The sequence below is a fragment of the Pteronotus mesoamericanus genome, unplaced genomic scaffold (genome assembly GCF_021234165.1).
Source record: "Pteronotus mesoamericanus isolate MK-2021 breed Mesoamerican mustached bat unplaced genomic scaffold, CSHL_Meso_final contig_35, whole genome shotgun sequence".
In the NCBI taxonomy this organism is placed as follows: domain Eukaryota; kingdom Metazoa; phylum Chordata; class Mammalia; order Chiroptera; family Mormoopidae; genus Pteronotus; species Pteronotus mesoamericanus.
Window position 1 is genome coordinate 418,737 of NW_026555139.1, and position 72,089 is coordinate 490,825.

The 72,089-nt window shown below is 45.1% G+C and overlaps 1 pseudogene; it reads right to left on the bottom strand.

Moving 5' to 3' along the window:
* Nucleotides 1-13,110: 13,110 nt before the first annotated feature.
* On the bottom strand, nucleotides 13,111-46,997 carry LOC129073190 (serine/threonine-protein phosphatase PP1-gamma catalytic subunit-like; annotated as a pseudogene).
* Nucleotides 46,998-72,089: the final 25,092 nt, after the last annotated feature.

The window sequence follows — 72,089 nt, forward strand, 5'->3', positions numbered from 1 at the left end:
GTCTGTGTCTTTTTTCCATTATGCTATAATTTTTGTAGTTTACCTGGAAAGAGACGGGGGAAATTACTGTCATATACTACCTCATGTTTGTACCTCAAGTCTCAGCTTTCCATTCCATGAAATCTGGCAAACATATTAGTGATCTGTGTGATCCACTGACATCATTTTTAAACTAAGGTCCATAGTCACTCATAATAACTTGTCTTTAACCAGTTATCTGTATGCCCAAGCATCTTTTTGTTAGTTCCAGCTGTTATCATTCCTAACAATGGAGAGGAAAATTGGCTCTGCATATTCAGATTTTAGGGTGTAACACTTATACATTTTTTGCTTTCTCGTGTTATTAATCCATTTACCATTAATACTTCCTTTTCATTTCTTGACATCATACTTTTCCAACAAGGTTGCCAAAGTATAGAAATATTTCATAGAGGGGGTTCTGAGTAGCTAATGCAGGAGTTTGGCTGACTCTTCTGGAATCATCAGTGTCTCTTGGAGAATGACTCTTCTGCTCAGTCATGCTTACAGGCTCATTTATATCAATGGCACATATTCTCTAACACTATCCACGTTTTTGAATCTTACCAGAGCCATTTGCTTAAGTGCCATTATAATCATATGACATGTTGCTACAGATTTGTCAAGCACTTTCAAGGTTGCCTTAGATTTACCATATTACAAGAGTGGAATATCACCACTCTTACAAACTACATGTTTGTGTATCACTCCAAATTCATATGTTAAAACCCTAACTTCCAGTAGAATGGTATTAGGAGGTGGGGCCCTTGGTAGGTGATTAGGTCATAAAGGGGAAGATTTCAGAGTGAGATTAGTGCCCTTATAAAAAACGAAGAACTGACCCTCTCTTTTTTTCTGCCATGTATGGAGACAAAAAAAAAGGCAGCTGTAAACCAGAAAGAAGGCTCTCACCAGAATCCAATTGTGCTGACATCCTAATCTTGGACCTCTAGCCTCCAGAACTGGGAGGAGTACAGTTTGTTACTTAAGCCACCCAGTCTATAGTAGTTTGCTATAGCAGCCCAAGCTGACTGAGGTAGACACGAACAGGTGGTTGCTTCATCTCTGAACCAGCAGACAGTGGACAAGTCTTCCACTCCATGCTGCGGTGGCTGTGGCCCGCTTCCCAGTAGTCTGGCTCTCAGCATGGCTCCCATCCCCTGATGAGGACCAAGATATTGCTAGGGTAGAAGGCACAGGGGATGCTTGGCTGTGGCAAGGATTGGGTGCAAGGACTCTGAGGCCCATGGGGCTAGTCTCCTCTGCAGCTGCCTGGTCACCACCTACCTGTCTCTACCCACAACATCCAAATAGGCCAGGCTGTATCTCTGTAGTTGCGAATAGGAAACACCCAGCAGCAACAAACCTAATATCTGACAGGCTCCTGTTCTCCCACCTCATGACAATGTGTACAAACTCCCAAGAAGGAACACTCAACCCTTAGCATAACTTCCTTAAGACTCTTGATTTATTCTTCCATTCCAAGAGAAAGGAAAAATCGTTCATTATTGAGTGACTGTGGAGGTCAAGGTTAGAAGGGTAGTCTCAATGCCCCTCAAAAGGGGGGATTTGTAATGAGGTCCAGGACTTTGGGTGTCCAAGAAAAATTTAGGATATTCTCCCACCTCACCCCACAAGGTGTGCTGCCAGGGTATTGGAGACATGGACGAGGGCCACTGAGAGTTACTTTGCATATCGATAACAGACCAGCTTCATACCTGACCTACAGCAGGGTCATTGAGTTATTTTGCATGTCAATAACAGCAGGATAGCTTCATACTTCATATGCAAAGACAGTTATTTTGCATCTCAACAAGGCTAACCAGGAAGGTTTGCATAACTTTAATGGAGGAGTTACAGGCCTATGCAAGAGATAGTGGGACTCAGACCTGGGGCAACAATGCAAAGACATGTGGAAAGGAAAGGGGAGAAAGGACTCCTGCTAGTAGGCCATGAGGAAGTGCCCCATGGTTTTGGATTAAGAACTGGAGATCCCAGCAACACAGCTGACAGTGCTGGGAACCACAAGAGGCCTGCCTAGAAAAGCTCCGAACTTCTGTTCTTTTTCTTCTGAAAGATGGTACCCTTGACTGGCCTGACTGGCCTGACTGGCCTGACTGACCTGACTGGGCAAAGGAGGGGAAAAGCATGACTATGTGTGTTGGTGGGTGTTTTAAAGGGGTTTTGAGACTTACAATGACATTTAGTCATTATTCAAAACCCGTATAACTTTTGGATGCAGAGTTCCTTTCCTTTTCACCAAACTCTGCTGTTGAGAATCATAATTTCCAAGGGTTGCAGGCAAAGAACCTAGAACAGAGAAACCCCAGGTAAAGGGGGTGTTTACCTGGTAACAGTATCTGGGCCCCCCCAGTGGGGCCCAGTAAATGACTGTATTCAGTGATATCAGCCCAAGAAAGGATGAATTTGTTGAGGGTCCCTGTATCACCAGGCGTGGCTTCTATCCACCATCCCGTTCTTCAACACATTTTGCCTGACTGCTAGCCTTGGCCCTCCAGTGTTCCTGTGAACTGACCTCAACCACCGTGCAGTTAAGAGCTTTATCAGATGCACCACAATGTTCTTCTCCGTTTTTAGATGGCTTGGATTGTCTGCAGCTTTTAATGCTGGCCAGCCTCCTTTAAAAAAAGAAAGTAATATATGACGGTTGCAAGAAAATACAACTAATATAAAATTATATTAAGTGAAATAAAAATTTCCTCTCTTATTGTCCTCCTCCAGTCCCGGTTTTCATTTTCAGAAGTAATCACTGTTGATACCTGTAGAATATTCTTCCAGGTTTTTTTTCTGAGCGCTTGCAAAGACACACAGACACACACACACATACCTGTACATCTGTATTAGATACAGTTGGTGCTGCTGAGATTTTCTTCATCAGGTCAATGAACCTATTACCTGAGCAGAAATAATTTGCCTAATGCAGCAATAATTGGGAGGTTGTGCTCATCCCATCGAGTAGCCCCCAAACAATGACTAAATAATACCTTCAAGGTGGGGCAGCTCTGCCTTGCCATTCTCACTGCAGAGCCCCCAGTGGGATCAGGAGAGGCCAGACCCATGACAATGCCTGGTGTCTTCCCCTTCCCTTTCTCAACAAATCCCTTGCACATAAATATAAGTGTATAATGTATAATATAGATATATATGCATGTATACATAGATATTTTCAGAAAAGAGCCCATGCTTACACAAAGCATTTGGTAACTTGCTTTTATCATTTTGCAGTACACCATAGGCATCTCTGAATATGTCTTCTTTGTTTTTTTTTTTTTTTAATTTTGTGGCAGCAGAGTTCTTCTGGCATTGATCACTCATAATTTAGATAATCAATAGTCCTACAAATGAAACTGAGTTTAATCATTTATTTAACAAATGGTGTATGAAGTACTAGTGCATTCCAGGTGCTTTCTTGAGCACAAGGGTTGCCTCCAATTTTTCTGTCTTACAAAAATATTCATATTCATATTTTTGTAAGCATATTGAAGCATTTGTGCAAGTGATTTTGAAGGACAGAATCTTAGAGGTGTATTTGTGAGTCAACAGGAAATTGCATTTACAGTTTTAATGGGTCTTTTCCAGAAAATATTCCTACTTCAGCTTTCCCAATAGCTCCTTGTTATGTATTTACTTTTCTCTTTCTGACCCTACTTTGCAACCTGTCCTCCTGGATACTTTCTCAGCTGCCAGGTGAATGCCCAGAAACTCTGACTATGGAGGAAAGGGCACGGCTTTCCACTCAACTTTTTTCACTCTGGTGCTGCTCCTCCCCAGGGCTGTGTTCATTCACCCCTCCTGCTTCATCAATACAAATGTATACCAAGGACTCCTAGGCCAACACTCTCTCCAGTCCCATTTTACGTAGGGGGACACTGATTCAAGAAGGGTAAATGACTGTATTAGTTAGGGCACTCCATAGAAATAGAACCAATTATCTCTATATATGTGTGTGTGTGTTTGTATGTGTGTGTGTATATATACACACAGGCTTCCTGAGGTTCTCAGGTAGGGGAGCAAGGAAGGTGCCCAGTGTACGTGTGTGTGTATGAATATGAGGGGTTCGAAACACAGATTTTATTTATTAAAAAGTGTGTATTTATTCTTACGTGTTTTAATTTCAGTCTCCTTCAGGGTACTCTTCATCTGACGCACTACACTTATGGAGACATTTTTCTACTGCTCAGAACAGTTTTTGAACTTGTCAATTTTGATGCCTTTTAGTGCTTCTGCCATTTTTTGTTTCACCTCTTCCACATGGGCAAAACGTTTCCCTTTAAAGACTTTTTTCAACCAGAGAAACATAAAAAAGTCACTTGGAGCAAGATCCAGTGAATAGGGAGGGTGGGGCATCAGGGTCATGCCATTTTTTGCTCAAAAACTGTGGAACATTCAGCACAGTTTCAGCAGGTGTGCTCATAAAATCATCCATCATGAAATGGGCAAACACATTGAAAGAGTCTTAAAAAAATTAAATGAAGCCAAATGAAACCCCTCACAAGAATGTCAGCTGGTACGTTGATACAGATGGGTTCTTAGAACACTCATCTAGTGGGAGAAGACTGTACTATAAGATGCCCACCCTCTAGACTATAACTTTGTTTTATTTTGGGTATCCCCATATACATGTATTCAGGTATATATGTATATATACACATAAATATGTGTATATACATACATGCATGCATATACACATGCATGCATACATGTGTGTGCATATGTATATATACAGATTTATTATAGGAATTGGCTTATGCAGTTATGGAGACCAAGAGCTTCTGTCTGCAAGCTGGAGAACCAGGAAAGTCAGTGGTATAATAGTTCAGTATGAATCTGAAGGCCTGGGAAATCAGGTGGCTGATAATACAAGTCCCAGTCAGAGTGTGCAAGACCAAGAACCAGAAGCACTGATATACAAGGGCAGGAGAAGATGGACATCTAAGCTCAAGCGAAGAGAGCAAAGTCACCCTTCTTCTGCCTTTTTGTTCTATTTAGTCCCTCAATATGAGTGGATGACACCAACTCACATTGAGGAAGATCATCTGTTTAACTCAGTTCACAATTCAAATGTTAATCTCTTACATAAACACCCTCACACATCCACAAATAATATTTTACCAGCTACCTGGGTATCCCTTAGTCCAGTCAAGTTTACACATAAAAATTAACCATCACAGTGACCTACTTTTCCAGACACGTGTCCAGATTTCTGCCAAACACTTCCACTGAGCTGTTTCAGAGACACTTCAAATTCATGATGTTACAAGTTATTCTTTTAACCTCTGTCCTTAAGCTTGCCTTCTCCATTTCTTATAATGTCTAAGGGGAAATGTTCCTCACTTAGACACCTTGCTCTCCCCCTCCTGCACATCAGGCATGGGTCCTCTCATCTGGGCCTCTGATACACATCTAGGGCTGTCCTCTGGAGGGAATCCCTTCATTTCTGTCCTGGTCCAGGCTCTGGCCTGGATTCATGGCCTCCCACTAGCTTGCTTCTCCACTGGCAGAATAGTTCATCCTTCTCACAGTCATTTGAGAGTCCAACACTCCTGAGCTCACACAGCTCTTCCTGAGGCTCTCAGGTAGGGGAGCAAGGAAGGTGGACAGTGCATAGGAGGTGGCACCATCTGACTAAGTTCATTTCTACCAGGAGTGTTTTGGGTTCCCAGGCACCTGGAACCAGCACCATGCATGCTGAGTCCCTTGAGTTGTTTGACATGGCTCAGCCACTCCAGGTCTCTCTGTGGCAGCTTCTCATTTTGCACAGCCTCCTCCCTGAGCCACTGGGACAGCCCTGTGCCTCAGTGAGATTCCCTAGCCCATCATGTGAGGAATCAGAGGGCTGGAATACTTGCATCGTAGAGACAGGGAGCACACAGAGGTGCCCTCTTGTGAGGGTTGTCAAACAGGTGTGGCAGGAGTAGAAGAGCTTGTTCAGGCGTGGGGTCATGCTGGACATGGCTCTCCTATTGGACCCCAGCCCTGTGATGGAAGACTGGCAGAGGTCCCCTGGCCAAAAAGAATGTTTATTGTCTTGAGGGACAATGTGTGGCTCCCACCCTATCTCCCTTGGGGACCAGTAGCTTACTTGACTTCTTGATCTTTCGCTTTTGAATAAACACATTGATGCATTGTAACATAGCTTAAGGCCCCATGAAAGCTTGTGTGACTTTGTCTCATGTCACCTTTGTCTGAGACCCCTTATAATAGGTCTCCGATGGTGTATGGGGTGACCACAAAGTGAATTGTCACCAATTTTCTGTCAGGGCACATGCTTGGGTTGCAGATTTGATGCATACCAGTTATGGTGCATATGAGAGCCAACTAACTGATGTTTCTCTTCCTCTCTTCCCCTCTCTCTAAAAATAAATAAATAAATAAAATCTTTCTAAAAAGTCCAACATCTGTGTGTGGGGTTATGAGGGATTTCTATTTCTCCTTTTTGCTTATTCATTTGTGACATGTTAGGATAATGAAGAAAAACAGGGATGAATGTTTTATGAAGCACATGGGTGGGCTTCATTGTCATCGATCCTTTTTTGGCTCTTTCCTATCTGAGAGTGGACAGGTGGTCCAGGTCACTGCAGTCTGGGTTCTTGCTGCCTACTTTCATTTTAAGCCTCATTCCTTCTTGGGTGTATTTCACTCTTCCAGGTTGTATCTTGGCTTAAAAAGTGGTGTTTTTAGAACTGCCTCTGCTTTCAAAGGGGCTCTGCTGTTCCTGAGCCAGGGCATAAGGTGGGAGGCACTTGCCTGGACATAGAGCAGGTCCTTTTGTGGGCCTTCCCACCCCACAGCACAGTCTCCCCATGAAGCTTCAGGCTGACTTAGTGGATTAGGTAATTTCTTTTCCAGAAAATGATTTGATTGCTTATCTATTCTCTTACAGACACACCCCTCACTCCTCCTCTGCTGGTGGGACAAGACCAAGAATGGGCCATTTCTACCTTCCTTACCTCAATCTGCAGGCTGTGGCAGGTGGCTCTGTTGGAAGGCCACCACATTAGTCCCTGGCTGTCCAGGAGATGGTCTGCCTTCAGCTCCAGTGACATCAGGCAGATGCTCTACCTCTGCATGAAAACAACTGTCTCTCTACAATGAAACTCTGTGCTCATATCCCAACATGCATAGTGTGATAATGACAGTCGCTGTCAGTTCTCAGTGTACATTCACACAGGGTGGGTGATATTCTCTAAAGCCTCTGAAACAAGCCTGCTGTTTCTTCTAGTTGAGTGAGCAGGGACCCAGGTGCCCATCCAACTCTTGTTCTAATGGCAGGTGACCTGGAGTGGAGTTACCTGCACAAATATTTGATTATGTTTATGGTCCCATGGTCAGTATAACCACGCTTTTGAAGACCTCAGGAAAGTGCTGAGCACAGTTACCCAATTTTGTTTTTATTCATTGCTGAGAACTGATTTCCCCTCAAGTTTAGGGCCAACTTGTTTTGGGGAGGGCAGAGAGAACCAAGATTCCTAACATGGGTTTGCACCTCAAGGAGCCTGTCATGAAGATGAGGCGGTCATGCTGGTTGAACAGCACCTGACATAGACCTTTCTCGTACTTTTTTTGCCCATGAGTCTCCAGGGAATCCTGGGGAAATGCAGATCCTGGTCTGGGGGTCTGGGCTGTGCCAAGTTCATGGTGCCAATTATGTGACTGCTTTAAGGACACATGCTGTGGAGCAAGGTGTGGAAAGACATCTGTGTTCATTTTCAAAAAGGTCCACCCAGGAAACAGGGGAGGCTCCATGCACATCATCTGTGGTTGTGTTACCAAATAGCAAGTGGGATCCTGTTGTCTGCATCCACCCTGTAGATGCAGAGGTATGCAGAGATGCAAAATTCCAGAGGTAAAGATTTGGTGATAAAGGAAAGGAGTCTTCATTCAAAAGCTACACAGTTTTGGAATAACAGCTTTCCACATGCATTGCTCACTTAAACCTATAAATTAAGGCTAAAGTCTTTAACTCTTCTGTTACAGCTTTAATCACTTAAGCCTATTAATTAAGGCTAAAATCTACCTGAGTTTCCCTAGCATCTCCTCTGTTAGTTTTTTAATTAACATTTCTATAGGATTAGTTTACAAACTAAAAAAAAAACAAAAAACAAAAAAACCCCCCAAAAAACAACCCCCCCCCCCAAAATATACAACATAAGATACAAAAGCTATACAGTTTTGGGAAAATGGCAGGCTTTTGCCTCAGAGCCCATCCCCGGTAAAACATCCAAAGAAAAAATAACCCTGTCACCCTTTGCCAGCCCAGCCTGATCCTGAGTTGTGCCCCCTCTTTCCTCTTCTACCACTTCACACATGTAGCATCCTGTGGTTAGCAAATATTCCTATGTGGCCTGTGTCTGCCTAGGGAATTATAAGAGAATCTGTCCCTACCCTCAGCACTAGCACAACCTGTCCTTGCCACTCACTCCAGGAACCTGGCCCTGTACCATGGTACTTCTGAGGGCAGCACAAATGATGCCTCTGGCTTTCACCAGAGCTGAGTGTGCCAGTACTGCCAGAAAGACACAGGGAAGGACAGGGCATATTTTTCTAGTACTTTCTTGTATGTTCCAAAAATGTCTGACAAAACCAGAGAACATATCAGGATTCTTTGGCAACTAGCTCTCTTTCTTCTATTGTCTTTGATTTCCTCCCCATCCCCATTTCTCACTACTCTTTTCCAAGAACACTGTGTTGGCCTTCAGGGCTTGGGTCTTCTGCTGACCCTTGGGCAGCCTCATTGATTCCTTAGATGTAGGTCACTTTAGGGCTGAAATCCATACTGTATTAAATACACAGCTTAATCAGCAACATTAATTGTCCTCATAAACATGACCCCTTGTAGTCTGCACACGAAGATGTCATAATCCCAGAGCTTTGGCAGAAGGAACAAATTTGCCTCTAGGTACTCTTCCCAGAGGAAAGAAGGAGAGATGAGGGAAGTGATTTCAACAACATCTATTGATAATACTGAAAAATCCTTGTGCTGGGTCTTGTGGAATAGGGTGGGGTTGAAGAGGATATAGAGTCAAATCAAACCTGGAACTCTCCCTCAAGGAGTATCTTTGGGGGTAATGGAGAGTATCTGCCTGAAAGCAAGAAGGCGTGCAATACAGATACAATGCCCATCTAGAGTGAGTCATCCTGGCTGAGATCAAGATAGGCCTCATAGAAGAAGCAGCATTTGAGACTTTGTTGATGAGTTAGAATTGACTGGATAGAAGAAATGAGAGAGGACACTCTGGGCTGGACAAGGGCTGAGGCAAAGGCAAAGAGGCCTACAATAAGCTACGGTTAGAGAATAAGGGAAGGCCAGGCTGTTGGCCTATGTGAAGGGTATAGTGTGAGATGAACCTAGGCTGAGAGGTCAGGAGAGATTCAGGAGGGCAGGCACAGCAAGGGACTTGTGTCCTGAAAGCAAGATAGAAATTACCAAAGCCAACAGTGTGTCTCTCAGGGGCTGAAAAGATAGGTCCAAGGAGGAACCCGATATTGAAGGAAGAAATGATCAGACCAATACTTTAGCTTTTCTCAAAATGTGGTAGAAGTGAAAGGACTTCATGATTAATTAGATGTAGGAAATGCTGCATAACCCCAATTAAATGTTTATTTGCTGCAGAACCTCAAAACATTTTAATCAGTGAATCTACATTAGAAACTGAGAAGAAAAAAGTTGGCAAAAGTTGAGCCAAGGGGAAGCACAACCATTCCAATGCATGTCATAAAAGGATTGTGGGTCATTGATCTCACAGAACACATTTCTGTGAACTGCGGCTCCCAGAGGCTATCAGTCAAGAGCTACTGGAGGGTAAGAGGGGGCTGATGTGGACACTGAGGGAGAGTCCAGAGCCTGCTCCAGAACAGTATCCCATGGATAACACTTGGTCATTGTGTGTTCCCTGCCCCTTGATGGGCCCAGGCACTTTAGAGTAAGACCACAGACAAAGGAGGCTTTGAAGATACCAGATGAGGTGGGACTCGACTCCCTCAGTTCCTGCAAAGCATGGACCAGGCAAACCCTGGCTGAAGCCCCATTCCTGCTCTTTACTTTCTTTCTGGTCATGGTTCTCCTTTACCAGCAGATGATTTTCCTGCCTAGGCCACACCAAGGCTCCTTCCAAGGGGCCTAAACCTGCAGCACCCTGAACAGCCTGTTGGGAGTCAGCTCCATTTAGTCTCTAGCCCTGCCCCACAAGGTCTCTACCAGTGGGGTCCTAATCTTGACCACTTCTCTCTAAGAAGATGAAAGGGCCCCTAGGATAGGCCCGGTTTTTATTCTGTGATCCTTTATCTTCCACTCCGACCCCAGGCTCACCAGGGTCCCAAGACCACCTTCCCATCTCACTGCTACTTAGCATGCAAGATCTTGGTCTTTCAAACACCCAGCACCATCTACTAATTCCCCGTCTCCAAAGGCAGGAGAACCAGGTTTGTGAGGTAGGAAATGTGGGACTTTTGGCAGGGAAGGATGGGGCCTATATGGTGGGTCCCAGAGTAGGGGGCTCCTGTAGGGATGGAGGTATCCTTGGGGAAGGGTCTATTCTTTTGGGAGGGATGGGTGCTGCTGGGAGAGGTAGGTGATGCCTCCACTAAGAAAAAGCCAGTTCTCTATGTTAATATGCACTGGTTCACTCAAGCATGCTGGATGAATATTCCTGAATGCTCCATCCTGGCCCCTGCAAAGTGTCTGGCACAGTGGCCATCATACCCACACGCTGCCTGGGGCCTTCTTCCCTGTGCATGAGCCACCCAGATGAGCAACTCGTGTGGCTCTGTTTCAGCCTGGCACCATTTCTTGCAGATGTGGGTTTCTGTTCAGAGTTGCACTATGGGCCAGGGCTCTCTGCATTCAGACCTGGGTGGCCCTGACTGTGGTAACCCTCCTTAGGAGGCAGTGCTACCCTGGCAATCACTTGGCCTGTGTGGAGGAAGCATGCAGATGATCAGTCAGGCCCCTGAGGCAATGGGAAGTTAGGGCCAAGGTGACATTTCAGGAGGGGTCTTGGGAAAGTCTAGAGAGCCTTGACTATGTGGGGGAGATAGGAATGTGGGGCTGAACTTAAAGGACAACAGGACATATAGGCAGCTGGCAGATGGCAGGGAGAGAACAGACAGCAAAGGCCAAGTGTGTGGCACTGCCAAACAGGAATATAGGTGTGGCACTCAGAGGCCATACCTCCTCTGATCCCTGGTTCAGCTCCATCAGCCCGGTCTGTAGGAGACTTGGGTCTTCTGCTGAAGAAAAACTCACAGACATTCTTAGAACTCACTAGGAGTGCCTGTTGTCCTCCTCCCTTCCCCCACCAGCTCTGGGCTTTATTCTGAGGCAGGGAGAGCAAGGACAGCTCTGAATGAGCTCTAAACTTTTGTTTTGGAGACTCTGTGGAAGATGGTGCAGAGGGGAGAGACTGGAGCAGGAGAAGAGGAGAAAGGCCTACAGATCAAAAGGAGGTGCCTGGGCTACAGACAACAGGTGGGGACTGACCTCTACCTCAAATATGACAGGGGGTGAGGTGGGGTCCTCCCTTTCTGAAAAAGACAAGTATCCCACAGTCTTTCTGTTGGAAGGATGCACCTGTGGAAAGTTAAATGTCCTTTACCTGAAGTTTCTGTGTAGTTCCCTGCACTGGGCCCAGGTATCCTTCCCCACACCACACACACATATACTTTCAATGAGCCCAGCTGTGCACAGACTCTTCCTGGTCACACAACTGGGGTTACCACCTCAGAAAGCCATCCAAGGCTCTGGCCTCCTACTGAGGCCCCCATAACAACAAACAGGAGTATTCCTAGTACAGCCCCTACTGTTAAAGACATCTCTCATACATTCCACCCCGTAATGAGTTATTTGAACTTCTGATATCCTCCACCTGCAGGGCCACCCCAGTGATGTCGCTGGCTGATGTCACTAGCCATAGAGGAACAAGAACACACTTCAGTTCCCCCACCCTACTGCACCTGGCCAAATGATCAGGTACACACTCCATCCCCCAATGCTGCTGGAGTGCATTGGGGTTGCGGGCAGCCCTGAGGTGCTTATAGGGAACTTCTGAGATTCTGAAGTCACCCAGTTCAGACTGCAGGTGGAAGCTTTAACAAGCCTCAGGAAAGGCTTGCTTCTGCTGTTGGGAGGTCAGGGACAAAGCCCAACCTCTTCCTCCCACACTTTAGATGGCTCCTAGGAGCTGAACCTGCCAAATGTTCATGGTACTTCTGTCCCCTCAAAGGCCTCCTGGCCTCTGGCACACTCTAGACACAGACATTGGGAGGTACTAACAGGAAGCAAAATGACCTGGTAACTTTTCCTGATTCCTCCACCACCGGATTGCTATAGGTGGCAGCACCCTCTACCAAATGCCCAGTTTCTGTCAATCCCCAGGGCAATGCCCTATCCCTTCACACCTCAAGAGGTCAAGGTTCTGCTCTTTTTGGTCTCCTTAGCCTCTTTCCCACCTGTATAAATAGACTCTACTATCAGATGCCCCTTTGGAGTGTGCTGTGGTCTTAAGTGGTTTTAACTGTCATTTTAGTATAGGGTAGGGGAAAGTGTGCTTTAATTAAATATACATTATGCCACTAATGCTGGCAAGGTTGAACTTATCCCTAATGTTGAGAGCTATAAAAACCAGTTTGTACATGACAAGACAATGAGAGAAAAAAGCAATCCCTTTAAAACAGATATTAAAATTTTTAAAAAAGTTGAGTTGTTTGTATCAACAATATGCATTTTATGACAAGAACATGTGCAGATTGAGCATCCTATGGGTCTCTTTATATCTTAAGGAAAAGAAGCATTTACATTATCCATGGGTTGTATTAAATTTTTAAAAAGGTCACTTGTACCCTTACCTCTTAGATAGGGTAAACTATTCTGGGGTGTACAGCTTTAGCATGATCTTTAAAGTTGTTTGCAAAAGAATTGAGAATTAAAAAACAAAGCACTTGAGGAGTGGGAATTATAACCAGCAAATGCCATTCATTAACTGAAAATGGAAGAGAGGGCCCCACAAACACACTATTTGAGCAAGCTGACTGATACACACTGCAGTTTTAAAACCAAAGGTTATATACTATCTGTTACAAGTCCCAACTAGGCAGTGTCAAAATGACATCTAATTCTTTGCTTGCTTTGATCATACCCCTTGGAGATGTTATGGGCCTTGTGGCATATGGCTTCTTTTTCTCTGCAGCCTTTAAATAGGAAAAGAACACGTTAATGTTTTATCCACACTAATCACGGCACCTGCATTGTCAAACTCTCCACAATAGTTGGGTGCAGAAAACATAATGACTAACTGCCTTTTTTGCAAACTTCATATCCATCTTCAATCTCCTGATGAGCTCTACATATAAGATCGAAATCATGCTTATAGAGAAATTATGCAACCACTTGTGCACTAAATGTGAAAGACACTGTCATTTTCACCCCAGCCTAAGTTATCTTTATCGGGGTCAGACTACGAAAGATCACAAGAAGACCTTGATCTTATATGTCAGTTGGTCACATAATTTACAAATCTGTTCCATTGACTGAAGATCTGATGATAAACACTCATGACAACAAAATATTTTCTCATCCATGATGGCTACTGTCAGTAAACAGTTAAAGCAGTCCATGAAAGTTTTCCAGAATTTTTTATATCTCCTTTTATATTTATCATAAAACCCATAAATTCTGTTGATGCTAGTGTATTTGTGGTCTCCTCTGAGAAGAGAAAAATTATCAGGATATTTAATTTTGTAAGTCAATTTTTTTTTTGCTTATACAATGCCTCCTGGGTTCATCAAGGACTTGGGCCCCTACTCTGGGACTAAACTAGGTCAAAGATTCATCCCAGTGTCTGGGAAATTTCAAACCATGGGTGGTGCCCCTTGCATGACACCCTTCCAGAAGCATTTGGGGAGGGTACTGAGGATGGTTCCCTACTAAAGATGCTGAGATGTCACCACCTCCACTTTCTTCCTCAGCTTTACTCTCACAGTCCACCACACTACAGCCTGCTTTCTCAGGTTGCCAGGAACCAGGGATAAGCCCAGTGTGCTTTTCTCCCTCTCTGAGACTGTCAGCAGCAATGGTGGCTCAAGGTCAGTTAAGAGCTGCAGGAGAGGAGCCTGTCAAAGGCAGTCATATGAAAGGACTTTCATCTGACCGTAATTGGAATTAATATTGAGGCTTCACTTCCAGGAACTCCTCCAGCAGACAAATAAGGGCCACAGAAGTCTTGGCTGCAATGCTCCAAAAGCCAGCCATAAATTTCCTCCCAAAATGACGATGCACAAGCTAATTGCTCTGGAAGCATACAACACGGCATTCTGCCTCCTCCCAGTCTCCCTGGAAATGGGGCCAGGGATAGGTACAAGGGAGTTGGCAAAGTCACTGTGAAGGAAAGCATTTTAATCCACTTAATTATGAGCCTCTCAGAAAATAGAGCTCTGTTTCTTGTTAAACTGGTCAAGGGAAATGAAAAGTGACACTCCCTTACCCCTAATTTTTCCTTGGCTGAGGAAGCTCAGAGTTAGAAGTTCTGGATGTGGGTAGCACTAGGTTGTGTGCATCCAGGAGCAGGACTCTAGGGGAGTGTAGCCTGTCCATAAGCTTGCTTTCTCTCTCTCTCTCAGTCTCTCTTAGGCCCTTTGCCCTGTCTCTCTCTCTCACTCATACACACAGGCAGTCAGCATTATCTCCTCTTTGTTCCCTCTACAATGCAGAAGGTTTTGTGTGGCTGTACCCTTTGGTACTATGTTAAACTTTTGTATTCTTCCTTCCTTAATCTAAGCCTGTCCTTGATAGAAAGATAGTCACAGGTATAAATGTTCAAATAATAATCATAAACTTTTAAATAATAATCAGTAAATCTTTAAGTGATAAGCATAAGACTTTCACTAGATTATCTTTAGCCTATCAGTTCCTCCATCTATACATAACACATTTGTTAACAAGCCCACCTAAGAATCAGGCATTGTTAATTACTGAGCATGTGGACAAGGCCCCTGTAACCTGGAGCTTCTATCTCCTAGAGGAGATCACCAAGGAAAGGAAAATGTCTACATTAGGAGTGGTACATACACAAATGAAGTGGTCCCCTAACCTATACTTGACTTTGTGGGACACTCAGTGACTTGGAGGGAACAGGCCTCATTTTGCTCCATCTCTCCCCCATGCTATAGACAGAAACTTGAGGACCCAGAAGGCACGTGGGGCTTGTCTGGGTTCAGAAAGTACTAGCAGAAGAACCCAGATTTCCCAATTTCTCCCTCAGGATGTTTTCCCCAAACCACACTGCTTCATTTTAGTGAGCAGTTATTGGCTTCCTGGGTTGCCATGGGCTCTGGGCAGCTAAATTGTGCTAGCAGGTGAGGCGTGTGCTGGGGGAACATTAGGGCTTGATGCCTCACTTTAAGGGGCGGCTAGTGGAGGCCAGTGAGGGAAACACACATAGCCTGGCTGTGTAGAAGCTGGACCAAGAGGTGGGTCATGGTGCCACCCTATACGTCCAGGGCTGGACCCACCTGTTCTAGGCAGAGCCAGGAGTTGGAGATGGGAATAATCCATGCATAGAGGATGGCAGCTGGTTCTCCCCAGGAAAGTCAAGGACCCTGCTCTCTGGTCAAGGCTGCATCAGTGAAGGGTATATATACTCAAGGCAGATTCTTAGTTCTGCCTCAGTCAGCCTCCCACTGAGAATCCTGGCCTCCACATGAGTTTGGACATGCCAAGGCAGAGGCTCAGGTCAGCCTAAGCCTACTCCAGATCGACCAGCACATAGCACCCAGCCAGCCCTGAGAACACATCCATTAATTTGTTTTGATTATTGAGTCTGGGCCAAATAATGATGACCTTGTCCCATTAACCAGTTCAACAGATTAACATATAAAACAATTTCAGAAAAGGACGTGTGCTGTGAAGAAAATAAAACGGTAGGGGAACAAGAGTGACAGTACAGGCAAGGTAGAGTGGCTAGCTAGGTGATGGGGAGGGCTCTCTATTGAGGCAGCCAACAAGGAGAAGTCAGCCATACAAACTATAGTCTAGGATGAGGAAACAGCTGAGAAAATGCCCTGAGGCAGGAATGGGCTTGGAGTGTTCCAGGAGAGAAGAAGCAAGCAGGCACCATTGGAGCCAAGTAAACCAGGAAAGTACAAAGACCAACAAAGCAGGTGGCTGTACCCAGAAGGTTTGGGACTTGGATTCCATTCTAAGTGAAGGACAGAGTTTGGAATAAGAAGTGATCTGGCTGACACTTTCAGAAGGGTCAGTCTAAGGGGCCCTGGATGCCAATGTGAGGAGGTGAGATTTTTCTCCAGGAAGCCAAAAGAAGTTTTTCTGCAGGGAACCTGCAGATTGTTCTCTCTCCTTAGGCCCCTTGCCCTATCCAAGTGCAAATCCCTGCAGCCCTCAGACCTGGCAGCTGTGGGAATGAATACAGAAGAGCTGGTATTTGTGCTGCCTGTCACGTACCAGACCCAATAAGCAGAAATGGGGATTGAATTGTTATGGGTGCTTTATTGAGGGGCTAGCAATCTGAGAAGACTGCAGGTTGGTACCCTAACAGACAATCATATGTCCTTTTGAGCTAGCCTTTTTATGAGGGAGTAAAATTAGAGGTAAAAAAAAAATGTAGGTAAGGGGTGGGGAGAGAAGATGGCAAAGTAGGTCAGAGTTGAACCAACTTGCCCATGCACCCAGCAGGGCCACTTAGCTGAGCTTTTGTTGTTGTTGTTGTTCGAATACATTTGTCTCCATTTTCCAGCCACCACTAACCTTGTCCACCCACCACCACCTTCCACCATCAATCCTTCCCCACGTGGCATTGTCCATGGGTCCTTTATACATGTTCCTTGAATTGACCCTTCCCCTTCTTTTCTCCATTATCCCCCTCCCTCATTCCCTCTAGTTACTGTTGGTTTATTGTTTCTTTCAATGTTGCTGGTTATATTTTTCTTGCTTGTTTGTTCTGTTTATTAGGTTCCACTTATAAGTGAGTTCGTATGGTATTTGTCTGTCACCCCTGGCTTATTTCACTTAGCATAATGCTCTCCAGTTCCATCCATGCTGCCATAAAGGATAGTAGCTCTTTGTTTCTTTCTGCTGCGTAGTATTCTATTGTGTAAATGTACCATGGTTTTTTGGTCCACTCATTTATTGTTGGGCACTTAGGTTGCTTCCAGAACTTGGTTATCGTAAATTGTGCTGCTATGAACATTGGGGTGCATAGGTTCTTTTCAATTGGCATTTTAGGATTCATAGATTATAATCCCAGCAGTAGAATTGCTGGGTCAAAAGGCAGCTCCATTTTTAGCTTTTAGAGGAAATTCCAAACTATTTTCCACAGTGAGTGTACCAGTATGCATTCTCACCAACAGTGTACTAGGATTCCCTTTTCTCCACAACCTCTCCATCTGTTTATAATGGCCGTTCTCACTGGTGTGAAGTGGTAACCCATCGTGGTTTCAATTTGCATTTCTCTGACAGCTAGTGATACTTAGCATCCTTCCATATGTCTTTGGGCCCCATGTATGTCCTCCTTGGAGAAGTGTCTGTTCAGGTCCTTTACCCATTTTTTAACTGGATTGTTTGTCTTCCTGGAGTGGAGTCATGTGAGTTCTTTATATGTTTTGGAGATCAAACCCTTGTCCAAGGTACCATTGGCAAATATATTTTCCCATATGGTTGGTTTATTTTTCATTTTGCTGATGTTTTCTTTAGCCATGCGGAAGCTTCTTATTTTGATGAAGTCCCATTTGTTTATTCTTTCCTTTATATCCCTTGCTGTAGGGGCCATATCATTGAAAATAATGCTGCATGGAATATCTGAATTTCCTGCCTAGGTCTTCATTTAGGACTTTTATGGTGCTGTGACTTATATTTAAGTTTTTTGTCCATCTTGAGTTTATTTTTGTGCATCATGTAAGTTTGTGGTCGACTTTCAATTTTTTGCATGTAACTGTCCAGCTCTCCCAGCACCATTTGCTGAAGAGGCTATTTTTACTTCATTTTAAGCTTCTGCCCCCTTTGTTGCACATGAATTGACCTTAGAGACATGGGTTTTTTTCTGGGCTCTCTATTCTGTTTTGATTACAGTGGCCTTGTAATAAAGTTTGATGGCAGGTATTGTGATCCCTCCTACTTTGTTGTTCTTTCTCAAAATTGCTGCAGCTATTTGGGGTCATTTATGGTTCCATATAAATTTTTGAAATGTTTATTCCATATCTGTGAAATATGCCATTGGTATTTTAATAAGGATTGCATTGGGTAGTATGGACATTTAGATGATGCTAATTCTTCCTATCCATGAACATGGAATATGCTTCCATTCATTTGTCTCTTCCTTAATTTTGTTCTTCAGTGTTGTGTAGTTTTCTGAGTACAGATCTTTTACTTATTGGTTAAGTTTATTCCTAGGTATGTTGTTTTTCTTGTTGCTATAGCAAATGGGATTTCCTGACTTCTAATTCTGATATGTCATTGTTGGTGTACAAAAAATCTTTGGATTTCTGAATATTGACTTTGTATCTCACTGTTTTGCCAAATTCACTTATTAGGTTGGATAGTTTTTTGGTGGAGTCTATGGGGTTTTCAATGTACACTATCATGTCATCTTCAAACAATGACAGTTTTACTTCCTCCTTTCCAGTTTGGATGCCTTTTATTTCTTTCTCTTGTCTGATCACTGTGGCTAGGACTTCCAATACTATATTGAATAGAAGAGGTGAAAGTGGACAATCTTGCCTTGTTCCTGATTTTAGTGGGAAAGCATCTAGTTTTTGCCCCTTGAGTATGATGTTTATTGTAGAATTTTCATATATGACCTTTATTATGTTGATTTGTGCCCCCTTTATTCCCACTTTGCTGTCTGTTTTTATAAATGGACACTGTACCTTATCAAATGCTTTTTCTGCACTATTGATAAGATCATGTGATTTTTGTGTTTCCTTTTGTTTATGTGATGTATTACATTTATTGATTTGTGAATATTGAACCATCCTTGCATTCTTGGGATGAATCCCACTTGATTATGGCGGATGATCTTTTTAATGTATTGTTGGATGCGGTTTGCCAATATTTTGTTGAGGATTACAGTGTCTATGTTCAACAGAGATATTGGACTGTAGTGTTCTTTCCTTGTTGTGTCTTTATCTGGTTTTGGAATTAGGAGGATGCTGGCATCATACAAAGAGTTTGGGAGTCTTCCTTCTTCTTGAAATTTTTGGAATAGTCTAGAAGGACAGGGGTTAGCTCTTCCTTAAATATTTTGTAAGATTCTCCTGTGAAACTGTCCAGTCCAGGGCTTTTGTGTTCTGGGAGTTTTTTAATTACTGCTTCAGTTTCACCAGCTGTTACCGGTCTATTCAGGCTTTATCCTTTTTCTTCAATCACAGTTGGAAGGTTATATTTTTCTAGAAATCAGCCCATTTCATCAAGGTTTTCAAATATCTTGTCATATAACTCTTCATAGTAATTTCTTACAATCCTTTGTATTTCTGTGGTATCAGTTCTTTTTTCTCCTCTGTCATTTCTGATTTTATTTAATTGGGGCCTCTCCTGTTCCTTCTTGATGAGTCTGCTTAAAGGCTTGTTAATATTATTTATCTTTTCAAAGAATAAGTTCCTGGATTGGTTGATTCTTTGAATTGCTCTTTTAGTCTCTAAGTCATTCAGTTCTGCTCTGATCTTCATTATTTCCTTCCTTCTACTTGTTGTGGGCTTTGGTTATTGTTGTTTCTCCAGTTCTTGAAGATGTAGGGTTAGGTTGTTCATTTGAAATGTTTCTATCTTTTTTAGGTATCCTGTATCGTTATGATCTTTCGTCTCAGGGCTGACTTTCCTGTGTCCCATAGGTTTTGGACTGTTGTGTGTTCATTTTCATTTGTACCCAGAAACTTTTTGATTTCTTCTTTCATCTCATTATTGACCCATTCATTGTTCAATAACATGCTATTCAGTCTCCATGAGTTTGAATGTTTTTGAGCTTGTTCCTTGAGGTTAGTTTCTAGTTTCAAGCCCTGGTGGTCCAAGAAAATGCTTGTTATAATATCAATTTTCTTGAATTTGTTGAGGCTTGTCTTGTGTCCTGTCATGTGCTCTATCTTTGAAAACATTCCATGTGCATTTGAAAAGAATGTGTATTTTGCTTCTTTGGGATGAAAGGTTCTATATATGTCAGTTAAGTCCATTTTATCTAATGTGGTATTCAGTTCCAAAATATCCTTGTTGATGTTTTGTTTGGAAGATCTACCCTTTTTTGACAGTGGGGTGTTAAAATCCCCTACTCTCAGTGTACTGCTGTGTATATCTTTCTTGAAGTCCTCCAAGATTTTCCTTATATTGTTGGGTGCTCCAACTTTGGGCACATATTGGTTTACAATGTTTATGTCTTCTTGATGGATTCTTCCTTTGAGTATTATGAAGTGTCCTGGGTCTCTTTTTATGGCCTTTGTTTTAAAATCTATTTTGTTTGACATAGGTATTGCTACCCCGGCTTTTGTTTCCTGTCCATTTGCATGGAATATTTTTTTCCATCCCTTAACTTTTAGTTTGTGTACGACTTTTGTTCTGAGGTGGGTCTCTTGTAGGCAGCATATGTGCAGGTCATGTTTTCTTATCCATTGAGATACTCTATGTCTCTTGATTGGAGCATTTAATCCATTTACATTTAAAGTTATTATTGATCAGTACTTATTCATTTTTTTCCTTTGTACCTGTGTTCCTCTCTTTCTCACTCTTTTTCTTCATCTTCTTTAAGCAGTCCCCTTAGCATATCTTGCAGTGCTGGTTTGGTGGAGGTTTATTCTTGTAGCCTTCTTTTGTCTGGGAAACTCCTTATTTTGCCTTTTGATTTGGTTGTGAGCCTTGCTGGGTAGAGTAGTTTTGGTTGCAGGCCTTTGCTTTTCATTACTTGGAATATCTCTTGCCATTCCTTCCTGGCTTGTGGTGTTTCTGTTGAGAAGTCAGCTGCTAGCCATATCAGGGCTCCCTTGTATGTTACTATCTGTTTCTACCTTGCTCCCTTTAAGATTCTCTCTTTGTCTTTGATATTTGCCATTTCAACGATGATGTGTCTTGGTGTGGGCCTCACTGGGTTCCTCTTGAATGGGACCCTCTGTGTTTCAGGGACTTGTGTGACGTTCTCTCTCCTCAGATTAGGGAAGTTTTCCATCATTACTTTTTCCAACAGGTTCTCTATCCCTTCCACATCCTCCTCTCTTTCTGGTATCCCTATTGTACGGCTCTTATTATGTTTCAGGTTGTCCTGCATTTCCCTAAATGCCTCTTCATTATTTTTGAGTCTTTTTTCATTTTCTTGCTCTTTCTGGGAGCTTTTTTCTACCTTGTCCTCCAGCTCGCTTATTTGATTCTCTGCTTCATCTAGCCTGCTTTTTATTCCTTCTACTGAATTCTTCAATTCAGAAATTGTAGCCTTCATTACTACTTGCCTCTTGTTTATTGTTTCCATGTCCTTTTTTATGCTGATATAGTTTGCAGTAAGTTCCTTATAGTTTCCCTGTAGTTTTTGATAACTCTCTCTAAGCTCACTGAACTCATTGAGTTTCCTTAGAACCACTGTTTTGAACTCAGTATCTCAAATTAATATCCAAAATTCATAAACTCAACTTAAAATTCAACTTAATGCCAAAACCCTCAAATAATCCAATTAAATAATGGACAAAGGCCCTGAGTAGACATTTTTCTAAGGAGGATATACAGATGGCCAATAGACACATGAAAAGATGCTCAGCATCTCTAATCATCAGAGAAATGCAAATTAAAACCTCAGTGAGATGTCATTTTACACAGGCCAGGATGGCTATCATCAATAAATCCAAAACAGCAAGTATTGGTGAAGATGTTGAGAAAAGGGAAACTTTGTGCCCTTTTGGTGGGATTGTACAATAAGTTGGTATGACAACTATGGAAAATAGTGTAATAGTTCCTTTAAAATGAAAGATAGAATCACCATATGACCCAATGGTTCCACTTCTAGGGATTTATTTGAAGGAATCCAAAATAGTCCTTCGAAAAGATATATGCACCCACATGTTAATTGCAGCATATTTACAATGGCCAAGATATGGAAGCAACTAAGTGACCACCACTATAATTTGAATAAAGAAGATGTGGTACAGGAGAGAATCAAGATGGCAGAGGAGTGGAAGTCACACCGACCTCCTCCCAGGCCCAACCTGGAATTACAACTAAATTGTGGAAAAATCACCTGGAACAAAAACTGAACAATAGCGAAAGAGAACCTTGTAACCTCAGATATAGAAGAATCTGCTTTAGTGCAGTCTAATTGCCATGTACCCTGGTCTCCAGCAAAGGTGGGGGCAGAGAGGGCTAAAGACACTTGAGGAGAGACTGGGGAAGGTGGCTTTGGGGAGAGAACTGAGAGAGTAGGTGGCAGGATCTTGGTGCTGACTCATGCCCCATGGGGCAGCAGCCATCTTGCTCAGGCTGAGACCACTCCTCCTGAGTGGCAGCAGCATCAGAGGACCCAATAGCCCCACCCTCAGGTGGGAATACACCCTGCTTTGTGCTGTGTGAATGCAGAGTGGCAACAACAGAGTAGATCCTTGGCTAAAGGGGGTGCACAGAGGTCTGGAGACACTTGAGGAGAGACTGGGGATGGAGGCTTTGGGTAAAGAATGAAGAGAGTAGATGGCGGGATCTCAGTGCTGACTCCTCTCCCATAGGACAGCAGCCTGAGAAGACCCAATAATCCCACCCCCATGAGGGACTCCACCCCACCCTGAGCTGTCTAAGGCAGCCTGCTGAGTGCAGAGTGAATAGATTAAATTCTGAAGAAGACAGCCACAGAATGTAGATTCCTGGAAGTCTTCAATAGACTGCCTAAGGTGACACAGGGATGACATCTGACATCATCAGAGGCAGATCCATAAAGTAAAAACAGTGGTCTTCTACCATAGAAGCTCACATCGCAAAGTCAGGATATCAAGACAGATCAACTTAAGAATCAGAGCAAAAAAGAACAGTCTCATAAATAATGGGAAGACAAATAAATATGCCCCACTTGAAGGGAAAGGAGGAAACCGCAGAAAGAGAACTAAATGAAATAGAGGCAAGTAAACTATCAGATATTGAGTTCCAAACAACGATTCTAAGGAAGGTCAGTGAGCTCAGTGAGCTCAGAGAGAATTACAAAAAAAACTACAGGGAAACTATGAGGAACTTACTGCAAATTATATCAGCATGAAAAAGGACATAGACACTATCAATACAATAAGAGACAAGAGGAAATGAAGGCTGCAATTTCTCAATTGAGGAATGCAGTGGAAGGTATCAAAACAGGCTAGCTGAAGCTGAGGATGGAATCAGTGAGCTGGAAGACAAGGTAGAAAAAAGCTCCCAGACAGAGCAAGGAAATGAAAGAAGACTCAGAAAGAATGAAGAGGCATTTAGGGAAATGCAGGACAACCTGAAACATAATAAGAGCCATACAATAGGGATACCAGAAGAAGAGGAGGATGAGGAAGGGATAGAGAACCTGTTGGAAAAAGTAATGATGGAAAACTTCCCTAATCTGAGGAGAGAGAACGTCACACAAGTCCCTGAAACACAGAGGGTCCCATTCAAGAGGAACCCAGTGAGGCCCACACCAAGACACATCATCATTGAAATGGCAAATATCAAAGACAAAGAGAGAATCCTAAAGGGAGCAAGGTAGAAACAGATAGTAACATACAAGGGAGCCCTGATATGGCTAGCAGCTGACTTCTCAACAGAAACACCACAAGCCAGGAAGGAATGGCAAGAGATATTCCAAGTAATGAAAAGCAAAGGCCTGCAACCAAGACTGCTCTACCCAGCAAGGCTCTCAATTAAAATGGAAGGCAAAATAAGGAGTTTCCCAGACAAAAGAAGACTGAAAGAATACACCCCCAGAAAACCAGCATTGCAAAATATGCTAAGGGGACTGCTTTAAGAAGATGAAGAGAGAGAGTCTATGAATACCCAGTTCCTTTCAGTCACCAGTACTTGATATCATCATTTTTAATATTTATTAATCTGGTCAGGGCAATGATGTGTTCTTTTAATTGTTCCTTTATTATTTGTTGAAAATAAACCTGTTTTAGTATATTTCTTGCCTATTTCTATTATTTTTAAAAAGCTTTAAATGACTTTTTGGTATTGTTTATCCATTTTTTAATTAAATGTTTTTAGAATTTTTTGCTAAAAGAAAACAAACTATTAACCCTTTTTTTGATGTGTTGCAAATACTTTCCTATTATTTGTCCTTTAACTTTTTTTATATGTATATTACTATATAGTCTTAAATGTTTAATTTAGTCATATTGTCAATATTTTACTTTATCACTTCTGGGTTTAAATATTTTACCTCAGGTCATAAAAAATATTATTTTGTACTTTCTCCTAAAACTCCTTAGATTTTACATATTGATTTTTAACTCACCTGAATTTGTTGTATAATGTGTGAAATAGGGCTCTATATTTGTTTCATTTCAAGTAATAATGGTCCACGCACCTTATTGTTGAATAAGCCTTGTTTTCCCCATTGATTTGAAATATCAATTTAATCATATATTACATTGATAGGTATATATGGTTGTTTCTAGAATGCTCATTTTATTTCATTGATCTACTTGATTATTTCTGTGCTAGTGTCATGTTGTTTTAATTGCTGAAGCTTTATAATGGTTTTAAATTTTTTAATATTTTACAATGGATTTTGACATTTAAAAAAATAAATAAATAACATCAATGTGCATTTAAAAAAAAAAGAAAGAAGGAACTCCTACTCTTTGTGAAAATGTGGATGGAACTGGAGAATATTATGCTAAGGGAAATAAGCCAGTTGATGAAAGACAAATACCATATGATCTCATATATAAGTGGAATCTATTCAACCAAATAAACTACAGGCATGGAAACATAGAGCAGACTGAAAGTGACCAGAAGGGATGGGGAAGGAGGACAATGATGGAAAGAAGGAAAGACTAAACAAGGAACATGTATGAATGGCCCATGGACATGGGCAATAGAGTAAGAATTGAGTGTGGAAGAGGGGGGAGGGGTGGGATGGGTGAGGGCGGGCAAAGGGGGAAAAATTGAGACAACTGTATTAGAATAAACATGATTAAAACATAAAAAAGAAAAAGAAAAGAACTAGGAAATTCGTTCGTTTGAAAAAGTGCCTGATCTTTCCGAAACCTGAGACAATAAATCCAATCTCAGTAACACGTTTGCCCTGTTTGTTTACGAGTTCTCTCTCCATGTCAGCCATGTGGCCCTACTAGCCTCCTGTGACCTGGCAGCCTTGTGAACTCCCAGTGTTGGCTCCAAGAGCAAGCCAGGGTACGGCAATGCAGCGCCAGCTGGAGTGCAGCAAGGAACAGAGGCTAAGCTAGCCAGACAAGATCAAAGTGTGAACTAGACTAAATTTTGATATGGACTAAACCTATGGCACAGAATTTCTGGACACTCATGCTATTTCTGGGTCTGATGAAGACAAAGCTGGACTTTTTCTACCATGGCACGGACAGAGATGAGACACTGGGAACCTGAGGGCAGCCTTCAATTTCTGTCCCAATAAGCCTTATTATAACACCTCAACTTCCCATATGTAGGTTCTAGGAAATGTTTTTCTTGTGACTCCATGAAAGGACTCTATTTTGTCTGGAAACACCTTGAACTTTAATGGGAAAAACATTATATTTTTAGGTGTATTAATATCTAATGGAAATTTAGCATCTAGACAACAAACTACAACAATATAAGCAGTAATGATGGCTTGGCATCATTCTTTCTTCAAATCAACTTGATTTGATGCCAAGCTTGGAACTTTCTTGTGGTGAAAGCCCCATGTCCTGGGGTCTCTTACTCAGCCTTCCAGCCTCAGTGACTCACCTGCACTGGTTCCCATGGACATCTCCCCAAGGTCCTAGCATGCAAGTATGCTTCAGTTTTACCGTCCTTACAGACCTGCCCCGCTTTGTATATAAAGCCCTTTCCCCAGCCACAAGGCCCACTTCACCAAAGAGCAGGACTCTAAATCCCTCAGGACCAGCATCATCTATTCAGGGCATTAGGCTGTTAGGGGAATGGCTGCCCACTGCATCTTCCCAGTTCCTGAGAGGGCAAACAGAAAACATACAAATTAGCACCTCAAAAATCATCTACTGCATGAGCCAGTTTCTCTAGGCCTGCCTGCCTCCTCTGTAATGTGACTGCTTCTGTTCCCAGCTTACATTTATCCCCTTATTGAATTACAAGAGCTTTTTATACATTAAGGGCAATGACCTTGTGGTTATTATATGTGTGACAACATTTTCCCCCAGGAAGACATTATTTACCCTTGAACTTTGCCTTAGAGCTTTGTGTTTATTTTGTTTTGCTTTTTAATTTTGAAGTGAGTTGCGTCCTTCACCTTTTCAATAATTCTCCCTTTGTTTTTATGATTGGAAAGGCCTTCCCCACCCTCACTATTTAGCTTTTTGTGGTTTCTTTGTTGATTTGAAAACTTTAATTGCTCTGGAAAGTGTTTTAGGGTATTATGGGGTGGGAGCATTCCCCTTCTCTCACTATTACCTATTAGATGTGTCAATACCAGCTATAAAAGCACCTTCTGTTGGCATTTGACAGGTTGAGCATAAGGCCCTAGGTCTCCCGAGAAGCAGAAAGGAGATGATGCTGAAGCTAGGAGTCATTGAGGAGCTTTCCTCCAGCATCCCATGGTGACATCACCCTGTAGTGGCTGAGGCCTAGCCCCTACAGATGCACTAAGCTGTGAAGAGGCCCTTCATTCCTTCCTCCCTGTGAAATGGAAGATGAGGGGCTCACCTCTCTTCTGACATCAGGAGCCACATAGTGGCTCCTTTCTCCAAAGGCTGGGTAGGACCCTCTGAAATGGTTTCCTTCTTTCTCCCAGGCCTGGTGAACATTATCAGTGCCCAACAGATTTTTTTCTCAAAGAAAACTTGTCACCTAGGGTATAACAGAAGCCATTAGGTTTCTGTGTCACAGCAACTAGAGCTCAGATCTCCCAGCTTCTGGCTGTGTCAAGGCCCAGGGCTCTCTAGGACAAATCCCCTCCTGTTGTCTGCTTCCCACTTGAGTCTCTACCAGAATTGTTTGCTGGGTTGGCTGGGGTGAGTAGATTATCTAGGAGCAGATGTGGGAACAGAAGTGAAGAACAGAGCTGTGGTCTTTGAATGTTTGCCAAGGCAAGCACCTCTTCCCAGGCCCATGCTGGGGAGCGGATGCAATTCTTCTTAAGATGTCATCTGAGGGTCCTAAAGTAAATTAGGAAGCACTTTAGTCACTGTAATTAAAGGGGAGACAATTACCAAACAAGGAGCTCTTTACCACAGTTCTGCCTGTGGGCCCTGCATTTGCTGTCACTTTCCCAGTAACATCAATGACTGAGCCTGCTCTCTGGCCTGCAGCAGCTCCTGCCAGAGTGTGCTTCATGGGGGCCCAGTGCTTCAGCTGAAGCCAGGGAAGATGTTGAGGACCAGGATGCCAAAACCTCTGTGTGGAGCAGCCATTTGCTGACCACAAAGCACCAGCTTGGGGCCCAGGTGCAAAGAGGGGGCAGCTCTCTTGTATCTGGCATCTGAACAGATGAAGAGATCCATCAAATGCAATTAGGTGAACAGCTCCTTCCTGCTCTGTTTAGCTGACTAATTCAATAGGAGCCAAACCAGAGGCCTGGGCTGGGAGAGGCACTCCCAAATCGAATGAAGGCCTCGCTTCTGCAGCCCAGCATACCAGCATTAACATGTCAGCTTCCGCTCAGCCCCAGACTCTCCAAGGAGTCAGGCTAGGGCCACCCTCTTTCTCAACAGGCACCAAGGCCATGCTGCCAGCATCCAGCCTCCACCCAACAAGCAAGCTTTCATCAGACACAGGTTCAGAGCTGTGTAACTAGGGAGGAAAGCAGACTTGTAAAGCTATCAACAGGACCCAGGACAAAACACAGCCCCCTCCCCAGGTCTGTTCATTGCTGATTATAGTGTTCTTTTTTGATTAGAGTGCTATGCTCTGAGCAACCAGCATTGCTCTGGGCCATTCCAAGGGGCCACAAGAAATAACCATGGATGGATTTGCCAGGTGGCAGTGTAGGAGGGACTCGGTGCACCCCCAGATTTAGTCTCCAATCAGTCCTTCAGACAGAAGGTATGAGAAAAAGGAAGTGTGGCTTCCCTCACAAGGCTAAAGCCCAAGGCTGTGTCCCAAACATCTCATGTCCCTCACCACCCAGCCTAGGTGTATTGAGTTCCTTTAAAAATTTATTTAAAAAATCTTAAACTGGGAGAGGCCTGGCATCTCAGCATTCAAGGGAATTACAGTAAACGTCGAGTCTAATTCCCACTCATTCAATGTCAGAATGCCATAAAGAACAAGGTCCAACCAAGGGGTACCAGGACTACTAAGTCTAATTGAGGGTCAGGAGACATGGAGACATCAGATGTTTATGATTTACTAAGAACAAGGCATTGCAATGTTTTTTTTTTTAACTTCTTGCTCTGTGTTTTATAAGTCATTTGGATTAAAGTGTTTCCCAGTGAGTCATTCAATCTCACTGAATTTTAGAGGTACCTTCTGGAGAGACAGGTGTGGCATAACATCAAAGGGGTAAACTGGTGCAAGAACAAGTCTTCGTCCCTCACATAGTCAGGTCAAGTTCCTGCACCCTGCTCCAGGGTGCCTCTAACACAGCTGGGACCAGACCCACTGCTCCGAGTGTGCTCATTCCATCCCTGGATCAGCATGACTGACCAAGAGCTCTTGAAGTGATGAATTATCTGTAGACATTTTAGGATAAATAGGTCCATATTTCTGGTACCCTCTGTTGAAATAATGGTTTTTTATTGTTTCATTTTGCTTACTGTATTTTTATTTTTATTGTTTTGATTTGCATTTTTTAATTAAGTTTTTCAAATACATTTGTCTCTGCCTTCACCCCACCACTTTCCCTTGCCCCCCGCCTTTACTCTTCCCCTTTGGTTTTGTCCAAGAGTCCTTGCTATATGTTCCTTGACTTTCCCCGTCCCTTCCTTTCCACCCCCCCTTCTCTCTTGTCTCTGTTGGTTTCTTTTCCTTTCAGTGTTGCTGGTCTTATATTCCTTGCATCTTTGTATTGTTTCTTAGGTTCCAATTATAGGTGAGATCATATGGTATTTGTCTTTCACCCCCCGGCTTATTTTGCTTAGCATAATGCTCTCTAGTTCCATCCATGCTGTCACGAAGTTTAGTAGTTCTTTTTTTCTTTCTGCTGTGTAGTATTCCATTGTGTAAATGTACCATAGTTTTTTGATCCAATCATCTATTGATGGGCATTTAGGTTGCTTCTAATACTTGGCTATTGTAAATTGTGCTGCTATAAACATTTGGGTGCATAGGTTCTTTTGCATTGGTGTTTTGGGATTCTGAGGTCCCAGCAGGGGAATCACTGGATCAAAAGGCAGTTCCATTTTCAGCTTTTTGGGGAAATTCTACACTGCTTTCCACAATGGCTGTACCAGTCTGCATTCCCACCAATAGTATACTACCTTTCCTTTTTCTCCACAGCCTCGCCAGCAACTGTTTTTTGCTGATCTGTTTATGATGGCCATTCTGATGGGTGTGAGGTGGTACCTCACGATGGTTTTGATCTGCATTTTTCTGATGGCTAGTGATGCCGAGCATCCTTTCTAATGCCTCTGGGCCCTCTGTATCTCCTCCTTGGAAAAGCATCTGCGCAGGTCCTTTCCCTATTTTTTCATTGGATCGTTTGTCTTCTTGGAGTGGAGTCGAGGGAGTTCTTTAGATATCTTGGAGATCAAACCTCTATCTGATGTATCGTTAGCAAATATATTTTCCCATATGGTTGGCTCCTTTTTCATTTTGCTGATGTTTTTTTTTAGCCGTGCAGAAGCTTCTTATTTTGATGAGGTCCCACTTGTTTATTCTTTCCTTTATGTCCCTTGCTTTAGGAGACATATCAGTGAAAAAATTGCTGCATGGGATATCTGAGAGTTTCCTGCCAATGTTCTCCTCTAGGACTTTTATGGTATTGCGACTTATATTTAAGTCTTTTATCCACCTTGACTTTATGTTTGTGTATGGTGTCAGCGGATGATCCAATTTCAATTTTTTGCATGTAGCCGTCCAGCACTCCCAACACCATTTGTTGAAGAAGCTATTATTGCTCCATTTTATGCTTCTGCCTCCTTTGTCAAATATTAGATGCCCATAGAGACCTGGGCTTATTTCTGGGCTTTCTCTGCTGTTCCACTGGTCTATGGGTCTGTTCTTGTGCCAGTACCAGATTATTTTGAGTATAGTGGCTTTGTAGTAGAGTTTGATGTCCGGTATTGTGATCCCTCCTACTTTGTGTTTCTTTCTCAAAATTGCTGCGGCTATTCGGGATCGTTTATGGTTCCATAAATATTTGAAGTGCTTGTTCTATGTCTGTGAAATACGTCATTGGTATCTTAATAGGGATTGCGTTGAATCTATAAATTGCTTTGGGGAGTATGGACATTTTGATGATATTAATTCTTCCAATCCATGAGCATGGTATATGCTTCCACTTATTTCTGTCTTCCTTAATTATTTTGTTCAATGTTGTATAGTTTTCTGCGTACAGGTCTTTTACCTCCTTGGTTAAATTTATTCCTAGGTACTTTATTTTTCTTCTTGCTATATCGCATGATATTTTTTTTTCCTGATTTCTTCTTCTATTTCATTGCTGGTGTACAAAAATGCCTTTGATTTCTGAATACTGACTTTGTATCCTGCTGTTTTGCCAGATTCACTTATTAGGTTGAGGAGTTTTTTGGTAGTGTCTACAGGGTTTTCTATGTACACTATCATGTCATCTGCAAACAATGATAGTTTTACTTCCTCCCTTCCTATTTGATGCCTTTTATTTCTTTTTCTTTTCTGATCACTGTGGCTAGGACTTCCAATACCATATTTAAAAGATGCGGTGAAAGCGGACATCCTTGTCGTGTTCCTGATCTTAGTGGGAAAGCTTTCAGTTCTTGCCCGTTGAGTATGATGTTGGCTGTAGGTTTTTCATATATGGCCTTTATTACGTTGAGGAATGCCCCATTTATGCCCATTTTGCTGAGTGTTTTGATCATAAATGGGTGCTGTACCTTATCAAATGCTTTTTCTGCCTCTATCGAGATGATCTTGTCGTTTTTGTCTTTCCTTTTATTTATGTGATGTATTACGTTTATTGACTTGCATACATTGAACCATGCCTGCATCTCTGGGATGAATCCCACTTGATCGTGGTGGATAATCTTTTGAATGTATTGCTGGATGCGGTTTGCCAAATTTTGTTGAGAACTTTAGCTTCTATGTTCATCAGCGAAATGGGCCTGTAGTTTTCTTTCTTTGTAGGATCTTTATCTGGTTTTGGGATTAGGGTGATGCTGGCCTCATCAAAAGAGTCTGGGAGTCTTCCCTCTTCTTGGATTTTTTGGAATAGTCTGAGAAGGACAGGGGTTAGCTCTCCCTTAAATGTTTTGGAAAATTCTCCTGTGATACCGTCTGGCCCAGGGCTTTTGGGTGCCAGGAGTTTCTTGATTACTGCTTCAATTTCCCCAGCTGTTATCGGTCTGTTCAAGCTTTCTGTTTCTTCCTCCCTTAGTGCGGGAGGATTATGCTTTTCTAGAAATATGTCCATTTCATCGAGGTTTTCAAATTTCTTGGCATATAATTGCTCATAGTAGTTTCTGACGATCGTTTGTATTTCTGTGGTATCAGTTGTTATTTCTCTTCTTTCATTTCTGATATTATTAATTTGGGTCCTCTCCCTTTTTTCTTGATGAGTCTGCTTGAAGGCCTGTCGGTTTTATTTATCTTTTCAAAGAACCAGCTCCTGGACTGGTTGATCCTTTGAATTGTTCTTTTTGTCTCTATGTCATTCAGTTCTGCGCAAATCTTGACTATTTCCTTCCTTCTACTTGCTCTGGGATTTATTTGTTGTTGTTCGTCCAGTTCTTGAAGTTGTACTGTTAGGTCTTTTGTTTGAAATGTTTCTATCTTTTTTAGGTAAGCCTGTATTGCTATGAACTTCCCTCTCAGGACCGCCTTTGCTGTGTCCCATAGGTTTTGGACTGTTGTCTGTTCATTTTCATTTGTTTCCAGAAATTTCTTGATTTCTTCTCTTATCTCATTATTGACCCATTCATTGTTAAATAGTCTACTGTTCAGTCTCCCTGAGTTTGCAAGTTTTTGAAGTTTCTCTTTGAGGTTGGTTTCCGGTTTCAAGCCCTTGTGGTCCGAGAAAAAGTTTGGTATTGTTTCAATTTTCCTGAATTTGCTGAGGTTTGCTTTGTGTCCTATCATGTGGTCTATCTTTGAAAAACTCCCATGAGCATTTGGAAAGAATGTGTATTTTGCTTCTTTGGGATGTAAGGTTCTATGCATGTCAGTTAAGTCTATTTGATTCAATGTGTCATTCAGCTGCACAATATCTTTATTAATGTTTTGTTGTGGAAGATCTGTCCATTTTTGACAGTGGGGTGTTAAAATCCCCTGCTATCAGTGTGTTTCTGTCTATATCTTTTTTTTTGAAGTCATCCAACAATTTCCTTATATACTTAGGGGCTCCATATTGGGAGCATATAAGTTTACAATGTTTATGTTTTCTTGATAGATTCTTATAAAGTGCCCCTCTGGGTCTTTCTATGGCCTTTGTTTTGAAATCTACTTTGTCCGATACAAGTATGGCAACCCTGGCCTTTCTCTCTTCCCCATTTGCTTGGAATATTTTTTTCCATCCCTTTACTTTCAATCTGTGTAGGTCTTTTGCTCTGAGGTGGGTCTCTTGTAGGCAGCATATGTGTGGGTCATGTTTTCTTATCCATTTAGCTATCCTGTGTCTTTTGATTGGGGCATTTAGTCCATTTACATTGAGAGTTATTACTGATAGAAACCTATTCATTTTTTCTCTTTGTACCTGTGCTTTTCTCTTTCTCACTCTTTTCCTTCATCTTCTTAAACCAGTCCCTTTAGCATATCTTGGAGTGCTGGTTTGGTAGAGATGTATTCTTTTAGCCTTCTTTTGTCGGGGAAACTCCTTACTTCCCCTTCTATTTTAATTGAGAGCCTTGCTGGGCAGAGCAGCCTTGCTTGTAGGCCCTTGCTTTTCATGACTTGGAATATTTGTTGCCATTCCCTTCTGGCTTGTAGTGTTTGTTGAAAAGTCAGCTCCTAGCTGTCTCAGGGCCCCCTTGTATGTTACTTTCTCCTTCTCCCTTGCTGCCTTGAGGATTCTCTCTTTGTCTTTGATAGTTGCCATTTTAATGATCCTTGAGTCCCTCTTGAGTGGGGCCCTCTGTGCCTCCTGGATCCATGAGACCTTTTCTCTTCTCAAATTGGGGAAGTCTTCCATCATTACTTTTTCAAAGAGGTTCTCTATCCCTTGCTCCTCTTCTTCTCCTTCTGGTATCCCTATTATGTGGATATTATTGCGTTTCAGGTTGTCCTCCATTTCCCTAAATGCCTCTTCATTCTTTTTTTGAGTCTTTTTTCCATTTCTTGCTCTTTCTGGGAGCTTTTTTCTACCTTATCCTCCATCTCACTGATTCGATCCTTGGCTTCATCCAGCCTGCTTTGGATTCCTTCTACTGCGTTCTTCAAGTCAGAAATGGTATTCTTCATATCCTCTTGTGCCTTTTTGATAGTTTCTATGTCCTTTTCCAGGTTGATATAGCTTGCTGTGAGATCCTGATAGTTTTTCTGCAGTTTCTCATAGTTCTCTTTGAGCTGGGTGAGCTCATTGAGCTTCCTTAGAACCATTGTTTTGAATTCAATATCTGATAGTTCCCTTGCCTCTATTTCATTTAGCTCTCTCTGTGGGGAGTCCCCTTTGCCACTCATTTGGGGGGAACTTCTTTTTCTTCCCATTTTTGTGAAAGTCTGTTCATTCATTCATTCATTCATTCATTCATTTATTTTTGCTTCTGCTTCAATTAGGCCATCTAGATTTCCTAACTTTGTGAATTAAATTTCTATGGTAGTAGACAAGTCTTTTTATTTATTTAGTTAGTTAGTTAGTTAGTTTTCTTTCTGGGCCTGCCTCTGATGATGTCAGTTGTTGACCCTATATGACCTTTGGTCATTTGTTTGAGCTTTCCAGGAGTCTATTGTGTGTGTTTGTCTCCTGCTTTGGACAGCTCTGTGACCTCTTCAGCCCAGGATCCACTATTTCTGTGGATCGCTTTGCACTCACTCACTAGATCCTTGTGCGTGCTCCCCGGCCCCACAGGATCCCCGGCTGGACAGGATCTCCAGCCTGCCTGGGCACTTATTCACCCAACCTCGCGCACTCCTTTAGCGTCCACGCCCAGAAGGTGCCTGGGAATGGTCAGTTTAGGGTCTTCTGTTGTGTGCTTTCCCCACTTTTGGCTCTTTGGGTGCGTCAACTGTCCACGTAAAATGGAGATTACAGAAATGGGAGGAAGTCACCTCCAGGACTCTCCAGTTAATCCTGTCTCTCCTCTAGGGACTCTGGGCAGCTCTGTGACCCCTTCAGCCTGGGATCCACTATTTCTGCGGACCGCTCTGCACTCACCGGCTCCCGCAGGTTGGTTTACACCTGTCCTCGCCGGTCTGTGCACTCCCTCTCAGGCCCCATGGGCGTCCACCTTGCGGGAGGCCTTGCCAGCCCACACAAGCCCTCACCAGCTCGCTCAGGCCCACACACACGCTCGCCAACCCTCGCCTGCCACTTGGCGTGAGTGTGTGTGCCTGCACTGGGTGGTTTTGGGCTGTGTATTGTGTGCTTTTCAGCTTTTGGCTCTTTGGGGGTGTGGCCTGTTCCCGCACAATGGACACTATGGAAAGGAGGAGGAGTCGGGACTCTTCAGTTCCTCCTCCCGTTCTTTCCCCAACACCTCTCTCTCCATTCTTTCCTCAGGAGTCCCTGGGCAGTTCTGTGACCCCTTTGGCCGAGGATCCACTATTTTTTCGGACTGTGTTGCAATCGTGGGCAGTCTGGTTCATTTGCACTCTACTTCTTCCTCTTTGGGGGTGCGTCCTGCTTGCCCAAAATGGAGACTATGGAATGGGGAGGAGGTCTGGACTCCCCCGTTCCTCCTCCCATTCTTTTCCCAGTGCCTCCATCTCCAGTCTCTCCTCAAGGCTCTCAATGCAGCTGTGTGACCCTTTTGCCCAGGGATCCTCTATTTCTTCCAGCTTGTCTGCACTTAGCCCCCCAGCTCACAGGCATACAAGCTGTGTTCGGAGCACACAAAAGGCAGGTTAATTGATTCCCTCATGCCTGAGCAAGATGGTAGCTGCAGAGTTGGAGGTGCGTTATCACTGGGGTTCCACCGGCTCCCGTCTCAGTTCTCTTCACAAAGTTTTCCTCACCAATCTTTTCCTAAGCACCAGCTCACTCTGTTACCGCCTCTGCCCTTAGATCAAGGAGGGTGGCTGCCACTGCAATTTTTGCATTGGCCCTTTAAATGTCCTTATTTATCTTTTCAAAGAACCTGGTTCATTGATTTTTTTTTTGTATCATTTTTTTAGACTCGATTGCTTTTATTTCTGTTCCAATCTTAATCATATCCTTCCTTCTGCTTACATTGGGCTTTGTTTGTTTTTCCTTTTCAAGTACATTTAAGTGTGTTATTAGATTGTTTATTTGGGCTTTTTCTTGGGGGGGGTGTGTGTGTGTGAGAGATATTCCTGTAATGCTATGAATTTCCATCTTAGGATTGCTTTCCCAGTGCTCCAAAGATTTTAGATTTTTGTGTCCTCATTTTCATTTGTTTCACAGTATCTTTTCATTTCTTCCTTGGTCTAATTTTTGACCCATTCACTATTTAATAACATTATTTAGCTTCCATGTCTTTGTGTGTTTCTCAGTGTTCTTGTGGTTGACTTCTAGTTTCACAGCATTGTAGTCAGAGAAGATGCTTGATATGATTTCAATCTTCTTAAATTTATTGAGCCTTGTTTTGTGTCTTAACATGTGGTCCATCCTAGAAGACATTCCATGTGCACTTGAAAAGTATGTATATTCTGCATATTTGGGGTGAAATGCTCTGAAGAAAGCAATTAAATCCATTTGATCTAGTGTGTCATTTAAGGCCACTGTCTTCTTGTTGATTTTCTGTCTGGAAAATCTATCCATCCAAGTCAAGGGGTGTCAGAATCCTCAACTATGACTGTATTTCTGTATATCTCTCCTTTTATGTCCATCAAGGTTTGCTTTACATATTTAGTTGCTCCTATGTTAGGGGTGTGTTTACCAGGGTTATATCCTCTTGTTGGATTGTTCCCTTTATCATTATGTAGCATCCTTTTTTATCTTTTACTATACTCTTATTTTTAAAGACTATTTTGTCAGATATAAGTACTTCTATCCCAGCTTTTTCTTCTTTTCAATTTGCATGAAATATCATTTTCCAACCCTTTGCCTTTAGTCTGTGTGTATCTTTCAATCTGAGAAAGGTCTCTTGGAGGCAGCATATACATGGGTCCTGTTTTCTTATCCATTCAGCTACCCTCTGTCTTTTGGTTGGAACAGTGAAGACATTTATTTTAAGGTGATTATTGATAGATTCATATTTAATGCCATTCCATTGTCAGACTATTTTCCTCGTTTTTTAATTTCTATTTGTTTTTTTCTTCTTAAAGCAAACCCTTTATCATTTGTTGCAGTACTGGTTTGGTGTTAACAGACTCCTTTAGCTTTTTCTTGTCTGGAAAACTCCTTATTTCTGTTTTGATTTTAAAAGATAACCTTGATGGATTAAGTAGCCTTGGTTGTAGGTCCTTATTTTTCATCACTTTGAATATTTCACACCATTTCCTTCTGGCCTGAAATGTTTCTGATGAGTAATCAGATGACAGTATAATTGGTGCTCCCTTGTAGGTAACTACCTTCTTTTCTCTTGTAGCTGTTAGTATTCTCTTCTTTTCTTTAAGCCTTGTCATGTTAATTATGATGTGTCTTGGTGTAAACCTCTTTGGGTCCCACTTGTTTGGGACTTTCTGTGCTTCCTGGATTTGGGCTACTTTTTCCTTCACCAGCTTAAGGAAGTTTTTGGTTATTTATTTGAATAGGTCCTCAATCCCCTACTCAGTCTCTTCTCCTTCTGGTATCTTCATGATGCAGATGTTGTTATGCTTCATGTTGCCCAAGATGTTTCTTAAGCTCTCTTCCTTTTTTTTAAATACTTGTTTTTCCTTTTTCTGCTCTGCCTGATTGTTTTTTTCTACCTTGTCTTCCAAAACACTGATTCAATTCTCTGATTCATCTAACCTACTTTTTTTTTATTCCTTCCAGTGTATTATTAATCTGAGATTTTTGCATTCTTTATTTCTGACTGATCCTTTTTTATGGTTTCTATGCTTTTTATGCTGTTGAATGTCCTTATAATAATTATTCTAAATTCTCTAACAAATTGCTTACTTCCATTTTATCTAGTTCTGGAAAATTCTCCAGTCCTTTCATTTGTGGCTATTTTTTTGTCTTCCCATTTTGGCTATTTCTTTGTATTATCTGCTTTGGATGTTAAACTAGTCAGCTGTTAATCTTATCAGTTGTTAATCTCATTAACCTGTAATCAGCCATCAGGCTTAAGCACCAGAGTGGGGCAGAATAATTCCTGTTTGGTGGGGGGGGGGGCAGTGCTATTGCTTCCCCTCAGGCTGATGCCATTCAGAGAGGAGTACTCTGCCTGAGAGTATGGGGGCTGACTTGCACATGGATCCTGGTGGCTATTCCCTCAGTTCTCTCCCCAGTGCCACCAAGTCTAGACTCTCCTCAAGTGTCTCTAATCTACTCTGACCTCTCTTTGCTGGCACACAGGGTAAGTGGCTGCAAACAACCACTTTAAAAGGCTCTCTGTGTCTCCAGCTGTCTCTCCCTGGCTGATAGTATTACTGCTGGTTTGCACAGCTGGATGTTACCTGGGTTCCTTTCTGGCTCTGGTGCTGTAGACTGGGGAGTCCAGCTGGGGGGTTTAGATGCCACACTTCTCAGGGAATACCCACCCCCAGATCTCAAATATCTCTCCAGTATTTCAGCTGCTACCTGTGGGAACCCAGTCAGCCCCTCTAGCACCTTCTCTGCACTCCCTACTATTCATGTTGTGGTGAAGCAGTTTTTTCTGTCTCTGTGGTTGTAAGGCTTCTCTCCAGCTAGAGTTCAAATGGTTATTCAAGACGATTTCTCTACAATGTAGTTGTAATTCCAGATTTTGTCATAAGAAGAGATTAGTGTAGCTTTCACTTACTCCTCCATCATCTTGGAACTGTGTATTGTGTTCTTATCCATTCAGCCACTGTATGTGTTTTTATTGGATATCATTTGTATTTAAAGTTGTTGACATATATGTATTTATTGCCATATTATAATACTTTGTTTAAATTTTTTTTCCTCTTAAAGAAGTTCCTTTGAACATTTCTTATAATGTTGGTTTGGTAGTGATGACTTTCCTTGGTTTTTTCTTGTGTGGGAAGCCCTTTATCTGTCCTTCAATTCTAAACGATAGTTTTGGTGGGCCATCTTGGTTGTAGGTCCTTACTTTTCATTGCTTTGAATATTTTTTGCCAATCCCTTCTGTTCTGAAAATTTTCTGTTGAAAAATCAGCTAATGATCTTATGGGAGCTCCCTTGTATGTAACTAACTGCTCTCCTCTTGCTGTTTTTAAGATTCTCTCTTTGTCTTTAATCTTTGCCATTTTAATTATGATGTCTCTTGATGTGAGTCTTTTGGGTTTATCTTGTTTGGGACTCTCTGCACTTCCTGGCTTGTAGTCTATTTCCTTCACTAGGTTAGGGAAGTTTGGTCATTATTTCTTCAAATAGGTTCTTAGTCCCTCACTCTCTCTTTTCTCTTTCTGGTACCCCTATGATGCAAATGTTCTTTTACACTTGATATTGTCCCATCAGTTCCTCAAACTATTCTCATTTTTTAACTTTTTTTCTGTTCTGGTCGGGTGTTTTCTGCTACCTTATGTTCCAAATTGCTTATTCAGTCATCTGCTTCATCTAACCTTCTGTTGACTCCTTCTAGGGTATTCTTCCTTTCAGTTATTGTTTTCTTCATTTCTGACTGGTTCTTTTTGTGATTTCTTTGTTCTTTTTTATGCTGCTCAGGTTCTTTCTAAGTTCCTTGAACATCCATAGAACCATTATTTTGAACTATGTATCTGGTAATTTGCTTGTCTCCATTTCATTTATGTCTTTTTCTAGAGATTTCTTCTGTTCTTTCATTTGAGACATGTTTCTTTGTCTCCCTATTTTAGCTGAATCTGTGTTTGTTTCCATGTATTTGGTAGATCTGCTATGTCTCCCAGTATTGGTAGGATGGCCTTATGTAGTAGGTGTCCTGTGGAACTCAGTGGCCCAGCATCCCCAGTAACCCAAGCTGGGACCTTCAAGCATGCCCCCATGTGGGCTGTGTGCACCGTCCTGTTATAGTTGAGCTTAGATTGCTATTGGCATATCAATGGGAGGGATTGACCCACCAGGCTGATCTTCTATGAGGAACGACCACAACTACAGCAAAGGAGCTTCTGTGCTGGGGTCTACCCCACAGAACAGGACTACCTTCAGTGAGGCTATTGTGCCCACTGAGTCTTCCATTTGGGTGTGTCACTCATGGAGGTGGTTAGGTGGTTCTCCAGCATAGTCTGAAGCTGGTCCTGGCTCTGGGGCCACCCAGCATAAGCTACAAGCAATTGTGCTGGGTTTGGAGGTGCCCAGAAGAGACTAAGCAAAGTAAGCCTTTTTAAGTTTCTTTTGCCTCTGTGGTAATTTCCTCTTATTTATTACTAGTTTTCTGTCTCCTACAATTGCCACATACTTTCTCTTCTTCTCTTTGCCAGAAAACAACGGAGGCTGGCCTGGCTGGCCTGGCCAGCCTCTGACTCCAGGAGAACTGCTGGGCATGTGCCCTGCTCCAGTCTAAGATGGTCAGAATACAGCCCAGCACAATCCAGGCTGAGGAGCTGTGTCCTGGGCCATGGTAGGTTCTAAGACCAGGATGAAAGAACTGTCCTTTGATTGGGAAATGGGCTAGAGAAACTGCTGCTGGAGATATGGACTAACATCCACCATCATTTGGGTTTTATTTTATTTGGCATTATGGAGAATGCCAAACATACATAAAAATAAACAGCATTGCATAATGAACCCCTATGTACCATAATGTAGCCTCCTGTCAACCAGCAGCCCTTCCTACCCTCTCCACACCTTGACTATTTCCCCTTTTTATTATTTTGAAGCAAATGCAGTACATGATGTCATTTCATTCATAAACATTTCAGCACAGATCTCAAAAATATAGACAATTTAAAAACATAGCCATAATAAGGGATTAACCATAATTCCTTATTTTCATCAACTAACTATCCTCCCCAAAAAGTCTTTTTTTTAACAGTATGTTTGAACTGGATTCAAGTAAAGTCCACTCTTTTGATCTATCATTGCTGCCCCTCCCCCATCTTTTTGCTCTTGTAATATTCATTGAGGAAATACTTGTTTGTAGAGTTCCCCCATCTGCCTGTGGCTGGTGGCACCTCCAGGGTGGTATAAAACATACTCCTCTGTCCTGTGTATTTCCTCCTATTTGGAAGTTGGATCCACACGACCAGCATTATTCAGGCCTATCATAGTGTGTGCTTCTAATACAGGGGCTGGCAAATATTTCCTTGGAGAAACACGTAGTAAATATTTTCAGCTTTGCAGACCATACAGGTCTCTGTAGCAGCTACTCAAATGAAAACAGCTATAGACAATGGACAAATGAATGGGTGACGCTGAATTCCAATGAGACTTCAGTTACAAAAACTGACAGCCTCCAGACCAAACTCACAGGTAGTAGTTCATCAGCACTTTACTGTTAATTACAACAGCAGGAAAAGTCAAGTCTCCTTTCAGCTTTGGCCAACACAGGCCCATGTCTTCTGGAAATGACACCCAGTAGGAGGATGCAGAAGCCATCCCTTCCTACACCATGGAGAAGGTACATAGGGTCCTGATAGTGCTTTCTATTTCTCATATAAATATGATGTGCCCCTGCCAGAGGAACCCCCAGGAAGAAAATATCTATTTCTCTGGACAAGAGGAAAGCTGTGGGCTAGGCAAGGGGCTTTCTTGAGAAAACTGGCACTGATGGCTTGGCCAAAGACCAATTCCCTGGCCTTGTCTCCTATGCTGTCAAGTGGGCTGGGAGTAAACTGGCTAGGGGTTCTGTTGGCCCCTGCTCTAGTTCCTACACAGTCCTGACCTTCCCAGAGTTATTCCACTGTAATTACACCAATTACAGGCACTCAGGCCAGGACACATATTCCAGGGGCTGGACCCCAGGGGCACTAGGGGTGCTGTCTTTTCAGAGCAGTGGTAAGCAGCCTCTTTGTTGACTCAGTGGGTTTTCACCAGGTATTCTTCCTGAGTGTGGAGTCCTACTTTCTTACCATATTTCCTTTAGGCTTGTGGACTCACTGGGTTGCCCCTCTGCAAGTTTTCTGGGCAGCCCAGTCAGCCCAGTTCTCCTATGTCTGCAACATGGACCCTATCATCAGCATGAACCATGGGAAGGCTGGGCTACTGAGGTAAACTTAAGGAGGCCTGGATGAATTGTCCCCAGCAGGCTTCAGCATATTCCTGGGGTGTATCTTCCCAGCTGCTGAGGTTGGTAAGGAAAAGCGGAGTCCATATGGACACACGGCGGGTGGGGACCCTGCAGTGTTCTCTCTCCTGGGTCCAGAGGTGATGAAAAAGTCCAAATCATGCACTTGTCCATTTCCTGTACCCTCTGGACACCCCAGCCTTATAGTTCCTCACAAAAACATGCCAGGCTAAACAGAAGGAGTGTCGGGCTTGGTCTTTGTATAGCCTCCAAGGTGATGCTTCACATCTCAGATCTGAATCCTTTATTTCTCTGATCCTCAGTTCTTCACCTGTGAAGTGGAGAGTGTCTATCTTTGCCCCAAAGCTGTAATTAGGGTAAATGAGTGGAAGTGTGCACAATGACATTTCCTAACCTACAGACCTGCACACCTCTCTAGGATACACTAGGGAATGAGAGGCCCTAGTACTGGCCAAACCTGGTGGTTTCCAGCCTTCAACAGGAGGAAAGTGCTGCTATGAGAAGAAAACTGGCCCCAGGCAAGGGCTGGCATAGGCATGGGCCTCTTCTGTCAGGGGCCTGGATTGAAGCATCAGCCTTTCCTTGACCTGCTTTCACTGCTGAGTCTCACTTGCACCAAGGTGACCTATGTGAGGAGAGCTCTGGACTTGGAGGTCAGAGCCAGTCATAAGGCAATTTTGCTGTGTCCCTACAGGCCCAAGGTCAGGGGTTGACCTGAGTGCATCCAAAGGGAGGAGGCAGCCTCATGAGGTTTGGGCCTGGGTTCTTCTCCAGAGGCAATTGAATGGGTGGCTGTGGAAGTGTGGACCACAGGCTTCCCACCAGGATCCATTTGGCTGAGATCTGGAAGACAAGATGAGTTCCCAGTGTCCCCAGCAGCTTAGCCCATACCATTCTTCCTGGTAGTACCTGCAGTTCTGGGTGGGGCTTTGGCCCCCAACTTCTGTGGTAATAAATGCTGTGGTTAGGCCTTACCTTCACAGAGCACTCACTTACCTGGGGCATTGTGTGCTTGGTGCTGTGCATGGCTCATGTCAGCCCACCCTTCTGAAGACCTAAGGAAACAATTGTTCTGGTTTTCCAAACCTGTAAAAAAGAGACAGAGGCTCATGGAGACCTCTCAGAATGAGCAGAGAGTCACAGAGTTAGGTTTATGACCTGTACATGAGTATCCATCCCTGATTGGATCCCATTCAGGTAAAATGTGGGTTCTCCTCTTTGAGCATAACTCAATCTAAATAATTTTGAATGTCAGTAACCTCTCATGACTGAACTCATCATTGCACAATAAACAATTGAAGTGAACCCCTTCCACTCCCTCTCTTCTCAACCCTGAATAAGGAAGGGAAAAGTGTACCTTTCTGGTTCACCAGGAAGCCAAGAAGCCTGTGCTGAGTGTTCTGAATCCCTGCTGGTCCCCTCCTGAAGCCACAACACAGCAACTCTGATCTTCTGTAGGTATGAGCCAGACTTTACTCTTGGCCAAAGGGAAGCCAAGGGAAGTCAAGGAACTGCAGATGTGCCTGAGAGGAGGCTGAATGCTGACTGTGGATAGATTTGCCCCCTGGGCACCCTCAGGTTAGTTGAGCCTGGGGAGGGGTGACCTGGGGTGCATTGTCCACAGCACAGCACAGGCTGGGGGGCTTGTTAAGCAGTGGGGTCTGGGACTTTCATTCTTTTATCAGAAAGCTGCCACACCCCCCAGTAAGAAGAACTAATCATTATCAAATTCAATTCTATTTATTTCTTTTCAGAACACATTTAATTTGCACGAAATGAAAAATACCCTTGAATGAGGTGCTGTACCACCTGGAGCTGCACTTGGGCCCCACCAGGTGGTTTATAGGGAAAGGAACAGTAGCCCCAGAGCCCTGCCCTGGAGAGGAGGAGGCCTGTTCTGAGCCCAGAGGACATGGGCTTTCCTATCTCTAGGACACAACTAGGAAACTTTAACCTGGTGTGACCCAAGGAGTCTGGGACCTGATCTTAAGAGTAGCTTTAGGAAGAATATGACCCAGAATGGGAAATGAGTGATGCCCAGGGACTCTGGGGATGGGCAGACCAAACATAAGTAAAACCAGTGCAATCACGTGGTTTAGAAGAAAGACAGAGCATCAAGAGGGATCTCCCCATGGCTTGTGTTAGCTTCCCTCATAGCATCCCCAATTTCCAGCTAGCCTGGCAACTGCCATCCATGATCCCCAGTCATCAGGTTCTGGTGTGGCAGACAGCAATCCAATCACCCCCTCAGCAAGCATGGCTGGACACAAACACAGCCCCTTCTAATCTAGTGGAAAATAAGGGGGACATCAAATGAAAAAGGACGGGACCTTACAATGGAACCATAACAACTCAGCCCAGCAGCTAGAAAAAGCTCCTTGGTTAAGTGATGTTCACAAGGATGAAGGGTGGAATGGGAGTTAATAAGGAAGAAACAACAGTAATAGGTTTCTGAGGCCAAAGGCACTTACTGCACACAGCAGGACTGATGGGCTCTGTGTGCAGGCAAGGAAGTCAGGAGAGAACAGGGAAGCAGGGCCACCTGGCTCCAGCTGAAAGAAGGCCACCTGGGGGAGGTGCCTAGAGGCACATATCCTATAAGTCCAATGAGGCTAGCCCTCGCTGACACTTTTGTACCCAGTATTTATTATGAAGAATAGCAAGTGCAGAAGTTGGAAGAGTTGAAAGAATAGTATAAGCACACCCAGACTAAACAACTTTTAAAATTGTTAATGTTTGCTATGCTTTCCTTCTTTCCCTCCCTCTCTCTCTTTCCACACACACATATACACAGATGCATAGACATTTTTACTAAATAATTTGAAAATAATATGCAAATATCATGACATTTCACCCCTAAATATTTCAATTTCCATCACACAGAAGTGAGGACATTTCCTTAAATAACCGCAGTTCCACTATGATACCTAAGAAAATTAAGAATGAGACCAAAATATCACGCAATCTTTACTCTACATTCATACTTCCCAAGTCAGCCAAGAGTCTATTTTGTGGCTTTTAAAAAAGTACAAACCAATCTGGGACCATGACATCATTTGGTTATGTCTCTGTGATCTTCTTTTATGGAAACAGCCCTTCTCAAAGATTCTTTTTGAAGAATCCAGGCCGTTGTCTTATGGATAAGACCTGCCTGATTGTTGCCTCATGGTGTTATTGAACTTTCTGCTCTGTCCCTTATATTTTCCTATAACCTAGAAGTTAGGCCTGGTGACATGAATAGCTACATTCTAGCCCATTTAAGGAGATTATCCCATTGGCCGGCATTTCCTTGGTTTTGATTAGGCGGTTCTTAGTGAGGTTGTCCACTGCCAATTCAATCTCATGATTAGGTGCTGACCACCAGGTCTCCCCACTGTAATGATTCAGTTTCCTTGAAGGGAAATGTTTACACCTCTCTTGGATTGACAGCTGGAGCCTAGTGGGAGCTTCCAAATTGGAATGTTAGTATGACTGACAGAGTCAGAGTATCGGGGCCTCCGTGGACAACTGCCTAAGAACATCTGCCCAGGGCAAGCGGAGGCTGACATCCAGCTCTGCTCCAAGCTGGTACCTGGCTTCAGGCTGGCTTGATCCTGGTAAGGTCTGATTGTGATAAAGTGTCCTATCAACTATTGGCCATACCACTGGCTCTGACACCCCTGCTTTTCCCTTGAGGTCAGGGGACTGGTGTCTTGAATTTCCTGCTCCCCACCTGCCAGGCCTATTATATTATTTTGTAGAGTCACCATCACCTTGATTCTATGCTTGAGAGATGGTCACCTTCCTCTGAGATGGAGCAGAGTGGCAGGCAGCAAGGAGTAAGAATTTGTTATTGTTCTATATCACTCCCAATTGCTTGGAGGCTCTTGCATGGATGGACACAGACCTGGGTGGGTCAGCAGAGGGTGGGCTGGTGGGGAGCAGCAGGAAGGATCAAGGAAACATGTCCCTACATTGGGGTACCTAGAAAAAGAAAGAGGCAGTCTGAGTCTGCAGTTTGTTTGGTGTCTTCTCTTTCCCATTCCCATCCTGATACCCACACCCACCCTTGCAAGAGGGGAACTGGGCACTAAGACACACACACTCTCCCTTTCCCCCCAACACACACACACACATACTTCATACATCTCTGTTCATCAAGCTTTCATCACTGAGAAGGTAGGGGGTTTCTTGGCTGAGGGGTAGAGCCCGGTAATGAAAGAGAAGGAGAGGTAGGGAGGGTCTCCATTTGTCCCTTGAAGAGAGGGTTATAAAGGCAGCATCTAGTGGACTATTCAGAAAAACTTGGAAAGACTGGGTCTAGCAGAACCGCTTTAGAGCCCACCAGTGTGGTTCTTCTACCCACCCCAGGGCTGGACACTCAAGATGCTTACAGGCAACCCCCTCAGCAGGCAGCAGCTAAGGCCAAGGGTGAAGCAGGCAACAAGAAGCCAGCGAGGCCCTCCAGCTTGAGGCTGGGCCTGCTGGGACCCCAGTAATGACATGGAGGCCTTTGAAGAAGCTTAAGAGCATGCTGTCAAGAGTGTCAGGCTCTCAAGACAGTCCACTCTGAGACATCTTTGCTGTTCAAAATGTCCCCTCAAGGACTGCTCTAGTCCCTCTTCACAGAAGTTCAAAATTCAAGGGAGGTAGCCTCACTGTGGCTCTGACTTCACACTCTGCCCTCTTTAATTTCCAAAATCCATGGCCTTCCCATTGGCCTCCTTCAGGGCTTTCCAGAAGTCCTTCCTAAGGCCAGGAGTCAGAGCTCAGACCACTCCCTGAACAAGAAAGGAGAGAGAATGTTGAACACAGAGGGCCGATTTCCCCATTCTCACTGGGCTCTGAGTGCCAGGGGACAAAGTAGATGCCCTAGGAGGAAGGGGATAGGCCCAGGCACACACCAGCTGGGCAGCCTGCAATGGTCACTGGAACTTGCCCCATATTAAGGCCAGATCTGAGGGCTGCATGGGAAGAGGAGGGCCAGGTTCTCCAGGCATTGGTAGGTAGCACCTCCCTCCACATTACCCTGAGCTAACTCTGAGTGATTTGAAAGGGACCCTGAGATTTCCTGAGAACAAATGCCCGGAGCTGAGCACAGCCTAGAGTCATCAAACAGGCCATCAGTTATGGGAGTTTTGAGAGTCCCAATTGCCTCCTTGCAGACAGTCCCCACCTCTGAAGAGCCTGGAGCACCCCATGTTACTTCCCTAAACCCCAAGTTTTGCACCTTTGAGACTTCCGACACTAGTACCAACACCAGCTCAAAATCACCCTGGAGGGGAAAGAGGCATGAGGTGCAGAGAGGCAGGGACTAACCTGGAAGCAGAGGGCAGAGGGAGGCATAGGTAGGGAAGTACCCTGCAGTAGGAGTTGCAGGAGTCTTCCATGTTGACCTGAGCCCACCCAGACATCCAATGATCTACTTTCCCATGCCAGAAACCTCAGGAGGGACTGAAACCGTCAGGGCAAACAAGTAACAAACTGACAGCTCTAGGTCCTTCTAAAGTCCAGAGAATAGGCTACTAAGACAGAAGCGGGACAGGGACAGGAGTTCCACCTCATTTTAAGATGCAGAAACTGAGGCAGGGGCTGAGAGACTGCTGAGGAACTCAGAGCAGTTTAAAATCAGGATTTCCTCACCCCCAAACCAGTGACAGTTTGCATGGCTCATCTGTCCCTGGGGACATGTGCAGTGCCCACCCTCAGTGCCAGTGTGAGCAGTTTGGAGATGCTGACCAGGTTGGGGCTAGTAATTGCCTGACAGGGAGCTCAGGTGTGAGGATGCATATTTCCTGGGCAGAGGTAGAAGATTTCTTATCATTTCAAAGCAGTCCACAGCCCAAAGATCTCATCTCACAGGACAGGGAACACACCTCCTGTGAGCATAATGAGGCCATTTTTAACAGGCTATATATCCAGATGAGGTCAAAGATTGTACCTATTGATTAACATTCACCTTGGGGACAGATTATGGGCAGATGAGAAATTCCTGGCAGCTTGATGGTTGAGATTCTTGTTCCCCTATATATCAAGGCAAAAGAGATGGCTTCCTCTACCAACTGCCTGCCTGCCTGCCTGCCTGCCTGCAGCCTCCTTATTGACAGCTACTGCTGAGGGCGATTGATGGAGGCTGTGACTATTACTGCACTGCTTCCTGAGCCTCTGTAAAGCACAGGGAGAATTCCAGCCAGGATCAGGGTTAATGCAGCCCTCTTTGTCTCCAGCTCCACTGGGAAAGAACCATTCCTATAATTCAGCTGCCAGCTCTCCCTTCTGCCGGCTGACAAGATTGATACATCAAGGCTGTGCTCCTGAGAAGCAAAGCCATTTGGGGGGCATCTCGGAAGAAAAAGGAGTGACTGCCTGTTCCTGCCTAAGGCGAAGATGTATTCAGGGGCAGGTGCTGCCTTTCTCTCTTGAGGGAGGGCCAGGACAAGCTGGGGCCTTTGTGGTAGGCTGGAGGAAGGGAGCCAGAGTGCCCAGTTCAAACACCCACTCCATTTTATTGCACTGTGTTCATGGACAGGTCACCTATCATCTCTGAACTGTAGTTGCCTCATCCAGGAAGTGGGGATGATGTTGACATAGTATCTCATGAGATGGAAAAAGAGAAAATACACTTAACTGGGAAAGTATTTGGTGAGGAGCTTGCAGCAGAATGGCATTTTATGGAAGCTCTTACTATTTACATTAAAGAAACAACCCGTTTGGAGGCCAAGATACTGTTACTGAAACAGGCCCCCTCCCCTGGAGTCTTTCTTTTCTAGGTTCATCTTGCCCACAACCAGTAGGAATTGTGGCTCTTAATACCAGAGTTTGGTAAAAAAGGAAAAGAACTATTTATTCAAACGTTATACAGATTTAGAGTAATGGCAAATGTCACTGTTAAATTTCAAAGTCCCTTTAAAACACACACAGTCCTGCCTCCCCTTGCCAAACCAGGCCAGTCAGGGGTACAGTATCTCAGGAAAAAAAAATAGAAGTCCATAGCTTGGCTAGGCTCCCCTTAATCCAAAACTGCATCCTCATGCTGAGCAAGGGAATCCTTCTGCATCCTTCCAAACCACTAAAGAGAGAGCTCCACATCGCTGCTACATCTTGCTTTCCCACTTTCTAAGCTGTGTCATCAAGGGAGTGGCCTCTCGCTCCCAAAACCACTAGTTAGACTCCCACAGAGCTGCCACACCTGGGTTTAAATATCAGTGAGGATCTTCCTCTGAAACCAAATTTCTGACTCTTCCCACGACCGGCTACACCTGCCAGTATTTGGTCTCTTCTGCCTTTCTCTGCTGCCGTTGTTAGTCCTGGCAAACGGCCCATGGCGTGGAGTGTTCCATTTTCAAGCTCTCACACAGGAAGTAAAGCAGGAGGAGCTGTCTCGCAGTTACATCATGGGTCCAAGGCACGCCCATTTCCTGGCTGCCATGCTGTTATTGATATGTAAAATAACCATTTTTACATATAGGTATGATGCTAGCCTGCTATTATTGATATGCAAAATAACTCTCAATCTCTGTGCTGCAGCTTTTCCCAGCCCCCAAGCTAGGCTTGTGGGGGGCTCTGGGGCCGCCCAGCTTACACCCCATTACATTAGGTGGCTGGAGGAAAGGCGAGGGTGAAGGGGGTGGGGGTGATTGGCTTTTATTCTACAAAGACCCCAAGAAAACAGGCCTCTAAGCCTGTGGGCAGCCCTTCTTTGTTCCTGTCTTTAGGAAGGAATGTCTGCTTTCCACAGGCACCTGGAGTCAGAGCACCTGAAGGACTTTGATCAGGGCTAGAGGCTACAACTAGACACAGTCCTATCCTCTGATCCTTTTATCTTCTAGGACAGCACTGGGAGGCCTCCTCTTTGCATGCTGGGAGGCAGGAGTGCAAAATCCAGATTTTATTTTCTTCTTCACAAGCCTGGCATAGCACTTGTTGACTCAATCAACAAGTTGAGTGAATACAGAGCTGGGCAAGTGTTCATTTTCATTAAACTTCTTACATGTTACATGCCACTTCATATTAAATGTTGCATGTCACATAGAGCTTGTGGATTGATCAAGTTACCCTCAACTCTCCTTTGCTTGCCCTGTATCCCTGAGAAAAGGCAGGGCAGAAACAAGTGGAATTACTGTCACTAGTTGTACAGACCACAGGCTGTCTGAACTGCAAGGCCTTAGAGAGAATTCAGGTGCCCTGAGAACTAGAAGGGGTCAGAGAACCAGGTCTGGAAGGGGAAAAATGGGGCCAAGGGAGGAGGGGAGGTGCTTGGGTTCTCAGAACAGGGTTTATTTCTTTCTACTTTATTGATTTCATCAGTATTTTTTTAAAAATAGAAATAACTTTCAGCCTCACTTGTGCTATTGTTTCTCTTTATAATTTTTATTAATTTCTCTTTTTACCACTGCTTTACTTACTTTTTCTGTTGTTTAATTTAAATACTTAAAAAATCTTTGTTTCTGTTTATTTAATGCATTCAGTGCTATACATTTTCTTCTAAATACTGCTTTAGCTACATTCCATAAGTTTTAATATGTAGTAATTTTGAAACCAGAAAAGTTAGTGTGCATGCTGCCTGTCACTACCAGAACCAATAAGTAGACACAAGGATTGAATCTTTATGGGTGCTTTATCCAGATGCCAGCAATCTGAGAAGATAGTGGGCTATGTGTCCTCAAAAACTGTCTTAACATCTCACCTCAAGCCAACCATTTTTTATAAGGGAAAGAAAGGATACGTAAGTGGTTTAGAAAAAAGGTTAATTGGATAAGAGTTGCAGTCAGGCAGCAATTTTCCTAGTGCTTCTTTATCTGTTCATCAATAATTCTTTACCTGCATTCCTTCCCTGGAACACAATGGCTCAGATACCATCTCCATCCTTGCAGAGCCCCCGAAGCAAAAATATTGAATTGCTTGTTGACCTCCTGGAATCACATAGGTCATGCACTCCAGTTCCTGGAATAACAGCTTTCCACATGCATTAATCACTTAAGCTTATCAACTATGACTGAAACTAAAATCTTTAACTCTTGAGTTCCCCTATCAATGTCTTAACCTACAATGCAGAATGATTTGAAATTTCTATCTTGATTTCAGTCATTTAGGAGTACATTCATAAGTTTCCAAGCATACTTTTATGTATTTCTTAATTGTTGATTTCCAATTTGTTTCACTGTGGTCAGAGTGTGGGCTGTATGATATCATTCTCTGAACTTTCATGAGACTTCCTTTCTTTTTACTATTTTTTTTTGTCCTCTTATGCTATCCATTTCTGATTTTAAAAATGCGTTGAAAACTTCCACTGAGGTGGCAAATTTGTTGGTTTTATATGAGTTCTTTAGAATTTTCAAGATTTTGTTATTAAATCCACACAGTTTATGGTCAGTGAATCTTATTGGTGGACATAACTGCACTGTCTTTCTTTATTCTCATTGTGTTCTGCCTTGCAGCCTGTTGTGTCTGCTATTACTAGTTCTGTGTCAGCTTTTATGACATTTTGGCCTAGGATTTTCTGGGTATATCTTTTACCCCTCTACCTTTCTTTATGATCTGGTTTTATGTGCATTTCATTCATGGGGAATCAAGTTCTTCTCTGTTATAGAGACCTTAACTGGTCTTCAGCCCTCAGGAGCAAAGACCCTAGAAGTGTATTTCCTTGTTTGTGCTGCATCCACACTCATGCATACCCATACTTCATATGTATTCTCACATACACAGATACACTCACACATTCACATATATACAACAGAACCTTGAATAATGTCATTTAGTTCAGGAACTTAATTATTGTTTATAATTAGACTATGGTAAGGCTACTTTGTTATATTTCTTTTTACTTAAAATTACAGAATCTGTCACTGACATCAAATGAGGACTTATCCACATACACACACACACACCCACACAAATACACCCTCAAAGCAGTTTTAATTAATAGGGAATTTCAGTTTAAAATAGCTCCAGGCTTCTACATGGGTATTTTAGACCCTGAAGGAAATGAAGAAGATCCCTGTAATTAACACAGTTCATTACACACAAAGAAGGAGCCTTGGTGAGTGGGCTGGATTTTAGTCCCTTTGTGTGACTTTGCTGGCTGGGTGAAACTCTTCTGTCAGGGGCCTTTATTTTCCCTTACCTAAAATAGGCTCATCTGAGGGCATTTCCTGCTAAACTGCTTCTCCCTACCCTGAAGGGCTGGCTAGGAGGGAGAAGTTCCCCCCTGGGGTATTTGTTAGAAGGATGTTAACTGGATAGAAAGGGTGGGCGGGGGGCCTTTAAATAGAGCGGCCAGTTGAGTCTGTGGTCCCCTTATCAGTCAACCACATACCATTGACATATGGACACATGGTTCTGCCTTCAGGTGTCAGACCAAGCAACTTAATTAAACATAATTGAGCAGCTACCAACATGTCATCATAGTTCCTGGAAGCTGAACTGTAGCCATAACTCCAGCAGCTCTTTATGTCCTTCTAGAGTTCTAAAAAATTTTCCATATGTATATTTTTTCAGTTCTCTGCGCTTCACTTAGTTACCCTCATAGCGACTGGCCTTCGAGGGTTAGGCCCACCTGCTTTTTAGCAGACCCTCTAGCCTCACTGAGGGAGCAGTAATTAAGTCTTTAAAGAGATGTGGAAGCTTTGATATTAGTAACTCAGTCTCCCCTGTTTGCTGATCTCTGCCATCAATAGAATTGATAGCAAGATGCTTTAATTAAGATTATTGTCAATAAGTTGGTATAATGCCATAAATTTGCAAAGAGTCACTTCTAAAAATGTCATGGTAGCTATGAGAACTAATAGACATGATTGTTGCAGTGTGAGAAGCTGCAAGTGTAGTGGGAAGAAGAAGGAGGAAAGGGGGCTTCTGCTGGGGTACAGAGCTAAGAGGTAAAAAGGCCAGGTGTCTCTATGAGCTCCAAGAGAGTCTTTCTACTCAAAAATTCTGTCTAGCATCTTTGCTGCTATCCCATTTGGCTTGAGGAGTCCATGTCCCTGGCCAAGTATTCGCCAGAGTTTCTATCACTGGCCATGACAGCTGGGCTGGACAGTCCAGCCTGGAGGAGGGGATGAAACTAGTGGCAGTTCACCTTAGTGCAAGCCAGGGAGCCTCCTTGCCTCCAAGCTACATAGCTGCTCAGAGGAGCAATGGAGGCTTCCAATGAAGACACTGTGTGCTGTACCCTTCTATACCCCTTCCCCGTGCAGAGATGGCCATGACCAGGTAAAGGGACACCTGTCCTCAGTGTGCTGAATGTTGGCCAGGACACCTAGGGGGTTAGGGAGCTGGCCTAGAAAGAGCAGACTAAGGGACCCAACAGTTTGCAGGTCCCTTTCAGATGCTTGTAGAGCTGATGTTCACTCAGTGTCTCACTATGGAGGCAGATCCACCTGGAAGAAGTAAGCTCCTTGTGATAGTGAAGGAGGAGAGGCCTCATGAAAAAGGCCAGGGGATTCTGAGTCTTTATTCCTCATCTATGAGATGGGAATAAAATTATCTTTCTCCCAAAGTCACTCTAAAGATTGATGGAGACCCCACGCCCCGTTCAAGGTGTTCTGTAGCTCTGCTGGTGAAAGTTTGGGGTAGGGGAAGATAAACCCCTCTGCTAGGCAGGCTAAGATCCCCATCCTCGGCTCAGCCCCATTCTGCACCAAGGTCCCCATGACAGAGTAGGGGGCTCTGAAAGAGCAGGACACAAACTGCTGGAAGTCTGGGCTTGAGCGCCTGCAGAGGACAAGCCAAAACACAAGTAAAATAGAGACCATGAAACAGGATACAGCTCTGAATCCTCACACAACACTGCTTGTGGACTGTCTGTGCTTCCTGTGGCATCAAATCCAATGCTTGGTCCTTGGTGATTTGAGCCACAGTTCAATGTGAAATGGGGACTGATGCCTCAGGAAGAGAAGCAGAGACTTCACACTCCTGGCCACTCTGAGTTCTGCCACACCTTGTCCTACACTGCCAGGGAAGGGGCCTCTATTCTGATGGGTCCATGCCAGGGGTCACTCTTCAGGAGGTGACACCCTGAGAGTGGAAGATAGTGACCCTGTGCACTGTGGTGATGACTTGTGGATAGAGGCTAGGCCATTTTTAGATGGTAACTTCAGACCCAATAGTAATGAATGGCATGAGAACAAATGGCACATGGTGTCATCTACTCTCTGCTCAAGAAGTCAAGGAGGGGTTACCAGTGGACGTCTGGCATCCCAGCATCCTCCACTATGATCTGAGCCACCTCACTCCCAGGTCAGCCTCAAGATCAGATCCTAGGAACTGCAGTGTCACCACCTCATGTTGCTACCATAGGTTCACTTCCACACCATTTCTGAGAGTCATAGCAGAGTTGGAGATGGGGATTGTCTGGTGGAGAGCAGCTTTCTGGAGTAGGGAGCAGAGCTGGCCAGTGCCTGAGGAGGGCTTGTCTGCTTCAGCAGAGAATGCCCTTTTCAGCAGCCAGGAGGGCAGTGGCGCGTACTGTAGTGCTCTGGTGTGGAAAGACAATAAAACAGATACTGACCTCAATCTTAATCTGGCACATTTGAGCCTCTGAGCCCCACAGCTTTAATAAAGCACTATAAATGATGGGTCCATAAGCAAGTGGAAGCAGAAACATGATAAGAAAATACTCTGATTTATTTAATTTAATGGAACAAGCATTCAGAGAGTCTGCTATTTGTTAAGTGCTATAGGGTACAGAGACAAATGAGATACAGTCTAGCATTTTCAAGTCTGACAGGTGAGTTCATGGCCCCACCCTGGTGGGCGTCAAAAGGGGCAGGGTGACATATATATGTCCTGGGGCCCCTTTAGAGATCCAGACTCAAGGCAGGAGTAGGAAAGGGAAGGAAAAGAAAGGGAAGGACAGGGAAGGGAAAGGAAGGAAAGGACAGGGAAGGGAAGGGAAAGAAAAGGAAGGGAAGGGAAGGGAAGGGAAGGAAATGTTAAGTGGGGAGAGCTAGGTGTAGTTGTATTGAGGAAGCACCAGCCTTGGCCAAACCCAGGAGTATGTGTCCCCTAGCTTACTGCAGACAAGCCCTTTGCCAGAGATAGCTCTTTCTGTGCTCACTCATCTGCAGACTTTACCCTTGTCTCCCTCATAGGCAGAGGTAGGAGACCCCAAGTCCTTTATGTTTGCTTCTGTGTTTTCATTTAGCCTCAGTATCTATTGCCACCTCCTTCTGGCAACTCAGATCCAAGCCCTGAGTCCTGCCTCCCCACCAAACTGCCTCTCTCTGGGTTGTAGTCTCCCTGGGCCCTACCTCTCTACTCCCACCTCTCCTCAACTCTGGACTCTTGAGTCAACTACACACTCTGGGTCACTTGATGCCTACAGTATCTGGTATCTAGTGTCAGATTGGACCAGGCTTCATCCCATATTTCCTCTCTCTCTGAATTGACCCACCTCTGCTACTCAGATCAAAATCCCTTTGAGTCCTCCCCCACCACCATGTTCCCTCACTTTCCACATCCAATCCAAGGTCATCCTGTTGACCACCTCCAGAATATGCACACCTTCACTTGGGTCCTTCCCTCACCTGGACTCATTCACTCTATCACCTCAGCTGCCCCCCGAGTCCAACTAGACTCTGCTCTATCTCCATCCAGCAGCAAAAGAATCTTTTGAAGGCGGTATGTGGTCCCGTTGCTTCTCAGCTTAATTCAGCAGTAGTTGCCACTGTATCCAGGCCAAACTCACCCTCACTCCTCTGCACAGCCATCTACAGGACCTGCTCACCCTCCAATTTCATCTCCTTTCCTGCATTAATACCCACATCAGATGCTCCAGCCACTGTTGCTTTTGTCACCCTCACATTTGTTAAGTCTCTGGGTTTTTGCTCAGCTGTGCCTTCTGTGTGGAACCCTTTATCCTGTATCCCTGCAAGCTGCCTCCTTCTCTCCACTCAGACATCCCCTTAGGGGTATTTTCTCCAGCCCAGCCAGAGGCCCTCCACTGCCTGAGCAGAACCAGTTTATATATTTGCCTATACAATGGCAGCCTGTCTCCTCTTCCACCCTGATATGTCAGCTGTTTGACTTTCCATCACATTTACCATTAGATCTCTAATGCCAAAGAAGAACCTCAAAGGAGCTCAGTGCCCCTGATGAGCCCAATGAATGACCTTCTGTGCCTCAGTTTCCTCATCTTTAATCTTTCAAACAGAATTTGATGTGATTACTATTAATGACATTAATGAGACACAGTTGAGGGTCCCAATGATCCCCACTTACATAGGTACCCCATGGAACCCAGGGATAGACCTATCTACAAAGAGCCAGACCCCTGATTTGATTTGGCTTTGATCTCCCAGCACCTTTCACCCATATCCTGGGGCCTGTCTCTTTACAGGGTAATTGTAGGAAGTAATTCCTTTTATGGAACAATTGCTCCAGCGATATGATGGTGCACTCAAAGCTAATGGATCCCAGCATCCTTCCATACTAAGGACATGTTTCAGCAGAGCATAGCATATTCTTTGAAAAAAGCCTCATTACACAACAAGGTCTGCCCTCACTGAGCTCTCAGCAAGCAGGCTGAGACCCTGAGGGGAGGTGAAGGCTCAGAGATGCTGTGTGTACTTGGCTCCTTCTTAGGGATGTGGCTGATTGGGGTAGGGGGTCAAATTGCAGGGAGTGTGGCTCTGAGCAGGTGCTCTGCACACTTACCTCATCTAACCTCCATTTGCCCTTGTGATACTGTCATTGTTAGTCCATGTTACATGTGAGAACTCTGAGGAGGAAAGATAAAGGAACACACCCATATCTGCACAGCTGGTGAGTAGGGGAGCTGGGAACTTTCCTAGAAATTAATCACATGCTCCCCAACTCCCACTCTCCTTTTTCTGGCTTAGCTTCCCACTTCCTAGCTGGCCCATGGCACTGTCTCCTCACTGTTCTCCCTGAATTTCATCAGCCCTCCTATCTACCACAAGCCTAACTCTTTAAATACAAAAATCATATTGTCATTCATCCCCCCCTATTAAAATTCTTCACTGCATTTCAAGAGATACTGGGACTCCATGTTGTCTTCACACCCTGTAACTAGTCCCCACCTGCCTGCCTCAGGTACACCTCTGCCAGCCCTCTCCTGGCACACTTCCATGGGCCCCACCATACCGCACCTCATGCAGGCAACTATTCAGGCCTAAACACTTGGGTCCTTCCAGTCCTGGTACCTGCTGATCTGTCAAGGTGAAAAGCCTTACTCATGTCCTGCCCAGGAAATATCCCCTCACCCTTGGGAAGGATGCCACAAGCATTTTTTGCCCAGGCTTATGTACACAGGAGCTTCTGCTCCTATAGCTGCTCCTCATCTGCCCTGGAGGTTTCCCCATGGCAAGAGAGTTGGGTGCAGGGGCTAAGAGCAGGCCCCACCCTCACATCCTCTGGGCTTAAGCCTATCACTGTGCCTGCCCAGCTGATTCATCTCACAGATGCTGATTAAGGGCTCACTATATGTCAGGGCCTGTGCTGGGCCCTGGGACACAGCAGTTACAAAACAAACATAAATCCTGTCCAATAGGATATTCACTAGGACAAGCATCATTGAGACAGAGGAGATACCAGAGCCAAGGCCTTCACTGGGAGTGACCTGGAAAGGGCTAGTGGAGTGGAGGGAGACTGAGGGAGAGCAGGGTGTGGTCAAAGAAGCTGCTGTGCATAGGGGGAGCAGCCTCTGCAGGGGTTCTTACTTCTGCCTCAGAAAAACCACTGTGGCTCCTCGGTGATGATAGACCACAGGGCAGGGAAGCACAGAGGAATAGGCATAGGCTAGCACAGGAATCAAGCAAGGGACAACAGGGGACAGGCAGGGTGGACACAGAGAGGTGAGCAGAGGACGATTCTGAGTTTATTTGGAAGGTACAAGGCATGGAATCTAATGGAAGATGGGATGTGGGGGATGAGAGGAGTCACCAGGGCTTCTTGTCTAAGAAACTGGAAGGAAAGATATGCTGTCAGCTGGGGCGGGGGACAGAGAGGTGCTTGTTGGGAAGGGAGATCAGAACATGTCACGTCTGTATACTTACTCGATATAGGGTAGAAATGTCTGTGCCTGGACATTGGATCTGTGAAGCCTGCTGTGATATTTTTGCTCTGGGCCCCTATCCCTGGCCTCCTCACAGGATCACCTCAGCACCAGCATTTGGCCATTCCTTCCTCCACCTTCCCCAATCAAATGTCAGTCCTAGGGACCTGAGATGACTGTGATGAGACCTGGGCACCATGAACATGGGTGCCTAGTACATGTATTGTCCCCAAGGGCTGTTCCTGCCTCAGTGGACATCCTTCAGGAGCTAGTACCTGGGCTATGGTGAAGTGAGAGATGTGTCCATGCCTTGGATTATAGCAGAGGGAGGGCAACCTGGAAGCCATAGCCCTCAGACACCTGCCAGCTGCTACACATCCAAGCCCTCTACTCCCAGGAGGGCTGCTAAATGCAATCCCTGGAATTAGGCCCCAGAGGAGTGAATTGAGGAATGACTTTTCTTCTTTCCACAAACCGGCTAATTAATTCATGCCATCTATATTCCTGATTCAGATCAAAGGTTGTCAAATTCCTTTACCCACTTAATGATCTATAATATAACTTTTCATTTCCTGAATAGGCTATTAGATGAAATAGAATTCATAATCACCTCCCAATAGCATCTGTGCACCTGTGCAGAGTCAGGCAGGGGATCCTAGGAGCTTTCTCAGCCAAGATGTAACTTTTTTAAAGAGATTCTGCAAACTAGATTTCAAGCCACATGGTACTTTTGATACCAAACAGATTCTGTGGTTCATATGAAGCTGAAAATATATACATATGTACCACTACTGTCCCTGCCATGTCCATGGCAGACATTATTAATCAATTATAGGCACTCTTCACCACTGAGTTCAGACATGACTTCCCTACACAGCCATCAAGAGATAATACAAGTCCCAGCCTGGACAAGGCAACCTCTTGACTATCTAGACAAGAGGAATTAATTGATAGCTCTTACCGCACTGCCTTTTTCCCCTTTTTGCTTGTGTGTGTGTGTGTGTGTGTGTGTGTGTGTGCGTGTGTACACGCGCACGCGTGCGTGTACACACACATACATTGTGGCTTTTGGGTATGGATCTGGTATAGGTGACTGGGATTCTCAAGCTGAACCTCCTCCAGGCTATTCAAGTAGGCACAGCCAGGGCCCTTTTCTCCAGCCAGGAGAGAGCAGCCCCAAACCTGCCACAGAGATGGACCACCCAAGCTTAGTTGTACAGACCAGCTAAGCTTCTGGCATATAAAAACCTTGCTAGACAGTGCCAGGACTCAATAGAGAGTCAGCAACAAATAATGTGATTGTTAGAAGATATACACTGAGGAACTAGCCACCCTTCACTGGCTTCATAACATCAGAGAGTGAACATCAAGGCTGGCAGTCTTAGTTGAGAAAAGCACATGGCCACCTCATCCTGCCCTCATTATGCTGCTCTGCTCTGCTCCTGTAAGACATCTTTAGTGTTCTAGCTTCAGCTGGGCAAATGCAGTCTTTAGTCTTTGGTGGAAAGGGAAAGTGCACTCCCACGCCAGAAGGGAGTTAGCTTATATAGACAGAAGTCCCCACCCCTATCCCTTGATTGGCTCATCCTCATGCAAATAAGGATTACAAATCCTCACAGTTTAATTGATCTAAAAGGCACTGTCCTGATTGATCAGACTGGAGCTGCTCTGATTGGTCAGTGAAAATGTTGATGGGGATATAACTGCACAGTTCCAACTGGATGGAGAAAGCCACAATCTTTTTGGTTGATATAGGACTCCAGTAAACTTTTATAAGGGCTGGATCAGATGGCAGGTTGTTCAGTAAAGAGGCAAGTAGTTCAGTGCAGGCTTCTCCATGAAGTGAGGTTTGTGTGAGACGCCCCTGTGTAGAAATGGTTGATACACTATGTTTCTCCTGTTTGTTTCTTTCTTATTTTGAGCCCAGTTAAGCCACTGGGAGCCCTTCTTAGTAGACATCTTCTTTCTCTGGGTCCACACCCTGAACTGGCTGCCTGGGAGGTCAGCTGACCTGCTACATATCCCTTTGTGACCTAGCCTTTCCTGGACCTTGGTGATTTTCATTGAACATTCAGCCATGTTCTCTGAAGCAGTGAGGCTTGCTTCCTTTATCCCTGCCCAAACCTGAGCCTTTTAAGAAAATAGGCAATGTAATTATTGATCTTTAAGAGAAAAGAAATTAATACAGCTGCCCACATCCTTTGTACATAAGAGTATTTAACAATGAACTCTGCTTAAACTTCATAAAAGCCTCTTCAGCAAATCAGCACACAGGTATTGATCTGGAGCCTGCCTGTAAGTCCCAGCTTTCTGCCTCACCCACTGAAGGACCATCCCTTTGTCTTTCCTGACTCTCCTTCTACATTTATGGCCTGGTGCTTACATGGTTCCCCCAACCCCCTACCCCACCCTCTAATTTTGATAGTTCCACTGCCTCTCAGCAAGGGCTGAGCTGCAGTTCTGCTGACCCACCTTTTCCTGGAGACCAGGTATCAATTCAGAAGGTCTGCAAGCTTGTGCTAGGCTGGCATGCTGAGGCTCAGGCCTGCCCAGGAGATGCCTCTGAAAAGCAGCTGGGACACTTAATATGCATCTTCTCTTTTACCCTCCCAACAACTCTATAAAATAGACATTCCCACCTCCACCTTACAGAGGAGAAAACCAAGGCTCAAGGTATAATGACCCTTGCCGAGTCAGAGAAAGTGAGGGCCAGGCACTGGAATTCAAGCCAATGTTCCTAGCAACTTTCTTCTCAGAATGTGAGCCGGTGCTGGTATTGCTCACAGTAGAGCAAATTCAGCTCACTACCCATGAACTTTGGGCTCTAGAGGTGAATGTGCTTCTAAAGAGGCCTTGTCCATGTACCCACGGAGGCCAGGGAATCCAGCAGATCTCAGTCAAAGCACCTGCTGGACCTGGTTCCCTCAAGATGACTCAGACCCTTGACACCTTTCTGTCCAACTTTGCCCTAGCCTCTCAGCCTACCCATGTCACCATGACATGATATGGGGGCCCATCATGTCTAAGTGGGGAGTGGCAGGGTGCCCCACTGAGCAGGGTCAAGCTTTGAGTTCACCACCAGCTGCTCAGTGGGACATGGTGACCTGTGCCCCATGGCCTCTTCATGTCCACTCTCCCAGCTTGGGCTTTGTGTTAGGGATGGGTAGGGTGCCTGCAGTTGAGGTAGAAGGTGCAATAGTAGGAACCTGAATGAGGACTCAGGGTCTCTGGGTCTGTCCTGGCTCAGGACTAACTTCCAGGGTCCCCCAAACCCCTTTCTTCTGGCCCAGAGGTTTCCCTTGTGAAATGAGCTCAGACCTTGGTCTCTTAGAGCCCTACAGCTCTGGCACTATGCACAGCAGCATAGCAGGGGCTCTAAAAGCTTCAAGTCACAGACCTCAAGTTACTTACCCAGTCCATCAGAAATGCTCAGTGCCTAGAGGAGCTAGAAACCCTGATGCCCTGGGACTGGCTGTCATGTTGTACACCAGCTGTCCATCCAGGCCTCTCCATGAGATACCAGCTCACTCCTCATCTCTGTGTCTTGGCTTTGACCTTTGGGTTCTCCCTTTCTTCTCCCCTGGTCTCCCTCACACTCTCCTCTCTGTCTCTCTTTTGTGTTTGCCTCCTCATGTGTCTTTCTATTTCTCCTTTTTTGTTTTTTTATCTGCTGGTCTTTTTTTCTTTTTTCTGAATTTCTTTCTGATTTTTCTCTGCTTCTCTTTCTGACATTCTGTTTGTCTATGTGACACATACCCTCGACTACCCAATTCCAGTGTTTCCTGGACCTGATTGGTATATGAATGGCCAGGTCTGGGGGAAAGCACTTGGCACTGAGGATGCCTGAGACCCGGGGCAGGCAATGGACCAGCCTGTGTGGATGGGTGCCTCTACCCCAGTGCTTCAGAGAGGCTTCTCCTGAGAGCGCTATTGAAACTAGGACTCACTCCTCCTAGTGGGCCAGGGACCTCCTGGGGGTCACCTAATATGCCCTATCACAGCCTCTGGGGAACTGCACTGGGTATGGCTCCCCTCAGGTAAGCTTGCATGGCATCCCTCTTGTTCCTACAGTCCCCACTGGCCCCATAGCCAATCGTTGCACCTTGTAGGCCTACAGTCATGGTTTGGGAGGGCTCTAGTCCAGATGATTCTAAGGAAACCAGAGAACCTAGTGGGTGACACATTTCACAGCATCTTTTCCCCACCCCCTTCTAGTCCTGGCTTCTGCTGCCAAGGAGAGGAAGGTCAGATTCCAGGGATGACCAGGACTCTGCTTCTGTATGGACCATCTGAGGGCCAGTTGGATGAGGTGCTGTCTTCAAGGTCAGACAACAAATTCCCAAAGGCATGTTTCTTGGTGAGAGAATATTTAGGGGTCATTTGCATGTGGATACCGCATCGTGCTGAAAAAGGGGATCTACACAGGGTCAAGAACTAGGAACTGAAGCCTTTGTGACCTGCACCCATGACAGCAAACAAAGGTGAGCCAAGCAGGAGCAGCCTGATGCCAGGCTCTAGTCAGGGTCTGCAGCTGGGGAAGAGGGTACCATGCTACAGAATGCCCTACCAGCTCAGAGTCTGGGTCCCCATGCTTTGTCAGCCTCTGTGAGGTGCTTCCGCACATGTAAGCTGCACTGGGAGGGCATCGGGCCTGGACACAGGGTAGCTAAGGGGCAGGTACACAGATTTCTTGAGAAGGAAGCTGAGGTGGGGCAGTCCAGAGGACAATGCTCTTAGCTCTCTGGGTCTCAGACGTGCAGCATGGGAATCACTTTGAAGAACCTCAGTATAGCTTGGTGTCACTTCAGGGTCTCTCTTAATGGCTGTCACTGTTGTAAGGAAGAGAGAATTCTAAGAGGCATTCTGGAAAATGAATAGTCCCACTTTCCCAGAACTGACAGCACTAGGCAGTAGGCATTGCTCAAAACATACTGGGACCTGCTGAGCCCCCTCTGAGTTGCCATCCCAGGACCACTCTGGGGCCATGCCTTTGCTCTATAAACAGTCCCACCCAGGTCAGAGGCCTGCTTCTCATCGCCCTAAACCTGCCCTCTCTCCTGCCACTAGCAGATCGAGGACACTTGGAGAGCCAGTCAACACAACTGTCAGAGAATCATTCCCCTTTCCTGACCCCTCTGCTTCCTCACTCTCAGAGATCAAAGGGTGTCTCCTGGGTGATGGTTCTTGTCATTGGCCTTAATGGAAGCTCTATTAGCTTAGGAGTTAGGAGGAGTGGTAACCAGGAGGGAGGTTGAAGCCTCACATCTAGGCCCCCAAGAGGTAGGGCTCAATCCTGTTCCAGGTCTCAGAATTTAGAACTGATGCCATGGGACTGGGTGGGCCTGCCCCTCACTGGACTCATCCAGATCATGGGCCATAGACAGGATCACTCTGGGCCCCTAGGGTCTTAGAGCCTTACTATGTGGAGGGCATGTGGAATGAGAAGATTAGGGGAGTGACACCTGAGTTCCAGATACATCCTGCTGCTTCTTTCCAAAACCTCAAGTAGGTAGCCATGAATGTACAAGGAGCATGTCCACGGTTGAAAGCCCAAACATGTGCCTGAGTTCTTCCTCCCTGTGAGCTGAGGTCTACAGTCCCACCTTTCTTAACTCATCTCCCCATAGGTGCTGCAAGGATGAAGCAAGTGATTAGATTAGTGAGGATTAGCTGAGACCCTGAGCTCAGCCAGCGTTGGCCTCATGGCTCTCTTTGCTCTTGTCCTTCTGTGAGCCCCATGTTCAGGTGGTGTCATGTCACAGATAAAAGTGAAAGCCCTGCCCTGAAGATGCTCTGGGTTTGCTGGGGTGCCACACAGTGGCTGCGTCCCTGACAGAGCTTGATTTTGGGATGTCCTATAGGCAGAGAGCTCAGGGACAGCTTCCAGGAAGGCTGTGAGTATCTGGCAGGGAGCCATACGGAGAAGTAAGGGTCTCTATTTTTGTTGTGTTCAGAAAGCCTCAGACCCAGCAGCCTATAAGATTAAGTACAGGAGGGAGGCTGGGTGGTAAAGATGTCTCCAGCTAAGCCTGGAAGGACCCTACATGCAGACTTTAAGAAGAGGTGTCCTTCAGCAGTCTTGGAGGTGAGGGATGGCCACCCAGGACTGTGTTCTGCAGGACTATAACACATACACCCCTCCAGGAGACACCTTATAAGACAGCATCTGGCTCACTGCCTCGATGGATGCCCAGGGCTATAAGGTTCAGGCTTGTTACATGCCAGCTGATAGGTTATTTGAGACATCATGATGGCCAAGTCCACCTAACCCTGTCAGGCCCATGAACAGGGTTGAAGGAGGCTATAGTGACCACACCACTGCCCAGGACCATCCAGGCCCACAGAGTGACAGGTCCTCTTCACATGGGTGGTGCCCCTAATGGGGAAGCCCACAGTTGCCAGAGCAGTAGGTAGGGCTGCTTACTCTTTGGTCCACTGAAGAGCCATTGACAATTTGCTGGCCCTCTCTGGACTCAAGGTGGGTTTTTTTTCTTTTTTTATACACAAAAGTATATTGTAAGGACCAGTCCAAGAAATAGAAACAATGATAGGTAGTTATAATAGAGAAAATGTAATTTGAGGAATTGGTTACCCAGGAAATAGAAATGGCAGTGCTGAGAAGTGAGTAACTCAGAGATCAATGCCAACAGGAAGCTATCCCCCACTCCACTCCACCCAGGACACAGCCCCAGGACATAGAGCTACCTGCAGAATTGGAGGCCCCACCATGAAGATGGTGTGCCAGACCAATCTGTACACATGAGGATTCAAGGTGTGGAGAATTGTCCTCAGGATGCAAACTTAAAAAAAAGCACCAGTAGGATTTACATGGGAGGGGCACAGATCAGAAGCAGAGAAAGGTGGGAATGAAAAATGGGGAAAAACCCACAGCAATTATACAAACCTTCCATCTCAGCCTTAATGGACTGTTACAAATATATAATTGCAAAAATCTGCTCCTCCTTATGTGTTCATGGTTCTGAATAAGCAGTGTGATGTACCACACAAACCAGGGTAGTCCAGGAAGCCACTCAGGACATTGGACATGCCTTTTGTGGGTCTCTAGGATGCCTGATTCCAGAAAGTCTGAGGGGACCCAAAAGGCAGATTATGTAACAGGCTGGGCATAGTCCTAGTGCACATGTGTGGGGTTGCCGTGAGAGGATGGGGCAGGGCCTCAAGAACGAATGGGGCTATCCTCAGGTGGGTGCACCTGGAGGCCAGGTGAATCTAAGAAAGAACATAGCCAGCAGCTTCAGGGATGAGCTTGGGGCATGGGCAGGGCCTCCAGGCTTCTAAGCCTCCCTGCCAGGTTTTTCTCCTCCCTGTCCTGGCTTTGCACATCCCATGCAAAGAAAGCATCTTTTGATGGTAGCTTCTGGCAAGACATTCTGGTGCTCGACAGTCCTGGTAGCTACTGTCTTTTCCTCAGCTCAGACCCTGCAAGCCTCTGAATGCAGTGTTGCTGCTTAGAAGGCTATGGGGATTCCTGGTATATACTAGGAGAGTGGAAGAAGCAGTGCATAAGAGCAATAGTGTGCTATCAGGGAAGGGAAAGAGTTCCCTGTCACTAGGGATGTACAAGTCCTCACTTGTAGAGGACACAAACTTATCCCCATGGCACAAGCTGGTGAGGGGCTGAGCCCCCACCAGTCCAGACTTGCTGCCATTTTATGCTGTGAGTTGCCTTGCACTCCTAGAGATGGGCACCAGAGCGACAGCAGGAGAGGCAGTCTGAGTGGCCTCCAGTCCCTTATGTCAATGGGAGAAGGCTCCACAGTGCTTTTTTGGGGCTAGGGCACCCAGGGATCCAGAAGAGGGAGGATCACAGAGATCAGCCTCCCTTCTTGGTGGGTAGTACTGCCCCTCAGCCATCACTTGACTTTCCTAATTGGGCCACCAGTAGGATAGTCATTATACCTGCTGAGATACGTGCTAACAGTGTCCAAAATAGAATCTGATTTAGTGGACAGTGCAGCGCCTGGGTGGTCAGTCAACCCTCACAGCACCAGCCATGGCCAACATCCTGCTGGCTCCAGTCCTGTGAAGCTGGACAACCACTGTATTTGCCCGAGGGTACTCAAAACCCCAGCAGACACAGAAGCACATGGATATTGAGTCTGACCAGGGAGCAGAGTCCAGGCTGGGCAGCAGGAGGCTGCCAGCTTGTAACTCAAGTGTCCCTAGACCCTCCCAGCCCAGCTGGCTGTGCAGTCTTGAGGGTGCTCTTCCTTGGCTATCATATCCTTGCCAGGATGTGAGGGTCATGGCACAACCTGGTCCTATGGGCACTCTGCCAGCTAAGTGGGGCCCAGGGCTGTTATCCCTGGTTCCCTCCAGCAAGGCTGGATCTGGAGTCAGGGCCAAAGAACCTCACCAGGCCAGGAGGTTCATATCTGTCTTCTGGCAATTTGCTGCCTCTAGCCAGATCCCTTCATAATTCAGTTTAATAAAATATAATGACAATTTTATTGACAATGTACTTATCTGGAGACTAGTAAAGTGATGATCAGCTGCATCTTCTTCCACATTGCTGGCCCAGGGCTGGCATCCTGTAATACCCTCCAAGGACAGTATTAATAGAAGCCTGTGTGGCTATCCTAATGTGCTTCCTGATATTTTCTGGGAGTGGGAGTTGGGCAACGCAGTCTCTAGGATGCCTGATTCCAGAAAGTCTGAGCTGTGCTGGAGGCTCAAGCTAAGAGGTGGGTGAGCTGCACCCTGGCACCAAGTGCCAGCCCAAGCTGAGAGGCCTAAGAGTCAAAGGGCCTATGCAATGTGGTAAGGCAACTGGCACTCAGGATTTTGCAGTGGGGTGGAAATTGGGTGCCAGTCAGCTCCTTGGAGGAGGATAAACCCACATCTTAGCCACAGTGCCAGTCCTATAGCTGCAGATGTCCTTCCTGTGTCCCCATCTTGCACCACTGCTTGCTATAAGCCACAGGGTAAGCCCTATGTGATGCAGGCACTAATGTCGCTTCCTTAGAATTATCAGCTCAGGAACACCAGCTTGAGAACTTAACCCCCAACTTAACCTTCAGCTCAGCAGAACATGAACACCCTGGGGTGGACCCTGAGAATGTTGTGGGGACTCCTTATCACCTCTAGGCAGGGGCAGGTCCAGCAGGGCTTGCCATGTGTGGGTAAATGCAAGTCCATAGGGAAGAAGGGAACTTCATTCAATGGCCACACTTTCTGTGAGGTCCAAGCCCAATATCCCCCACAGCTAGCCAGCCTAGATCTGGCTCTTTGGCTTAACAATGTGCACCTAGGGACATCTGTGCCCACTATCCATCCTGAGGGCTGCTCTTAGGATTACCAGAAGGTAGTCCTAAGGGACAAGGAGGTGGTCAGGGACTCCCAGAATTGCCCGTATCACCACCACCACCAAGCAAGCCCCCACTTTGTCATTTTATCCAAACAGGTTCAAGAAAAAGGCAATTTCAACTGTGGAAAGTGTGGCCAGCAGGGAAGTCTAATAAAGCTTGTGTTGCTCTGCAAGTGAAACAGAGCCATTGTCAATAGTTCTGGACAAGATGAAGCCTGCAGACTAAAACATTTGTGAGAACTCCTCTCACCAGGTGAGATGTCTGAAATGTTGGCCACTCACAAGAACAGTCTGTGATGTGTGTCATCTGAGCTTGCTCAAGGCAGAGGTGTTCAGTGGCTAAAACAACGAATGATCGAAGCAACTAAGTCAGAGGCTGGAGAAGTGGCATAAAAAGGGTATAGCCCTAAGCAGGGGTGGGTGAGGCAAGGCACATCAGAACAGGTCATGACAGGCCAGGGATACTCTTTCTGGGGGGAAGGGGCTCTGAATCAAGTTCCACATTCACCTGACCCTGTCCTACTAGCTGGACATGGCTCTGCTCTACTTCCCAGAGCACACGGCTAAGGTAGCCTAGGAGAAAGCTATGTCCATGAGCTCCTCCTAGCACTAAGCCTCAACCCAGCCAGGCTTTCCCAAGGGGTGGCCAACCTGCCCAGTCAAGCTAATGGGACCCTCTGGGCACTGAGTTCAGAGGCAGGGTTGTCTGTAAGCCAGAATCATAGTGCTTCATCAGCACGTTGCTTCTTGCATGATATAATGGCACATTAACCTGTACTCCCAGGGTTGACCCAGCATGGTAGAATCTGCTGTACTTAGAAGAAGATGCACAGGAATGGGCTTGGGTAGTTACACAGTATGCAAGTCTGGGGGCAGGAGCCTAGGTCCCATGGTAAATCCCACAGGCCCTTGCCTTTCTTACTGTACCTCCATTGAATGACTTCATCTAGGGAGATTAGATGGGTGACAAAGCCAGCACTGACACCAGAGTTAGACTTGCCTTTCCATGGAGCTCCCCCTCCACTGATGCCAGATGAATCTCAGGACCTTTCTTAACACAGCACTCCAGGCAGCCAAAACCAAGCCACCTGAGTAGATGAACAAAGTCCAAACTAGTGGCCACTCCAGACATCCATTCCAGTTCTGACCCACCCCCATGATTCTGGGAGGTTTCTGTTAGGTACTGCACCTGACATCTGCTCCTTGCTTCCCCCTCCTGACATTCACAGTTTCTGCACTGTCACCTCAGCATCTCAAGAAACAAGGACCAGAAAAACGTAAACTTAAGAGAAGACACAAGGCAGGCAATATGATCCTATTTTATATGCCAGGATACTAAGATCCAGAGGGAACCCAGTGCTGTGCCACTTTACTAGGCATTCATGTGGGAGTCAGAGGTTGGAGGCATATTCCTGACCTAGCTTCGAATTTCCCACACAAGTCCCCAGCATCCATTTTCCCCTGGCCTGTGGGAGGCATCTCTACTGCTTCTTCCCTCAGTGAGGAGATGGCCCTGCAAGCTGTGAGCCAAGCATCAGCTGTTGCTCCTTAGGCCTGGGAACCCCTGCTCTATGCTTCATAGGCCAGCTTGTGCCAGAGTGTGAGATGTAAAACTATGCACCACTGTGGGGACGGTCAGACTAGAGGTCAGGAGAATGAGCAAATGTTCCAGCTCTGTTGGCGCCAACTAGGGGAAGGTGGGAAACCTTCTGTCACTTTGGGCCTCAGTTACCTCATCAACAAATGGCACCAGTATTGTGGGGTTACAGTTGCTGTGAGAATACACTGGAAGTGCATGTTGGAGGTGCCCAGGGTCTGGCAATGAAGAGTTAGATGCCTAGAGACCTTTGGGGCCTCAGTGGTTCACATCTCCCCCTCTTCAAAGCCACTGTGTGAATCACAGAGAATATTCAAATATTGAAAGGGAGCTCCTTTTCATCAGCTCAGGTGGAAGAAAGAGGCAGAACCAACTGCAAACCAGGCACTGCTTGGACAGTCATGAGTGGGTTTCCTGTTGCAGGCCTCTGCTTACTGGTCTACAAAAAGAGCACAAGAAGGCTCCATTTCAACAATGCTGTATCCTGAAGACCCTGAAAATCCTGTCACACACACCACCTCTCCCACCTCCACCCCAACACACATATACAACTTAGAAAAATTGAGCAAAATATAACAAACATTTAAATGCATGGCTGAGCTTTTGAGAAAGTAAGGGGCATGTCCAAGGACAAATAAAGAACAAGAAATCACAAAGTGTAAGCCCATCTACTGACATGATGCTGTGACTAGGAGGGTGGCTACCCAGCCCAGGACAGGGGCTGGAATGTGCTCTCCGAAAGCCTGACTTCTCCCTGTGCTTTTGCATCTGGCTAGCTGAATCCTCCTTAGGGGCTGCCAAAACAATAGTCAGTCAGTTAAAACTTGATAAAAATCTTTAGAAACCATTAAAACAATATCATCCAATAGTTGTTAACTTTATTATAATCAAAGAAGCAAACTTTGGTCATCTGGAATTTCTGTCTTTTTGGCAAATTGATTTTTTGAAAATTGGCTTGGAAAATTAATTTCTAGTGAATTGGTCTTTTGGTAACAGTTTGGCCTGCTTCCAGTTTTCAAGGTCCTCATAGAAGAGAAGTCAATACTACCTAAAGCAATCAACAGATGTAACAAAAACCCTATCAAAATTCCAACTACCTTTTCTGAAGAAATTAAAAAGCATATTCTGATCAGAAAAGATGGCGGAGGAGTGAAAGGGAGTCACGCTGACCTCCTCCCAAAACCAAACTGGAATTGCAACTAAATAATGGAGTAATCACCTGGAAAGCAGTGGAGCGATAGTGGGAGAGGAGCCTTGGTGCCGCGGACAGTGGATTCGACTCTCACACATCCCAACGGGTGAGAATTGCGGTTGAGGCTCGAGAGGGTGGGCTGGGCGCCCACAGGCACCAACACCAGGGGGACATTGAAACGGCCAGTTAGCGTCCCCCCGAGAAGAACGGGGTCTGAATCATAAAAAGGAGCCCCTAAACTACAGCAGCTAAAGCCGAGAAAATACAGACAAAACGCAACCCCAAAAAGCTTAGGGGTGCTCTCTGCCAGAGACAGGTGGCTGGGGATGCAAAAAGACATTTAAAGGGCAAATGCAACAGTTGCAGCGGCAGCCACCCTCCTTGATCGCTGGGTAGAGGCGGCAGCAGGGTGGGCTGGTGCCTGGGAAAAGACTGGTGAGGAAAACTTTGTGAAGAGAACTGACACGGCAGCCGGCAGCCGGTGGAGCCCGGGTGATAACGCACTTCCCACTCTGCAGTTACCATCTCTCTCAGGCATAAGGGAATCAATTAACCTGCCTTTTGTGCACTCTGCACACAGCTTGTACGCGTGTGAGCTGCGGGGCTGAGTGCAGACTGGCTGGGAGAGCCTTGAGGAGAGACTGGAGACGGAGGTGTTGGGGAAAGAACAGGAGGAGGAACCGGGGAGTCCTGACTCCCTCCCCGGTCCGTAGTCTCCATTGTGGGCAGGAAAGGCGCGCCCCCAAAGAGGCAGAAGCGGGGCGCGCATGAACCAGACTGCCTGCGATTGAAACGCAGTCCGCACAGGGGTTGGATCCTCGGCCGAAGGGGTCACAGAACTGCCCAGAGGCCCCTGAAGGGGGACTAAAAACGGAGGCATTGGGGAAAGAACGGGAGGAGGAACCAGGAGTCCCGACTCCTTCTCCTTGCCGAAGTCTCCATTGCGCAGGAAGAGGCCACACCCCCAAAGAGCCAAAAGCAGAAAAGCAAACATAGACACCCCCAAAACACCCAGAGCAGGCACGCACACTTGCGCCAAGTGACCGGCGTGGGTTGGCGAGCGTGTGTGTGACCCACGCGGGCTGGCGAACGCTTGCACCTGCCGGCAAGGCCTCACACAGACTGGCACCCATACGGCCTGCGAAGGAGTGCACAGAGGGGCAAGGGCAGGCATAAATTGACCTACCCGCCGCGATTGCGGAGCGGCCCACAAAATAAGTAGAGCTGCCCAGAGTCCCTGGAGGAGAGACCAGAAACAGGATTAACCGGAGAGTCCTAGAGCTGATTTCCTCCCATCTCCGTAGTCCCCATTTGGTGAGGGCAAGCAACGCACCCAAAGAGCCAAAAGCGGGGAAAACACACAATAGAAGACCCTAAACTGACCAGTGCCGCGAAGCTCGCTTGCCGGGGAGGCCAGATGAGTACGGGAGATCGCGAATAAGCCCCCTGGTCTGGGGCAAGCACATGCGAGCCCAGGCAGGTGGGGGACCCTGCCGCGCTGGGAACGCGCTCAAGGAGCCCGCGTGAGAGCGCAGAGAGATCCCAAAAAATAGCTCAGCCCTGACCGAAGGGGTCACAGAGCTGCTCCAAGCAGGAGTCAGACACAGGCATTAGATTCCTGAAACACTCAAACAAACAACCCAAGGCTGTATAGGGTCAACAACTGACATCATCAGAGGCAAGCCCAGAAAGAAAAGTAAAGGACAAAAATACTTAACAGGCTCTCACAAAAATGGGAAGAAAAAGAAGTTCCCCTCCAATGAGTGGAAAAGGGGACTCCCCACAGAGAGAGCTCAATGAAACAGAGGCAAGGGAACTATCAGATATGGAATTTAAACCAATGGTTCTAAGGAAGCTCAATGAGCTCAGCCAGCTCAAAGAGAACTATGAGAAACTGTAGAGAAACTATCAGGATCTCACAGCAAACTATATCAGCCTGGAAAAGGACATAGAAACTATCAAGAAGACACAAGAGGATATGAAGAATACCATTTCTGAATTGAAGAACACAGTAGAAGGAATCCAAAGCAGGCTGGATGAAGCTGAGGATCGAATCAGTGAGATGGAGGACAAGGTAGAAAAAAGCTCCCAGAAAGAGCAAGAAATGGAAAAACGACTCAAAAAGAATGAAGAAGCATTTAGGGAAATGCAGGATAACCTGAAACGCAATAATATCCATATAATAGGGATACCAGAAGGAGAAGAAGAGGAGCAAGGAATAGAGAACCTCCTCGAAAAAGTAATGATGGAAAATTTCCCTAATTTGAGGAGTGAAAGGCTCTCATGGATCCAGGAGGCACAGAGGACCCCACTCAAGAGGGACCCAAGGAGGTCCACTCCAAGACACATCATC